This window comes from Cryptomeria japonica, chromosome 4 (assembly GCF_030272615.1).
Source record: "Cryptomeria japonica chromosome 4, Sugi_1.0, whole genome shotgun sequence".
Lineage (NCBI taxonomy): Eukaryota > Viridiplantae > Streptophyta > Pinopsida > Cupressales > Cupressaceae > Cryptomeria > Cryptomeria japonica.
Genome location: NC_081408.1, coordinates 310,700,680 through 310,770,433, shown reverse-complemented (window position 1 = coordinate 310,770,433; position 69,754 = coordinate 310,700,680). Strand labels below are relative to the sequence as shown.

Genomic DNA, 69,754 nt, shown 5'->3' with positions numbered 1-69,754 from the left:
ATGTAAATTTTTATAATTATAATTATCATGCGCAACTTGAACACTATAACATACCACAAGAATGTGTTAGCCCCGGGGCATCATGTATGTCCATACAAGCATTGCATGGAATTGAAATTGTCTTTGTTCTATTGGTCTAGAGACATCATACATGGTGAAACCATTCCATAACTCCAGCAACTCATTGATAAGAGCCTCAATATACACATTCATATCTTTAACTTGGTACTTACCTAGTTGAATGAACCAAAACATTACATAATTATTATGATCATTTTATTGTAATATTTATAATTAAATGTAGATGACTATTAAATGAAAAAATACCTAGAACAATCATTGCCAACATCATGTGCTCCCTCTTTATTGACATCCATGGAGGAATGTTATTGCTGATAATAAAAATAGGCCACACCGAGTAAACAGATCTCAACTCTCCAAATCGATTGACACCGTCTACTGCCAATGAAAGCCTGAGATTATGAGGTTCTTCTTTAAAGTGTGGCCACTTTTCCTCTATTTCCATAAATGTTGAACCATCCACAGGCATTTGAATAATGTCATCTCGACTTCTATTGTGTGCATGGCAATCCATAAATTCTGCCAAGCTAGTGCACCTGAATAATCGTTGCATACGTGAAATAATGGGAGTATAACAAAGAACCTTGTGAGGAACCTTTTTTGTTATTTGATCTATTCAATATCTACTGATATGACATTCAGGGCATTCTTTTATAAATTCATGTTGTTTATGATATATAATATGATCATTGGGACAAGCATCTATTGCTTGATACTCCATTCCAATATCTTTCATAATGACGGATAATTCTCAGTATGAGCTAGGTAGAATATTTGATGGTGGTAACAAAAACTCACCTATCAATCTAAAGAAAAAAATATAATTTATTAATATAAAGAATATTAATGGTACATGATTCACTATTTATTAATTATAATGACATATATGACATACCTTAACATATGTAAGATTGTTATGTTGGATAAACCATTCGTAACCTTCAAGTTCACCAACAACAATATAGCGGAGAGAAGACTTGTTTGGGAGCCTTTGTAAAGGGCCTCATATGCCTTCTCAAGTAGAGGTAAATCATGAATAACATCAAGGTCATCTTGATCATCATGATCACCCGTGCTAGTACTAAATGTGTTATGGATCAATGTACTTGTACCGTCATCTTTAATTGTATTTGTGGGTGCACGATCATCATCTTCCATGGGATCATTATCTTTAGCTTCGATATCCACACCTCCATGTTCCTCCACTTTGAAAACCATATTCTCCAGGTTGTATTGGTCCATATCATGTGCCCTGGGGTACTCGACCTATATAAAAATGATCAACATAAATGAACCATGATCATGATCTCATCATCAAGTGATTTCTTATGTATATAAATTGTTAAAATGATATAATGAACAACTTAACAATGGATGATAATCATGTCCCCCTTCAATGTGACCATGCTACCTACAATGTTTCTTAGTTGTTTTGATTAGAAGTCTTCTAGTCTTTAAGCCTTTACAAATTTTGTAGGGACAATAACATTTTCCATCACCTTTTCTTTTAAAGTTAGACCACAATCTAGAAATTGTCTCCTTATTTTGTTCTTCGCTGATATTATCTGGCATGATCTTTCTTTGCAAGCAAAAAAAAAGGCTATGGAAAAATTGCAAATTGAACCCAAACCATTTAACTCTTCTTTTTCATCTTAAAATATTTAACTTAATAGAGAACGTATTTAATGTAGCCAGTGGTCACAAATTATTTTGAAATAGATGTTCAATCATTAGATGTTCAACATAAATTCTTTTTCCTCTCCCACCAACTCTTCCTCCCTCTCTCTTTCTCTCCCTCCCAATAAAATATGTTGAAGGTAGATGCTAAATGGCATCAACAGAATTGCCCTCATCATGGCGTCCAAAAATTTTTGGAGTGAGATAACTATAGGTTCCATCAACTGTGCATTGGAATTATTCTGAGTGCAAGCAACTTGAGTGAATCAGGCAAATTCATTGAGGACAACTCATTCAACAGTCAAATTTGCATCTGTTGGATTAGGCATTGAATGTAGGGCTTTAGATTAGACTTCAGTTAGTGACTGTGATTAGTCACCAATCAAATAAGTATATTTGATATCTGCTCATGCAATCCGAACATTATATTGAAATCTTTGATCTAAACTTAATGTTGGGTTTTTCCTCCAATCTGGAGGTTTTCCCAAGGTAATCTGCGTATGTTGTCTTGTGCTTTTGCTTGTATTATTTATTTCTAAGTTTTATTATTACTTCTGATCACTAAAATTATCACCTTCTAAATAAGTGAGAGGGTTCCTTAAGGTGTTCATAGTGATCCTTGAGAATGGAAAGAACTCATAATTTTAGTAATTCACTATGTTACAAGTAAGACAAAATTATTTGGATAAGTGAGGACACGTTTGAATTTTATAAGGTGTCTAGAGTTTCTCCCTAGAGGGGATCTTACTAGTATATTGATGATAATAGATTATTTATTAGATTTTTTTCCTAATTTAGTTTTCCACAAGGTAAATCACTTGCATTATGTCCTTGTCATGTGGTGTTTCTTTTATATCTAGTATGTAATTGCTAACTAAATTTTCAATTTTAATAAAGGGCCTTTTCACCTTCCCAATTTATTTGATTCAAGTCCTCCTGAAGTAAATGCCATGATATTGGACAAAAGGGAAAAATAATCAGAACCCAGGTTCCTAGCAAAATGAGTAAACAATTTCATCCCACAACAGGCACAGTCCACATTTATAAACTGCAAATTTACCAAAAATCAAGGGGGAAAATGCTTAAAATTGTATGATCTCCTTGCACTTACGCAAAAGATGTGATGTTAAATCAATTTTTATTTATAATTCTTTGATGTATAATGAGAGTATTGTTAATCATGTTAATATTGTTTGGTATTCTAATTCATCCCCTGCTTAATGGGGCAAGTTGTTTAAGAATATTTGGAACTCTCTTGTTGCTCCTAAAAAGAAAGCTTTTAAATGGTTGCTTCTACTTGATAAGTTACCTATCAGATCTAAACATTCTAATGATGATCTGTGTAACATTTGCAAGGTTAAAGAGATAGTTAGACATATTTTATTTGACTGCTCTATAGCTAAGGAGGTTTGGAAGTTGTTTGGGTTTATTATTCCTTGGCATATTAGCATACTTGATGTTGTATCTGGTTTTATTAAAGGACTTAAAAAAGACACTAATCAGTTCTGGAATTTTCTTTCATGTGAAATTCTTTGGTACATTTGGAGGATGGAAAGGGCCCTTATTGAGTCTTTTCGTAGACTCACATTCCATACTCAGATTACAAAACTTCAGTCTATGAAAACTTCGGTCTATAACCTTCACAAACTAAGAAAGATGATGTCGCAAGTACGGAAGTCTTCTTAGAACTAGTTATAAAGAACTTGAAATGTTAGTTATGAAATGATGTTTCAGTATAATATACCAAATTGAAATACTTAGACATAGAAAAATTGCAAAACAAACCAAAACCATTAAACATTCAACACAGTAACATCATGAACAATAGTCATTGACAGATCACAAGAGCAACAACTATATTACAACAATGTCAAAGCACTCTGATAAGATCTGATAGCACATAATTTTTCAAATTAATTATGCTCTTAAAAATAGTATTCTCTTATATTTTTTCTTTTGATTTTCTACAATGAATAATTTCTATCATAACAATAGTTAGTTGGGTTTTATGTGATGGTTGACATGGATGAGCTTTCACTTTGACAAGTCCTAGCAAAATGTATATTTCAAAAGCATCTTAGGGAACATAATGAGAAAAAGAAGATCTCCTATGTATGTTAGAGGTTTTGTTCAGTTTATATTGAATCCATTAAGCAGATTATTAATATTTGTATTCCTAATAAGAAGTAAAAGTTGCAAATAATTGAAAATTGCATTATCAAATTAAGTTATCCCGATAAGAACACTTGAACAAAAAAGACCAACATTCGATGAGGGTATCATATGCCAATAAAGGAAATGAAACAAATCCATCGACAAAGGTTATAATGAAAAGAAGGTCATCGACATAACCAAAGGGATCGGGATGTGTTATTTTGAGTTACCCCGATGCCCAAAAAAGGCACCGGTAAAGCATGTACCGATGGAACATACTTCATCAGGAAAGATTTACCTATTGTTGTAATTCATTCCAAGCTATCTCTATATCTGATGGAAGAGTTGGTCAATTAAGTGGAATGAGGATGTCATCGGGAAGACCTATGATGATGGAACCAACTACAATGGGAAGAGTTGTGCCCAAGGAAAAAGTCATCAGGGAAATAATGCTCATCACTATGACATCTAATGATCTAACCCGACGCCCGATGGGAGTATCAGGTTGACTTACACTGATACAATAGAAGATAAGTTATCGGCTAAGGGTATCTTGATAAAGAGAGTAAAGTACCAAAATAAAAGAAGGGTTCTGTAGGTGGTGCCAAAAGGAAGTATACATCGGAGAGACACATGTCGTCGATCCATTGCCATATCTGAATTCAAAACCGAACTAGTGATTTCTTAATTAATGCTTGCAACAGGTACATCTATGGTTCACACGAGGAAATTTTATGAGAAACTCATCCATACAAATTTTTATGTAGATGCATTGGACATATAAACTAAAATTTCCTAATCTAAGTGTCACACAAGCGAAAGATAATTCACAGAGAGAATACATTGAGTTTTTGAAAACCAAAGCGAATAATTGTGATTATGGAGATGGACGCTTGAAGTTCAACTAGAAAGAAAAGGGTAGTAAAGGGCTCAAAATCTAAGGGAAAGAAGACTAAGACAAAGGATGTGCCTCCTGTTAGAAGACTGAATCAAGACATGATTCAACAAATACAAGCACTCTTTCTGAAGTCCAGAAGGTCGAAGCAACACCTACCTGGAAGGGACCAATTGGAAGATAGATACAAAGAGGTCTGGGATGTTTGGACTAAGATGAGGGGACACAAATTGTTCATGTTCCATTATCTGAGAAGAAACAAGGAAATTCCGCATTGTAATCCTTGGATGAAAAATTTGTGTAAGTTAACTATCCCAAATGTCTTTGTGAACAGAATGTTGCTGGAGGTTCTGGTTAAAAATTGCAATTTTGTGAAGATATACATTCAATTCCCAAATGGTGATGCATTCATTAGGTTTTCCGTGGGTACTATGAATGAAGTTTTTAATTTAGATCCCAACCCCGACAAACCCCTATTCTCTGGGGAGTTAAAGGAAGAATATATTATGATGGACACTACATACACTAGCTGGAAAATTGTTATTCATAAAAGGCAGCCAAGGAAATTGACTGAGGAAGATGGGCCACCATTTAGCATTGATCTATGTAGACACTACTTGCAGTATACATAAATGTCATGTAGGCAAGTAGGAGGAGTTGAGGTACCTAATTTGGCAAGTATCAGGCCGTTGGTTTTATCTTCTGACATACAAATGTATGAGCCCAAGCCTTTTGACTATGCTGCATATCTAGTAGAGAAGTTACATGAAGGATTTCTAAACCTTAAAGATAATATGACCCCTACCTTCAAATTTTATTCAGTTTTAATGCATTTGGTTTTGTTTTATGGGCGTGTGAAGGGTTTGTGGCCAAAAGATTTAAAATTGAATACAATGAACAGGGAAGGTGAAGAACAACCCATGCAATTATGGACATCTCTTTGGTATTCTTGATATATGAGATCTAATTATATTAAGTTTGAAGAACTTATAGTGAAACCACTGTACTAGATATATGGGGTTCCATGTGAAGGATCTATCTCTGATGGAGTTAAGAGATTTTTAAGGCCTAAGGATTGTGATGAAAGGCGAATTATTGACCATAACAAAGGAGACTGGTTTGTAAACAAATATTTAACATGTTTTAGAATATATGGATTTGAGGGAAGCCCTTATATGTTGCCTAAATTAGTTCCAGACATTATAGTCTACTTAGAGATTATAAGGCAATTGAGTGTGTCAAATGCTAAACATTTTGTAGATCTGTGCAAAAAGGCCTTCCTACCTGGAACACTAAGTTTTGGTGATTTTACAATAGTGTCTAGTAAAGATTATGATATAATTGATAAAAAATTGATGGAAGAATACAACTTATTTGAGCACTATGCCAGGAAGAATTATGATCCTGAAGGTTATATTCATTCTTGCAACAAAAAGCAAAACTTGGGAGATTATCTGCACTCAAGTCTGGACATTGAAGATATATTTAGGAATATAGAGGATGCAGAAACCCAAGAGGTAATTGATAGACAAAATAGAGAATTGGTAGAAAAGAGACAAAGATCGTAGGAAATGGAAACTGAGGAGGAGGAAGAAAAAATTGAATTAGATGAAAATGCAGCCATCTCTAGGTATCAAGTACTAGAAAGGGAAAGAAAGCCCAATGTGCAAGAGAAAATTGTGACAAAATTGGAGGAATATTCTACCTTTGTTGCAGATGATGTCTTCATACAATCAAAAGAATTTAAATCATTTTTGTACAATTTCAAAGGAAAGAAGTTGAGGAATTATATTCCCAACATTACACCAGAAAATGAAGCTGAATTGTTGAGGAAGATAAAAGAACAAATAGATGCTGAATTGGCCACAATGACTCTGAAAAAGTGGAAACAACTGCTTACAAAGGGTAGAGTGATCTTATTTCCTTGATGGGATCTTAGTGCTTCGTTTATTTTTTATAGTTTATTACATTTAGAGAATAAGGAGTTTAAATTAGATATACACAGTGTAAATGATGTGTTCATTAGGTCAATGTTCGATCAAGATGAAGAAGCCTTATTGTTATGGGCTTTATATCCTCCTAATAAAAGACCTAAGATTATTAATATTGATAAGGCCTTTGGCCATATGACGAAGCTTAAACTTGGGGAGATTGATCCCATCGTTTCTACAGATATTGGAGTAGATATCTCAAAGTTTAATATGGAACAAATGGTCAGGACAGTAAGAGAAATAAAACAATATAAAGGATTGTATGAAAAAATGCTGAGAACTAGTGGGCAACCAGTGCCAATGGTTCTTTCTCGTTATAACTCATAGTGGAAGAAAAAGTGTGAGGAATTACAACAAGAAAACAAGAAGATGCTTAAATAGATGCAAAGTGTGAGGACATATACTACCTCTATATTGTTAACCAAAAGATTTGAGACTTTGCAAGGCTTTCTAGAAGAGTTCTGGATAGTTTTTCAAAAGAACATGGATAATGCATTTCACACAACAGGATTCAAAACAAATTGGGGACTACACTGTATGATAGAATAGTAGCCAAAGCAAAAACCGAGGAGATTGAAAAGATAAAGAAGTTATTGGCAAGACACAATAAATTTGATGAAAAGTTATAGATTGAGAATGATGAGTGTAAGCACATAAATCTGTTAGTAAGATGAGGGGGGGAGGGGGTTAATCATAAAAACTCAATAATCATTGTGTACATTAGATTCAATCTCGGTAGCCTTTACTGATATGCAACTATGACTATAAATCATTCAAACTCATAAACAGATACACTTAAAACATCATAACACATTTAACACCAGATTTAACGTGTAAACCCAAATAGGGAAAAACCACTGTAGGATTTCAGACCGACTAAGAAATATACCCTTCTAGATTATGCTCGGTTAAAAGCCAATCCTATTACAGATTACATAAACACATTGCTAGATGTAACCCAACTAGGGGATTTCCCTCAGATTTGTTAGAATCTTGCACTTTGTTAGAAGTGACCTTGTCAAATGATTTCAAACACTCATTCAGAATATTGCCTTGCTAGAGGATTTACAAATAAGACTGTTAGGTCCACTCGGTTAAGAGATTTCCTATCACTTACAAAATAAATAACAATATAAAACATATCTGAAACTTCACATCAGAAATGCTAAAGTAGACTCTATGTGCTCAAATTAATCTCGTCATAAGACTTATCTTGCTCCTTGCTATGCTTCTCAATCTTTTAATCAGATATTCAATCTTCTGTTCTCGATGATTACTGCTATAGTATCACTGTTCTTCTATTTGCCCGCATCTATTGTTCATCAACAATTTCTTATTTATAATCAATTCCTAACCGCTTAATCTCCTTGATCACATTTCCCATGATCAATCTTAGCCATCAGATCTTCAAACTTGACTAGGTTCATTGTATCCTTTGATCTGAAATTTTTTTATCTCACCTTGGAACTTGTATTCCTTCCTTGGAACTTGTGCTAGGTTATGACCAATGAATATGTGCTGTAGATCTAACTGCTATATTTTCGTTGTCGTAGATCTTCAACAAACTTCTTGCATGACATACCAATCATCTATACATCTCGAGCTCATTGGAATCCTTCATTTAATAATGCTTTTATCCATCCAATGCATTATGTTATTACTCAGTTGTTACTCGGTAAATACTAAACCTTTACTCGGTAGATAGTCTGCCTTCTTTAACTGATATCGATAACCTTAGGGTTTACTGACTAGCTTCTTTGCTCGGTAACATAGAATAGTATCAAACCTATATTCATCTATTGAATGAAATCTTTTCTCCTTCATGTTTAGTCTTTGAATACTCATTATATAGGATATCCAAATAATCAAAACAACAAAATCTCATCATTGTTTTACTCGGTAATAGTTGCCCATTGAATAACTTATTACTCCCCTTCATTTTCATTCTTTCTGTGTCACTTACCGACATCTTTATACTTATCAAAACATACTCATTAAGATATGGCAACATCATACTGAATCAGAAAATCAATTGCTTGACATCAATGACAAAATAATATTATTAAGATAGTAATCGTCCTTTCTCAGTTATATCCATAATCTTCAACAACCTTCTCAATATCCTCATACCAAATAACTTACTGGAATTCCAACAATCTCCCTTTGTGAAATGCTAACAAAATCATGATGGTTTCCCATAATTGGTTGATCAGAAAGGATAAATGGATCTCAGAATGCCAGAGTCTTCTCAATGTCACCCTTGATATTGCCAGAACTGATGGAATTGAATTAGAAAAAGACAATAGAACAGATGGAGAATTTTGTCACACTGGAGATCATCATTAGGGACATAATTTATGAGGTAGATACATACAAGTTGGCAAAATACCTGGAGCACATTCATAAATGCAACAAGATGCTGGGAGATCAAACTTGATTTTTAAAAATGTCTCAAGGAAATGTTAGTTTGTAGATAGTTAGTCGTTAGTTAGTCTTAGTTAAGTTTAATTCCAAATGAAAGGGTATGCCCTTTCATTGTAGAACCGAATCTCATCTATATTTTTTACTTTGTCAAGACAATCTTTTATGCGGTGCTTATGCAGTTTTTTTTTTTAAGAAAGACAATATCAAGTTGGTGGATGACAATATTTATTGAAATCAACTGGTTTTATTATCTATTTTCAATATAAAGATCAAGTGTTCTTCATCTTTGATGGTATCTACTTTTTCAACTAATTCATTAGTTCCCTGTGATAAATCTATTCAATTAGATTGCTTCAATGTGTTATCTTATGCTATTGTGATTGAGATTAATTTTTAGTTTGAATATCAGTTTGAAGCATTGGTTGGCAAGCTTCAAATTGTCTTATTGGTCTTTTGGAGTAAAGTTAAATTCAATAAGACTAAATGCATATTATATTTTGATTACAACTCATATAGATGCCTTTGACATGATGATCTTGGTTTATTTTCTAGAAATGCCAAACTGGTGAAAAGACATTGTGCTATATGTAATCAGTTGATTATCTTATGTTTATTTCAATACAAAGATCAATTATTTTTCATCTTTGATGGTATTTATCTTTTTGATTGTTTGATTAGTTCCCTGTGATAAATCTATCCATTTAGATTGTTTCAATGTGATATCCTATGTTACTATAGTTTGGGTTAAGTTTCAATTTGATTATTAGTTTGAAGGATTGGATGTTAAGTTTCATTCTGCCTTATTGGTCTTTTAGAGCAAAGTTAAATTCAGTAAGACTAACTACAATATTATGTTAGGGGTGATGGAATTGGTCTATTATTGCTTGAAGATAATTTAATTAGGTGTTTTCAGAGTAATCTCAATTAAGAAATCATAATTATAATAAATTAACCTTTAATTTAAAGCATTTATTTACAAGCAAGCTATTCAATGTTTTCAGTAATTATTTAATTGAAGTGAAAATCTCAGGAATCATTTTCCCTCTAATGCACACAAACCTTGGAAAAGTTCAATTCCTATCAGGCATACTTGACAATAATGGGATTAATACTCATCAAAATTCTCTTCTCAATCTTCAAAACACCCTTACAAGACAACAACTTAATAGACACCAACCATACTTTGAGGAAGACAAACATGACAAAGGCTGCCCTTACCTTATAATGAATCTAATTGCTCTGGTCAGTCTCTTTATATCATTGTTATAGACTTATCCTTTAATTTATAGAAAGATGCAACAGTTCAAATGAAAGTTATGATAATTCTTCCAAAACTTGTGTCATATGAACTAGCCAAGAAAATGGCTGAGGATGTATACTGTGAAGATGCAAGATAGGATATAGATGATATGGATGAGGAAACACAAGAAATGGTATTTGAACGTGTCAAAAAATATCCCCATGTGTTAAAGGCCCTTGATATTAATGAATGTGCTATAAGTGTGGAACAACAGACATCCAATAAAAATGGGAATCTCTTGTTGACATAAAGATTGAATCGGCAATATGAATATAAAAAACAAAAATTAATTTTCTACAATTCATGGGGTAAACTCTATTTTAGTTGTTCTTTATATCTCTATGCTATGGAAATGCCCTTAAGTTTCTTTTAAAAATAGTTTTTGTCTCTTTTTCTACGATTTGCTATGTTTTTTTTAAATCTGATTTTTTTTCTGATTTTTTCCCAATTTTTCAAAAAAAATCTTATACTTTTGGTTTGCCGATTTTTTCCCCAAGTGATTTTTGCTACTATTATATAAAGAGACATCCCAGGATGAGGAATTTTATATTCTAACTAGAGAAAATGAAGAGACCCTTTAAGTGGGGAAAATTGTACAAGCAACTTCCCGCAGAGTCCTGAATAATTGTATAAAAGTTGCAAAAATCGTTAATTTTCTGCAATTCATGGGTTAAACTCTATTCTAGTTGCTCTTTATATCTCTATGCTATGGAAATACCCTTAAGTTTTTTAAAAAAATAGTTTTTGTCTCCTTTCTACAATTTTTTATGTTTTTTTTAAATCTAATTTTTTTCCAATTTTTGCCAATTTTTTTTACGGGAAAGAAGCTTCTAAGAACCATATTATGGATCCATTGGATAGTAATAGAATTCATCCAGAGTCATATGAACTGGCCAAGAAAATGGCTAAGGATGTATACTGTGAAGATGCAAGACAGGATATAGATGATATGGATGAGTAAACACAAGAAATGGCAGTTGAACATGTCAAAAAATATCCCCATGTGTTAAAGGCCCTTGATATTGATGAATGTGCTAGAAGTGTTGAACAACAGACATCCAATAAAAAGTGGGAAACTCTTGTTGACATACAGATTGAATCGACAATATGAATATAAACAACAAATATTAAATTTTTACAATTCATGGGTTAAAGTCTATTTTAGTTGCTCTTTATATCTCTATGCTATGGAAATACCCTTAAGCTTTTTAAAGAAATAGTTTTTGTCTCTTTTTCTACAATTTGTTGTTTTTTTTTTAAATCTGATTTTTTTTTTATTTTTTGCCAATTTTTTTTTCGGACAAGCAGCTTTTGAGAACCATGTTATGGATCCATTGGATGATACTAGAATTCATCCAGAGTCATATAAACTAGCCAAAAAAAATGGCTGAGGATGTATACTATGAAGATCCAAGAAAAGATATAGATGATATGGATGAGGAAACACAAGAAATGGCAGTTGAACATGTCAAAAAACACCCCCATGTGTTAAAGGCCCTTGATATTGATGAATATGCTAGAAGTGTGGAACAATGGACATCCAATAAAAAGCAGGAAACTCTTTTTGACATAAAGACTTAATCGCCAATATAAATATAAACAACAAAAAATAATTTTCTACAATTCATGGGTTAAACTCTATTTTAGTTGCTCTTTATATCTCTATGCTATGGAAATGCCCTTAAGTTTTTGTTTTAAATATCTTTTGTCTCTTTTTCTACAATTTGTTATGTTTTTTTTAATTTCTGATTATTTCCGGGCAAGAAGCTTCTAGGAACCATGTTATGGATCCATTGGATGATATTAGAATTCATCCAGAGTCATATGTACTAGCCAAGAGAATGGCTGAGGATGTATGCTGTGAAGATACAAGATAGGATATAGATGATATGGAGCCCTTGATATTGATGAATATGCTAGAAGTGTGGAACAATGAACATCCACGAAAAAGAAGGAAACTCTTGCTGACATAAAGATTGAATCGGCAATATGAATATAAACAACAAAAAATAATTTTCTAAAATTCATGGGTTAAACTCTATTTTAATTTCTCGTTATATCTCTATGCTATGGAAATCCCCTTAAGTATTTTTAAAAAATAGTTTTTTGTCTCTTTTTCTATAATTTGTTATGTTTTTTATTTAAATTTGTTTTTTTCTGATTTTTTGCCATTTTTTTTCTAGGCAAGAAGCTTTTGGGAACCATGTTATGGATCCATTGGATGATATTAGAATTTTTTAAGAGTCATATGAACTAGCCAAGAAAATGGCTGAGGATGTATACTATGAAGATGCAAGATATGATATACATGATATGGATGAGCAAACACAAAAAATGGTAGTTTAACATGTCAAAAAATATCCCCATGTCTTAAAGGCCCTTGATATTGATGAACATGCTAGAAGTGTAGAATAACGAACGTCCAATAAAAAGCAGGAAACTATAGCTAACATAAAGATTGAATCGACAATATGAATATAAACAAAAAAATATATTTTTCTACAATTCATGGGTTAAACTCTATTTTAGTTGCTCTTTATATCTCTATGCTATGGAAAAGCCCTTAAATTTTTTTAAAAAATAGTTTTTGTCTCTTTTTCTAGAATTTGTTATGTTTTTTTTAAATCTGATTTTTTGCCGATTTTTTCCTGATGTTTTCAAAAAAAATCAAATACTTTTGGTTTGCCATTTTTTTCCCCAATTGATTTTTGCTACTGTGATATAAAGAGCCATCCTAGGATGAGGAATTTTATCTGCTAACTGGAGAAAATGAAGAGACCCTTTCAGTGGTGAAAATTGTACAAGCAACTACCCATAAAGTCCTAAATAATCGTATAAAAGCTACAAAAATCATTAATTTTCTACAATTAATGGGTTAAACTATATTTAAGTTTCTCTTTATATCTCTATGCTATGGAAATGCCCTTAAGTTTTATAAAAAAATAGTTTTTGTCTCCTTTTCTACAATTTTTAAAGTTTTTTTAAATCTAATTTTTTCCCAATTTTTTTTCCGGGAAAGTAGCTTGTGAGAACCATGTTATGGATCCATTGGATGATACTGGAATTCATCCAGAGTCATATGAACTAGCCAAGAAAATGGTTGAGGATGTACACTGTGAAGATGCAAGACATGATATAGATGATATGGATGAGTAAACACAAGAAATGGGAGTTGAACATGTCAAAATAAATCCCCATGTGTTAAAGGCCCTTGATATTGATGAATATGCTAAAAGTGTTGAACAACAGACATCCAATAAAAAGTGGAAAACTCTTGCTGACATAAAGATTGAATCAGCAATATGAATATAAACAACAAAAAATAATTTTCTACAATTCATGGGTTAAAGTCTATTTTAGTTTCTCTTTATATCTCTATGCTATTAAAATGCCCTTAAGTTGTTTTAAAAAATAGTTTTTGTCTCTTTTTCTACAATTTGTATGTTTTTTTAAAATCTGCTTTTTTCCAATTTTTTCTAGATTTTTTGCCGTTTTTTTACAGACAACCAGCTTCTGAGAACCATGTTATGGATCCATTGGATGATACTAGAATTCATCCAGAGTCATATAAACTAGCCAAGAAAATGGCTAAGGATGTATACTGTGAAGATGCAAGACATGATATAGATGATATGGATGAGAAAACACAAGAAATGGTAGCTGAACATGTCAAAAAATATCCTCATGTGTTAAAGGCCCTTTACATTGATGAATATGCTAGAAGTGTGGAACAATGAACATCCAATAAAAAGTAGGGAACTCTTGCTGACATAAAGATTGAATCGACAATATGAATATAAACAGCAAAAATTATTTTTCTACAATTCATGGGTTAAACTCTATTTTAGTTGCTCTTTATATCTCTATACAATGGAAATGTCGTTAAGTTTTTTTTTAAAATAGGTTTTGCCTCGTTTTCTACAACTTTTTATGTTTTATTTAAATTTGATTATTTCTTGACTTTTTGCCAATTTTTTTCTGGGCAAGCAACTTCCGAGAACCATGTTATGGATCCATTGGATGATACTAGAATTCATATAAAGTCATATGAACTAGCTAAGAAAATGGTTGAGGATGTATATTGTGAAGATGAAAGATAGGATATAGATGATATATGGAGCCCTTGATATTGATGAATATGCTAGAAGTGTGGAACAACGGACATCCAATAAAAAGCAGGAAACTCTTGCTGACATAATGACTGAATTGACAATATGAATATAAACAACAAAAAATAATTTTCTACAGTTCATGGGTTAAACTCTATTTTATTTTCTCTTTATATATATGTCTATGCTATGGAAATGCCCTTAAGTTTCTAAAAAAAAATAGTTTTTGTCTCTTTTTCTACAATTTGTTATGTTTTTTTAAATTTGATTTTTTTTTCTGATTTTTTGTTGATTTTTTTCTAGGCAAGAAGCTTCAGGGAACCATGTTATGGATCCATTGGATGATATTAGAACTTATCCAAACTCATATGAACTAGCCAAGAAAATGGTTGAGGATGTATATTGTGAAGATGCAAGACATGAAATATAGTATATGGATGAGGAAACACAAGAAATGGCAGTTGAACATGTCAAAAAATATCCCCATGTGTTAAAGGCCCTTGATATTGATGAACATGCTAGAAGTGTGGAACAACGGACATCCAATAAAAAGCGGGACACTTTTGCTAACATAAAGATTGAATTGACAATATGAATATAAACAATAAAAATTAATTTTCTACAATTCATGGGTTAAACTCTATTCTAGTTGCTCTTTATATCTCTATGCTATGGAAAATCCCTTAAGTTTTTAAAAAAAATAGTTTTTGTCTCTTTTTCTAGAATTTGTGATGATTTTTTAAATCTGATTTTTTTCCGATTTTTTCCTGATTTTTAAAAAAAAATTCAAATTCTTTTGGTTCACCGATTTTATCCCCAAACGATTTTTGGTACTATGATATAAAGAGTCATCCCAAGATGAGGAATTTTATTTGCTACCTGGAGAAAATGAAGAGACCCTTTTAGTGGTGAAAATTGTACAACCAACTGCTCATAGATTCCTAAATAATCATATAAAAGATGCTTTCATACAAAGGGTTATTTTGAGGGCTGGAAGGGTTTACAGTCGCAGAGAATTGTCGAATAGGTAATGGTTATAGTAACCAACCAAGTTGGTGTTGACATAAACCTAGCAGCATCACATGAATAGATATTTTCTCCTCTGCAATTTGTAGTTGGCCTTGGACCTAGAAAAGTTGCTTCCATACAAAGGGCTATTTTGAGGGTTGTTCACGCCTCTAGAAGCTATGAAGCGACTTTTCTTTATAACTGGCAACCACAAAATGGAGAGGTTAAGGAGGTTGAGGATCCATATCCTGCCAAAGTGGATACCATTAAACAAAGTGAACAAGAGAACACAAGGAAAGAAAAGGAGCTTGTAAAAAAATCTTGATGACAAGAACAAAAGGACCAACCTCTTGTATAGTTGTTGCCGAGCATCTATCTGCAACAATTGTGCCCTAATAATTGCCCTTATTTTAAGTTTTACTCATTATTGATAAATGTAATCTTATTCTATGGATGTTTTAGGGGTATGTGGCCCGAGGAATTGAGCCTTAACGTCAGAAACAACCAAGGGGAGGAGAAACATGTTCAATTATGGACTTATTTTTGGGATTCTCGTTACACAAGATCAAATTATAACTAAATCAGGACCTAAAGATTTTGATGATAGAAAGATAGTGAATCATAACTAGGGTGATTGGTATGTCCAGCGACTTGTCTTTATAACTGGCAGTCGCAAAATGGATAGGTTAAGGAGGTTGAGGATCCATATTTTGCCAAAGTTGATACCATTAAACAAAGTGAATAGGAGAAAACAAGGAAAGAAAATGAAGTTGCAAATAAATCTTGATGACAAGAATGAAAGGACCAACCTCTTGTACAGTACACAACATGAAGCACATGAGGTAAGAGGTAGTAACAATAATGGTGACACTTGTTGTGTCAATGACACCACCATGTGCTGCTGCAATTTTCTTCAATTTGAATTTGGTGAGTAAAAGTAGAGGGAATTCCCTTGGGTTTAGGGTTTCTAGCTCCAATGGGTTGCTTTCCATGTGCGGCAAATTCACAAGGAAGAGGTTCCACATTCAATTCTCAATAGGGACTCATGAGAAAGAGAAAGAGAGGATCGTGAATGAGAAAAAGTCACTTGTCGTTACCATGTGTGAATTCTTCATTAGCATCTATCTACAACAATTGTACTTGCTTCCTCCCAATTTTTTCACCCTGATGAGCCCACATATAATGATGATGCGTAATAACTTTTTTTTTTAAATACCACGTGTTCGTCAAAATTTCAACGTGAAATATGAAATTTCCACTATTGGCAAAAGTCAACCCAATGGTAACATAACTATAAGCACGTCATTGGGATATAATACACCGGAGAAGTCCATCGGCATAATGCACACTAGCGGCAAAGCAAAGATCTTGTATTGCCGATAGCTTATAATGCTATTGGTAAGACTTTTCCCGATGGACAATGGCAAAAATAAAAAACATCGGCAAAGGTTAAGATGATATAGGGTTAAAGCTTATGCCGAGGAGATATAATGTATCGGGAGGAGCTACGCCAGGGGAAAATACATCGGGAAAATCATGCCCATTTCCTGAACACATTATTAGCTATCCCAATGACCAATGAGACTAGCGGGATAACTCACACCGATCAACAGGAAGAGAGGTCATCGATTTATGTTATCTCGATAAGTAAGAAGACATCCAGAGGCTGTGAAAATCATTGGACCAACATATGCCAATCAACAAGTAAAATTCGTGTTCATCGAAATGCTGAAGTTAAATTTCAAGACATCAGTTTTTAGTCCAAATTTCAACGTGAAATTTTACCACGTTGGAATTCTGACGAACACGGGGCAATTTAAAAAAAACAAAAACAAATCAATTCGATAACGCAAAAGAAATCCCATAGATCATCAGAAATGATCATAAGAATTTGAGGCCAAATGTATTAGTGCATCTCTCAAAAATCATAAAAGCAGAAAATCCCTAAAAAGCATTAAGAAAACAAAAAAAATCAAATATGGAAAAAATGCAATAAATTTAGATAGTGAAAACCTAGTAAACAGACTGTCTAAAAGTGAGTTCTTCCATCCATTAGATCACTTCACACATGTATCCACTCCATCCTATTTGCATCTATTGTTGTCATTTATCCTAGCTCATCCATTTCATCTTTCACATTTCATTGCTCTGAACCATTTAGCAGGAAATATGCAGCATATCAATGATTATCAATCTTTGACATACTTAGTGTAGTCACTATCTTGGATTTTATCAATCATATCGACATTATATCCCGCCATGGTTTGGATTTTGATCATCCTTTTGTACGTCCATAATAAAGTTTGTTTCTGCTGGCGACAAAATCCTAATTCCTTTTGCTAAGGTGATCTTTTAAATCTTTGAAAATCCAAAACATTCAAAAAACCTAGAAAAACAAAACATCTAGGGTTTTGAAACAAATAATGAGAAACAAAGCAACAAAGATCAAGGCACTTTGTAACAACTAAATTGTGAAACTCATAAAATAAAGAATCAACCAACAAGTAATAAAATATTATCAAGGATTATTGATCAAGATAATTATATCAATTAATGACCATGAGAACATGTGAATGACATACAAGATTCAATATTTATATCTTGATTTATTGCTAATCATGTACTCTATGCGACTCAAGGATGTCCATGACTAGAGAAGCTATGATGGGGCATGATTATTTCCTTTGTTTGTTGTCTATGGTTTATTATTAAGGTATGTACTTGTCTAAGGATATGATCGGGAAAAGATCAAGGAGGACGTTCCGAGTCATGCATGAAAGGGGATAATCCTTGTCTGTTCTACAAGAAATACTCAGGTCAACTTGATTCATCATATTAAGTTTCTTGTATAAACTTGCTATATCAAAATCCATGTAAGATGAACTTAGGTCAGTTTGAATCATTATGTCAAGTTGCTTGTATTTTATTACAACATTTAAAAGCTCAATGATGAGATCAAGTACTATTATAAGACAACATATAAAGAATGGAAGTATCATTTTAGTTAGACCATTTAGATTAATTATCATTTGTATTCATTGTCAATTGCAATATAAGCATTTCATTCCATTTAGAGATCAACAGTTATAAATAAATATTGAGTATACTTGGACAAACTAAAGCAATTTGCATTTAGGTTCATTCATTTCATTAGGTTTTCATTTTGATCAGAATCATTTGCATTACATTAGTTTGGATTTCATTAAGTGCATTTTTATTAATCATGTAGTATATCATCATTTTTATTTGCATTAGGTTCATTATCATTTTAGTTTTTTTTAATCCATTAAGGTCATTTAATTTCATATTTGCACTTAGATTCATTTATCATTATAATCATTTCATTATAATAATAAGCATTACATATAAGCATCCATCACATAAGTTTGATCAAGCGTAGCATTCATAATCATCATTTGCATTTAAAATCATCAAACTTGAAATCAAATACATTTCATGTAGATCATTTACATTTCAAATCATTATATGCATACACATTAAAAGTAAAAAAAATCAACATTCATTTGCATGCATAATCATTAGAAGCATTCTTATATATATCATTACATTTGCATAATTCAAGTAAAGCATTATAGAATTAATTTCATTTGCATCCATGATCATCAAAATTAGAAATCAAATGCATTTTCATTTCATCACCATATCATCAAGAGAACATCATGAAATATAAAGAAACCAAAAGATCATCATAACACCATCCATCAATGTATATATATAATCTATGCAATCAATGCATATAGATCATCATCATATAGAGTAATATGCATAATAAACCATGAATCATCAACATCATATAGTGTCCATGTCTGAATATCATCATAAAACAATAAAAATTCCAAGTATAAAATGATATCAAAGAAATAATAAAAAAATACAATGTCCCATGATACAAATCAATGTCTCATATCAGTATGTCAACTAGGAGGAAGAGCACCGCTCTTTTCAGATGTTGTAGGCCTCGCTGATCATCCCATTTCCCCTTGGATGAGTCAATACATCTAGATCCTATTGCAACATGATATCAACAAAATGTTAGTTCTTGATCCAATCAATTGCTTTGATCAATCAATCAGCTATCCTATCCACTCACTTGAGATTTCTATCAATCTCTTTGACTACATATTAGTGAGGCTCATTCATCATAGGTTATGCATCTAGTATATCAAATCTTGAGTTTACATCATTGGCGTTCATCAATCATGAAGTCAATCAAACTCTATCCTATTAGATCATCAAAGCTTTGATTTTATATCATTTAATCCAAAAAATTTTGTAGAGTACGATTTTGAAGCCTACATAGGATTTATACAGGTCATATGGTCATAATGATTTCCATTTGGCTACATGAATTTTCATGCAACTATTTTTTTTGGCCGAGAGTCAACTTTTTAGAATTGGACAATTTAACAATCAATCTTAGGGTTTTTGGCCATTTTGGGTGTGATGGTGAGGTTGGTCTCACTCCAAAGTGCCTAGAGTTTTTATTTACCCCCAAATTTTTCCTTGATTTGACATTTCCTTAGCAAAATTGAACCAAAAATTCAACTACTTAGATTTTGATGAAACAACAGTGGATCTATAGGTTCTGAGATTTTGATGAAACTCTCTTAATGTTGGACACCTTAAGAGTATCATGGACAAGAACTTAATAGATCTTCTTTGATACCATGTAGAATTTGACAATTTAACATCACAAGCCAATAATCATCTCCAAGCACACCACCTATCACATTATTGAGATCAAGTAAGAATGATATGCTCAACAACACAAGAATTTTGTATTGATTGCATAAAAATCTTATGTTACAACGAATGAATGAATTCTTATAAAAGGATAAATTAAACCCTAGATGCAAACCCTAAAGCTAGATTAAATTATCTAGTGCCAAGTATCACAATAATAATGAATGAGACAACTTAAGCTATTATTAGCATAATTTAATAAAAAGAAAAAGTACCTAAATTTAACTTAAGTGAATAAATAAAATAAAGGACCTAATAAATTAAATAATTAGATATAATGTGCTAATTGCTCCAACATAGAGAAAACATCAACAAATGTTCCTAGATTTTGAGTAGGTGAAAACCCTTGGACTAGGATTCTTAGAACTTGTGTTCAACATATTTTAGCTGACTTTTGGAGAGACAAATCTACAAAAAATCCCCTGATTCTGCATCTAGAACTTTTCTTTGCATAAACATCCTCAAACTATGGCACCCAACACACTATTTTAGTATTTATAGCTACAAGTTCCTTTCTATGTCTTCTTTTGAGATTTGAGCTACTATGTTAATTTTTGTTATGTAATTCACTGTCATTACTAAAGTTATCATTTTCCTAGCTTGAACACACACTTCACAATCTCAAATCCGTTACAACAAAAAGGAACATTAATCCAAAGTGTTTAGCTCTCCTACCCAGACTAAAATTACATCTTCTTTATGTTCACAATAATATGTCCTGGAAATTTGAGATTTTAGTTTGCATCCATAGTCCAGACTCGCATTTCCATACTAATTAGGATTATACAAGGTCAAGAGTTGTGTCTTAATCCTATGACATGAAATAATTAAAATGATAAATATTAAAGAACCTAGAACAAAAAAATATAAATGAGACAAAATAATATAATACATAGTGTCAAGTAGAACTTATAGAAATATTCTTATGACCTAATAAACTTAAAATGTGAATGGAACCTATTAATAAACTAGTTAGGTGAAACACCTTATTCCCAAGTAGAAACACGTCAGGATATTAAAAATATAACTGAAATAGTGTGATATCCCCACCTTAATTTGTATCGAATAAAAATATAAGTTCAGGAGAGCAGGCCTGAATTTCTGAGTAGCCATAGTTTAACAAACAATAATAAAGATTAGAAAATGCGAAGCCTTATATATAAAACGATTTCCATAATATTAGCTTTCTTATTCAAATAAAGGCATGAAGATGATAGAATAACATTACCAGCGATTCATGGAAAGATTGGTAGAAATCATACCTCCAATGGTAGAATTTTATTGTTTAACCTTCATTCACCTACAATTAATTTTTTTAGCATCATATCATATCGAATAAAGGCTTCCAAGAATCTATGGAGAAGCCATAATGATCATTCCAAGAATGATCCAATCTCTATCCTACCAAGCACAATGACCTCAAATCATCTTTTATACCTGTTCGCAATCTTACGTCGACAACTATGAACTCCCCTAATGCCGCAACAAGGTCATAATCAGATATTCCGAAAAGATCCAATATCATCATGAACGTAGGATTTAATCAATTTCATATAACTGAAATATTAGAAGGTAAAATATATCAGCATAATATTAATCATGATCACTGATGCACATCAGATTGGAGCTTATTAGCCATCACCGAATACGATACCATAATAATAACAATTGTGAAATAAGGTATCGAAAGCCAGCATTCAATCATCATTAGCCTTGAAAGGCGCAAGGTTATAAATACTATGATTAACCTTCTATTAAACATCTCAGACTGTTGCCGTTATGAAGAATCAATTATTAATCGATTAGTAAAGTATTAACATTAACTAAAGAGACTTAACCAATATACCACATCTCTAAGTTGATCCTAGAGGAAGATCAACCAAAGAAAAACATCAAGATAAACTAGCAAGGTATATATCTCAGACCAAGAGTGTGTGAGGGAAACTATGTCACCTCCAACAACTTGTCATTAGGATAAAGACACGCTCAGACCTGTGGAGCCAAGTGGAGTCAATGTCTGGTACTTGCAGCCCTGCATCAAAAGCCGGGTAAGTGCACCAAGATGGTGAACAAAAAGGGGGGTATAAGTGGCCACTTTTTTTCTGAAAATAGGTAAACCTGAACTTCAAAGAGCTATTTGAAGGTCATGCACTCAAAACTAGGCATTGAAAAAAGAATAAGAATTGTAGTACTCTGAATCTAGTTTCTAAACTACTAATTTTTTTTAAAACTGAATAATATTAAGAGGGTCAAACCTTTAACGTATGAAAAACTGTTCTTGATTTTTTCTGAAAAATATAACATAGCTGTTTTTGTGCGCTACACAAAATATATAGTTAGATTTAGTATTTTGCAAAAACCTTTGGTAGGATGATAGGTAAGAGTGAGATCTAGAAGTTGTGTATTTTGTTGTAATTTTTCATCGAGTATTTTATTTTTTATGATTTTTGGAAGTGACCGCATCCTGAAAATTTGGTACCTGTTCGTGCGTTGGGCATAACTTGCATCAAAATAATCAAAAATGCATTTTTTTTTAAAAAGTGTATAGAATCTAGAATAAAACAATAATATATAATTTATTTTTAATTTGGTCAAGTATATCAAAAGTTATGAAAAAAATGTTAGACATATGTCTGTGAGGACTGCCAAGGCACTGATAAAGAAAATTAAAGTTTACTATGCTAATGTTGTCCAAAAATTAAAAAATTTATATGGTCAGAAAACTAAGAAGATGTGTGAGATTATGGTGGTAATTTTAGAGATACCCACTTCATCATTTATAAATCTGATGACAATGAAGTCAAGAAATCATGGTGGAGGATGAAAAACATGTGAAGGAACAAAAAAGGGGGGGAAAATGGGCTTACAAGCCTTAGGGTCATTTTCCAACCCTCTTACCAAGCAAAAACCTGCACGGGTTTTGAAGAATCAAAAGTACTATTCACAGTTCTTCATAACCCGTACGAGTTATGAAGAACTAGAAATAATTTTTTTTGTTTCACAAAACCCATACGGGTTATGAAGAACTAAAACATTTTTTTTGGTTTCGCAAAACCCATACGGGTTATGAAGACATAATAATGTATGCTTGTAAACTTAGTATTTACTACACATGTTCTAGACATACCTAGATAATATGTGTTTATGTATGTATATATGCATATCTATAGTTATATATACATATATTTATATAGATATATGTATATATGTTTGTATACATGTATATACCTCTTCTTTTCTTCTCTCTCTCTCGTCTTAATTCCCCCATCATTGTCTTTGTCTATTCTGAGCCCTAATTATCTTTCTTGAGTTCTATCTCATCTCTCTACCCCTCACACTTTTCTATTTTTTGATTCTCACCCTTTTCTCCTTCTTGTTCTCTCTCTACCTCATGTCTCTCTCTCTCTCTCTCTCTCTCTCTCTCTCTCTCTCTCACACACACACACACACACACACATTATCCTATCCTATTCTCACCCTCTCCCCCTTCTCTCTCTTTCTCCCCCCCTCCCTCTCCCTCTCCCCCCTCTCCCTCCCCCTTTCATTATCTTAAATCTCTCTTTCTCTCCCTCTCTCTCTCCCTCTCCCTCTCTTTATCCTATTCTCCCCATCTCCGCCCTCCCTCTCCCTTCCTCTCTCCCTCTCCACCTCTCCTTTTCCAAATCTCCCTCTCTCTCCCTCTCCCCCTCTCCTTTCCCCAATTTCCCTCTCTCCCCCCCCCTCCTTCTCTCCCTCTCTCCCTCTCCTTTTCCCTCTCTCCCTCTCTCTCCCTCTCTCTCTCCCACTCACCTTTTCCCAATCTCCCTCTCTCTCCCCTCCCTCCTTCTCTCTCTCTCCCTCCCTCTCTCCCTTTCCCCATCTCCTTTTCCCAATCTCCCTCTCTCTCCCTCCCGCCCTCTCCTTTCCCCAATCTCCCTCTCTCCCTCCCCTCTCCTTCTCTCCCTCTCTCCCTCTCCTTTTCCCAATCTCCCTCTCTCTCCCTCTCTCTCTCTCTCCCTCCCCCTCTCCTTCTCTCCCTCTCCCCCTCTCCTTTCCCAAATCTCTCTTTTTCCCAATGTCCCTCTCTCTTCCTCTCCCTCCCCCTCTCCTTTTCCCAATCTCACTCTCTCCCTCTCCCTCTCTCTCTCCCCCTCTCCCTCTCTCCCTCTCTCGCTCTCCTTTTCCCAATCTCCCTCTCTCACCCTCTCCCCCTCTCCTTTCCCTAATCTCCCTCTCTCCCTCCCCCTCTCTACCTCTCCCCCTCTCCTTTTCCCAATCTCCCTCTCTCTCCCTCTCCCTCTCTACTTTCCCCAATCTCCCTCTCTCCCTTCCCCTCTCCTTCTCTCCCTCTCTCCCTCTCCTTTTCCCAACCTCCCTAGATACCTCATTTACACTATTAGCCATTGTTTCTAGTGTTTTGGCAAGGGTTGAGTGGTGCTCAAGCTTAGAGGTCCTCAACCTATTCACCAATACAGAAATTTGGGCACTATTTTGTGTAAGGCAATTGATGAGATCCTCTTGTGTGGCATCTACATGATCTAATGGAGGATGTGGAGGGTTTTGGGGTGGTGGTGGTTGTTGAGGAGCAGCATTTTCAGGATTTTGAGGGTTTTCTTGTTGCTCTTGTGGAATGTTAACAAGGTTTTCTTGTGTTGCTTGTGCAGGAGGAGGTCTTTGTTGTCTATTTCATTTTGGGGATTGCTTGAAGAATCTAACATCAAATTAATAAAAATAGAACTTAAATCAATTAAAAAAACCCTAATTTAATTAAAATGCAAAGAAAAATAATCAAACAAATCAAATCTTACCTATTCAACGGGGTGCCATTGTTGAAAATTGTTTTTGATCATGGGAAAATAAAAAATTGTTGCAAACCCGTGTGGGTTCGATGCTTTTTTTGGTTTCTCCTTGTTGTTGTTCCATGGGTTTTGTCATTGAAAATGGCCAAAACCCGTGGCCTAAACAAAAGAAATATGTTTCTCAAAACCCGTATGGGTTTTGAGAAACTTTAAATTTTTTTATTTAAAAAAAATGTTCCTCAAAACCCATACTTTTGGTTTTTTTAATTGTTTTTTCTCTAGGCTTGGTGTTACCAAGCCTAGCACATTTTTGAAATTTTAGAACCCATACGGGTTATAAATTTTTCTTTTTTTTTTTGGCATGTGGCCACTTTTCTATTCACCATCTTGGTGCACTTACCCAGCCAACATGACATATATAATGCATATATATATCACAATAAATAGACAAGTGATAGAGAATTGTGATGACATATCTTGCATACAATGAGTGATATGGCATCGTCTCTACTCATGATGACAGTCATGTAATACATTATCAAAACAATGCATAGAGTCATCATCATGAAGTAGGGTCAGTATCATCATAAATCTCATAATCCATATAAACAATAATTATATGTAAATCCATGTGTCATATAAATCTATCCATCTAGGAGATACCATATATCAACATCCATAAGAATCATATATCATATAATAAGTCTTGCATCATCAGTCATAAAAATGTCAAATCATAAAGAGTCATAACGAATACCATGAATCCACATAAAGTCCTAGTATCAATGATACCATGTAATATAGAAGAAGAGTCATAAATAAACATCCATGTAACCATCATATGTCTAACTAAGTCTATTGGGACGGAAATCAAAATGCAAGTCTAGGAGGGGAACTACATTGCACAAACAATGTTCATACAAAATGAACATGATCTTCTAAGGAATAAAATGGGAAAATAAACAATCATTTTCACTTAGTTTTCCTGCACAAAATATACAAACAACATACCAAACACTATTCTTTACAACATACCTTTCTTAAGTAGTCTTTTGCAACAAATTTGCCTTCTTCTCTCCCCTACACACTTCCTTTCTCTCAGTCCTCACTCTTTCTGCTGCATACATAACAAACACAAGACTTCTTACAACTATTCATTTTAGATTTCACCAAATCTCTTTAAGCTTCCTTAGGGTTTCAAACTAACTTACATTTCTACCTGTTTTCTGTGACTTTCTACACCATCTCTAGTTTCATGGCTACAATTTGTTGCTTCTATTCATATCCCATTCTCGGTTCACATGCTCTCCCCAACTAAAACAGTCCTTTGACTTGGTTTCTCATACTCACATTCCAATCATTCTCTCTCCTTCTCTCTATCTCCCAACAATTGGTTTTCTTCTTCACCATCACATTCTACTATTTATTCTCTCTTTGCCTCGACATTTACACCTTGTCATTCCCATTTCTTGAAATGATCATTGTCTTCTAGACGCATCGCCTTTGTTTCTTTCATAATGAAATAACATGCTTTGCCAAGATAACTAACAAAAAGGAACTTTTGAATAATCATTAAATATTTAATTTTAAATTTTGTATTTCTACCAAAATTACAACTTCACATTTTTTAGTACTTTCAAAAAATTTAATCTAATAAATTTTAATTATTATTATATATTAAATTATAAATAAATATACTAATATTATAATTTATTTAAAAATTATTTAAACAATATAATATACATCATCATTTAAAAATTATTTTCTATTTTTAACATTTTATTTTAACAAAAAACGTATCACTTTAAATTAATCTATGAAAGAGTTACAAGAATTGATTAGAGAAATTTAAAATTCTTGTTTTAGAATATAGATATCTTGAATATTATATTTTGCAACTTTTTATAATTTATAATATATCTCATTTTAGAGAAAACATTTTATAGATTATCCTTTTTTTGTTAATATCAATTTATATATTAAAGATCTTGAATATTATAAATGATTATAAACTAGTATACCTATATTTTATAAATAAAATTTATGTAGACAACATAAAAAGATATCAACTTTAAAAAATCTTTACCTTTAGCATAAATTAATTAATTTCATAGGTTAATATTTAAAATTTAATCTTGTTTTAGAATAAAATTATTTGCATGGAAATAAATAAAAGTTTATTTTAAATCTAGATTTAAAAACAAAATTTTTTAAATTAGAAGTTTTTAAAATCTAGATTTAAAAATCTTAATTCTTTATACATTTAATAAATAATAATAATAGGAAGTTTCTTTTTAATTTACATTTGTTTCTTTCAAATTTACATTTAAAAATATAAATTTTTTTGTATTTAATAAATAATAATAGAAAATTGCTTTTTAATTTAGATTTTAATCTTTAACTTATTTTAAAATTATCCATTGTCTAGTCATTAAAATTACAAGGATAAAAAAATTATGTGGATACCATTGTAGTGTTTTTGATTAATAAAGCAATGTTAACAAGGGCAATAACCCTTTACATACCATAACTATTAAAAATCATAGTGCAGAAACAACACTATAACAACATTAACAACAACTATCAACAAAAGGGACCAAGCCTTTAGAAATCAGAAACAATAGCCGAAAACATAAAAACAAACTACAGGGGTGCCTTGCGCACCCTAGTGGCATCCATGGCGCTGTTCCATTCATTGGACAGAAACTTGTAAAGGTCCCTAGCCTCCTACTTTTCCTCCTCCGTGTCTACAGTATGTTCCCTTAGCAGAGAGAGGGTGAGCATCGAGTTGTGTAACACCTGCGAATGGAAATTGTTAAGGCCCGCCATTTGGGCATCCCAAGAATCCATCTTGCTCTTGAGTTGGTTGACATCATCCTTGATATCCCGCAATTCAAGCATGGGGCTGAGCTTCTCAATCCTCTATGTGATGTCCAACACATCCGTGCTCAACTTTTCCATTTGTTGCAGAGTAGGGACACCCTAGGGGTTCACAGCAGCCATGTCATCCGTAGTCTCTTCAATCTCTTTGGGCATATCTCCAGCAGGGGAGTTATCAATGTCATTACCTAGGCCCATCAGGAGGAGAGATTGCATCACCTGTTAAACCATTTTTCAATCCAATCCAAGTTACCAAAGTCTAGGGCTTTGTTATTAGAAATTTCCTCGCCCATGACACCCTTAATTCCCATGTTCATAGGGGTCGTATCCTTAACTTCAATAGGGTCTTGGGTTTGCAATTCGGAATTAATCGTGTCAATGGCACCAATAGTGGTTGGAACCATAAGGTCCCTAGTCGTATCCACATCCACAACATCCCCATTAGGGGGCCCCATAGTGGTATTAGGGTCCTTTCCCTCCTTGTCCCCAATGGGGTCCTCCTTTGAGTCGAGATTTTCGATCACTGGGGTCTTCTTTTTGTGGCTTTTGGAAGCTAGTTTAGAGGATTTCCTTTTAACCTTAGAATCAAAGGAAGAATTGCCATCAAAGACAATACGTTTGTGTTTAACAGGGGTTTTGCCTTTGCCCTTGGATAGGGAGTGGGAAGCAGTGGGAGAGGCTGACAAAGTTAAACTGGGGGAGACCACCTATAAGGAAATAATCAAGGCATAAGAAGGAAGAGACATGGTGGCCATAGCAAATCCCTCATGAGGATACTTGAAAAATCTAGGGAATGCCATAGACAAGCCGGAAAGCTACTAAGGAGTAGGCATGGGGGGCTAAGAGAGCGAAAGGTTCTGGGGGGGTTAAGGGCCTCATGAAATTTATACAGCTTGTAGATGAGGCCATGGTGAAGGAGGTAGGGTGGCTTATCCCCATGCTTGGGATCCATGGTGTCTTTAATAGAGCTTTAAATAGAATGCAGTAAATAAAAGGGTAGTCAAAGCAAATCATTGTTTTGGAAGTGATTGAGAAGGAGCAAATGATAGTAGTAGAATACCTTATGCCTGCCTTCAAGAGTGAAGTACTTCATGATCATAAGGAAGATCATATTCCATGGGTGTTTGAGCTCCTCCGAACCAAACTCACCTTGTATCTTGACAGGTTCTTTGCAGTTACGGAAGAATAGTTTCAAACCTTCGCTATTTGCAACATGGCTAGTACGCTTCTAGCAATGGCCGTTAAGGGTCAGCTTCGTAGCTTGGTAAATAGTCTCATTAGAGACATCAAAGGCAATGCCGCCCACCGAGACACACCTACCAAACTAGGAGGAGGAAAAAACAGCCAAGAATTGCTCATCGTGGTCCTTCAGGCATTCAAAAAAATCAGCAGCCTCACCTTCAACTCAGAAACTCTAGACCGGGGGGTCATTTTTAAAATCATCCAGATTATCTGGTTTGTATCTAACTCTGTCGCCCCCCATATCCTTGACCAATAAAGCTTCTTTAGTCATGAAAAAATTAGCACATAGAAAGTTGTAGAGACCCTTTGAGAAGCAAGCCAAGAAGAGATAATGGGAAGTGTGCAAGCCACACGTTAATAAATGAGACATGAAGTTGGGCACATGGGAAAAAATGAAGTCACTTTTAGAAATGATTTGCTAGTTACGAGGCATGAAGAGCCAGTAAATATCGGCAGTAACCAACACGTTGCCAATCTAATTGTACCTCATCATGATGTTGTAAGCCTAAAGGAATTGCCAACATAGCAACACGTCCATCATCGCCAGCCTGACCAAAGAAGTCACCACCACATCAAAAGGAATCAAAGGGATATTCCCAAAATTTGAATTATGAAACCAACACCTCCAGTCTACCCCAAGGGAAGAGAGGAGAGTAAAGAAAGCACTTGGCAACCGCTCAATCATTAGTAAAGATTTTGGATTTCTCTTCCTGGAGAAGGAAGTTAACATGGTCCGGGAGGGAATTGTGACTCCTCCAACATCTCAATCCTGAGAGGTTTAGGCCAATGGCCACCAAGGCATCCACCACTATGTTGCCTTCCCTAAAGAAATGCATAATTTTGAATGATTCAAGCATAAAGATGAGCCTTAGGGTGTCCATGATGGTTCCCTCAATGGTTCAATTAATCTTAATCCACCCTTTGACAGCATCAATGATGAGCTTGGAGTTACCCTTAATGTCCATAATCTTGATTCTCATGGTGAGGGAGAGACTAATACCCCAGGCTAAGGCCACAGCGTCAGCTTGATTAGAGGAATGCCCATTTAGGTTACTCGCATAAGCAACAACAAGGGCCCCCAAATGGGATCTGATAACCCCTCCACTAGGAGCCAGACCCCCCTGGTAGCCACATCAAAATTGTGTTTGAAATGTGTAGCCAAAGGGGTCCAAACCATGCTTTGTCTTAGGAGTCTCTTAGAGCAGTCAACAAGAGAGAATGAGAGGGGAATGTTCCAACATCTAGCAATTTACTAGTCCTAGGTAGAGGGGGCTTGGTCATCACCCGGGTTTTAGAAACAGAGATATTCTCAAGAATCAACTTAAGGAATCGAGAAAACACAGTTTCCACAAAGGCCTCTTTATCTCTGAATATCCTATCATTCCTTTCCTTCTAGATACTCCAGCTCACATGAGGGGGGATTTTCTTCCATAGTTGTTGGATAAGGGGGTTGGAAGAGTGGCCCCAAGACTCCTAGGACAAATTTATAATATTATCATTCATAATCCAATAGATATTGAGCTTGTTGTAGACCATCCCCTAGAGCTCCCGAGTAAAGGCATAGTGGAGGAAGAGATGAGCAGGGCTTTCCTCATCGTTTTGGTAGAGGATGCATCTATTAGGGAATTGGAATCCCCACTTGACCAAATTGTCTTGGGTCAAAATTTTGTTGAGGAAATAATTCCACCAATTCAGAAATTAACCTTGGGGATGAGCTGGGGATTCCAGAGCTCCTTCCAAATAGAGGTGTAAATAGGTTCTCTAACAAAGTCGGTGTAGGAAGTTCTGAAAGAGAAGTCTCTAGAGGGGTCCCACTTCCAAATGAATCTATCCTCCCTAGGAAAAGGGGGAGGAACATACCAGCCAAATGCAACAATTCTCCAAGGCCCTCCAAGTGCAGTTGTTGAAATAATCATTGACCCTATCTCCAAAGAAGCTTTCAATAGCATCCTAAGGCCTTCTAAGGGAGGGAAAAAAAGCAAGGGGTCTCTCTCCTAACCAGAAATCCTTCCAGAAGAGAATATTCCTATTATTTCCAATAATCCACCTCAAGCCATGAGATAAAGGGTCCCTACAGCTCAAGATGTTATTCCAAATTTTGGAATCCCTAGGAAGGCCCTCCTCTTTTAGAACAAAGGAAAAGTCCCCATTACCTAGGTACCTGGCCCTGATGATCCTACTCCAGTTCATGTTCTTATTCAAAAGCTTCCAAGAAATTTTGGTAGGGCCTTATTGAACCTTGAGATCTTGTGGGTTCCCAAGCTGCCCATGGCCTTCGTAAGACAAATTTTGTCCCAGCCCACCAAAGTGAGCCTCTACTTTTCTTCCATTCCCATCTAGAGGAAAGCCTTTTGGATATTCTCCAGCTTAGCAGCCATAGCCACATAAATCTTTAAAAGGGAGAAAAAGTACTTAGGCAATCCCTAGGGGGAGGAGGAGAGCGGCTGCAATTTTCCAGCACTACTAAGGAATCTACCTTTCCAACCAACCAATTTCTTCTGCATTCTTTCAAGGATAGAGATCCAGAAGGAATTAGAGACATCTTTAACAATCAAGGGAGGCTTAGGTGATGAATAAATGATGAACAGTTAGTACCAAACCGGTATTGAGAGGGGGAAGGTGAATTAGTATAGGCAAAAACACTTTTCCTAAACCGGTTTGACTGCAAACGGTGCACTTGACTGGCAAGTGCTAACACCAGTCTAAACCAGATTACTATCGATAAAACACAGTGAGAATGTCAAAGACATAAACTGGTAACCCTTAGCTTTCCTTATGATCTAATACCTCATTTCTACTTCACCCTTATGCATAAACAGGTAATCTATCATCAAAAATATAATGACTGCTAGTTCAACATATTTTACCAATTTGACATAAAACACTAAACTATCACAAGAAAAGCATCACACATAATACACTGATTTTTCACGTGGAAACCCAACTGGGAAAAACCAAGGTGGGGATGAATACCCACAAGCTGTTCTTTGAACTCTTTTGAAGTTTGCTCTATTAGGAGCCTAGTCCGGTTAGAGACTTTTACAATAGGTTCTGCTAGGAACCAATCCTGCTAGGGATCACCTAGTTAAGGAATGGCTAAATACCTAGTTAAAGGTTAGAACCCTGTTAAAGGTTTGAAGAACTCATTGAATTGAGTCACCATGTTAAAGAATTTACACAAAAGCCTGTTAAAGCTACCCGATTAAGGGATTTTCCAACTACTAAAATGGTTAGAAGTCAGTAGGTAATACACTAATCTGATAACAACACTCAATGCCAAGGCAAATCCACTTAAGCTCCTTTTCTTCTATAATCAAACTCTGCAGGTATCAACACACTTCTCCGATCAAGCAAGAATCAAGTATCACTCACTAGGATACACACATACCATTTGCCAACAACTTCAAAATGAAAAACATCATCAACCTTATAGGAAACAGATAGGTTGGTAGCATAAACCCTAAACCCTAAACATTTAGGTTTTACAATCCAATCAGTTCAATCCTGGCTGTTAATCACATTGCATCGAATACAACAATCTTGAATAGATCTCAAGATGTTCTCCAATGTTTATTCTTTGCCACTTCAGGAAGCTGATAACTCATCACGCGCTCTCCACCATTTATAGAGACTTCGCATATTCTCGAGGTAGATAGGATCACTCTCCATGCACGATCCTCAAGGAAATCCTTCACATGCACAAGACTGATGTGGCAACGCTTATCTGGTCTTCATGCAATGTTAACTCATCACAAGATGTCATTGGTTGAATCGCACAATCTTGGAATGCATCAACCACAAACCCCGAAGTTGAGACTACCAACCGGTAGTCATGCCAAATGAAACCCCAATGCAAAACTTCCATTTACTAGTTCTCATTCCAACATACCTATTCACCTTGAACAAACATACGCTTCACTTTTTCACAAATATCGGTTTACATCATCATACCAGTTCTCTTGCTAGTTTGCTTACTACACCATACTGGTTCATACTTTAGCATATTGACATCAATGACAACATACAATATCACCATGTCATCATGCTCTACACATATGCCAACACTAGGTAGGTTCTCTTCTCATAGTTAAAGAAGTAAATGTTTCTCTTCTCATAGTTAATGTGTTGGCGAGTTAATGTGTTGGTGAGAGGCCAGAGCATAGGTGTTGAGAAAGGATTTCCAAGCCTTAGCTTCCCACATAGATGAGATACCAAAAAGAATAGTGTCATTGATGAACTGCAGTAGAACATTAGGAGGTGTCATACAGGAAAGTTTAATGCCTAATAGAGCTCCCCTCCAAACCAAAGAATTTAAGTTAGAAGCCAACTCTTCAGCAAGGATGATGAATAGGTAAGGGGAGAGAGGATCCCCTTGTTGTAACCCTCTGGAGGCCTTGAAGTTCTCCAGGGGGCTCCCGTTTAGAAGCACAGCGTAGATGACCATAGATATGCATTCCCCAATAAGTTTGATGAGTTTATCTCCAAACCCCATAGCTTTGAGAACTTTGAGAAGGAAGTTCTAGTAGACTCTATCATAGGCCTTGGAGATGTCAAGCTTGAGCACCATCCTTGGCTGATGACACTTATCCATGGAGTCAATAATCTCATGAGTAGAGATGATCAGATCATGAATCTGTTTACCTAGGATAAAACCCTTCTGGGAAGGTCTAATCCTTCATGCGCACAAGACTGATGTGGTAACACTTATCTAGTCTTCATACAATTCTAACTCATCACAAGATGTCATCGGTTGAATTGCACAATCTTGGAATGCATCAACTGAAAACCCTGAAGCTAAGACTACCAACTGATAGTCATGCCAAATGAAACCTCGATGCATAACTTCCATTTACCGGTTCTCATTCCAACATACCGGTTCTCTTTCCAGTTTGCTTACTACACCACACTGCTTCATACTTCAGCATATTGACATCAATGACAACATACATTATCATCATGTCATCATGCTCTTCACATATGCCAACAATCTCCCCCTTTGGCATTGATGGCAATATACAAAGATATATTTCTGCTTCTGCTTCACATCTTCTCCCCAATACTGTAGATATCTTCTCCGCTTCATATCTTCTCCCCCTTTGACAACAATACCAAAGTGGAGACATACACATCTATGTTCCACTATGCTACTCCCCCTAAGGAGAAGCATCCTTCAACACACCAATCCAAAAAAAGATATATCAATGTAAGACTTGACTGATGTGGAGCACACACCTTTAGTTCACCTCTTGAAGGGGCAGCACCCCTAATTCACCTCTCAAATAGGTAAAGGTAGCCTTTAGTAGAGGCTCGGTGAAATGTCTGCTAACTGCTCCTTACTGGAAACATGTTCCAGTACAACCTCTTTGTTCTAAACCGTTTCTCTCAAGAAATGATACTTGAGCTCAAAGTGCTTGGTTCTAGCATGTAAAACTGGATTCTTGGAGATATTAATTGCACTTGTGTTGTCACAAAACATACTTACTAGTTCAAATACAAGAACTTTGAAGCCATTTAATACATGCTTCATCCAAATTCTCTAGGTGCAGTTCATAAATGTTGTAACATACTCTGCTTCTTCTATAGACTAAGAGATACAACTTTGCTTCTTACTCATCCATGAGACTAGTCTACCACCAAGAAAGAATGCAGCACTGGTTGTGCTCTTCTAGTTGTTCACATTACCAGCCGAATCAGCATCTGTAAACACTTTCAAGTGGAAATCACTACTGTATGGATACCATAATCCATAATCAATAGTTCCCTTTAGATATCTAAGAATCCTCTTGACGGCTACCAAGTGGGATTCCCTTGGGCATTTCTGGAATCATGCAGTAATGCCCACTGCATGTGCAATGTCCGGTCTGCTATGTACTACATAGTGCAACTTACCAATCATTGATCGGTATTCCTTCTCATTTACCAACACCGAGTCATCCTCCTTTGATAGTTTACAACCAGTCACCATTTGTGTACCAACCAGTTTGTTGTCTTCCATGCCAAAGGTCTTCAAAACCTGTTTGACATACTTGGACTAAGTGATAAAGATTCCATCTTTCATTTGTTGAATCTATAGTCCAATGAAGAACTTATTCTCCCCTATAAGTGACATCTCAAATTCCTTTTTCATCTCATCTACAAAATCATGACTCATCTTGTCATCTCCTCCAAAAATTATGTCATCAACAAATACCTCACAGATTAGAATCTGATCTCCTATTGACTTCAGATAGATATTACTATCTTCACTTGTTCTCTCAAATCCAATCTTCACAAGATGGGAGTGCAAGTGTTCATACCATGCTCTAGGTGCCTGCTTTAGTCCATACAAGGCTTTATGTAGCCTACACACCATGTCACTATCTTCTGATAGGGAAAACCCATCTGGTTGCTCTATATACACCTCCTCTTCAAGTATTCCATTTAGGAATGCAGATTTTACATCCATTTGATATAATTTGAACCCCTTGAAGGTTGCATATGCAAGAAGCATACAAACTCCTTCCAATCTGGCTACTGGAGCAAAGGTTTCTCCATAGTCTTCTCCTTCTTTTTGATCATATCCTTTGCACACCAGTCTAGCTTTGTTTCTTACCATTGTGCCATCTTCATTCAGTTTATTTTGTAAGACCCATTTGGTGCCTATGACATTTTTATGCTCAGGTCTGGGTACTAAAGACCATGTATCATTCTTTTCTATCTGGTCATGTTCCTCTTCCATTGCCTTGATCCAGTCTTCATCTTTATGTGCCTCTTTGAATGTTTTAGGCTCAAATTCAGAGATCATGCAAGAGTTTTCTTTGACCTTTCTTCTTGTAAGAATTCTTGCATCCTTATCTCCTATGATCTGCTTTGGATCATGATTCAACTTTACATACCTAGGAATGATCTTAGTTGGTTCCTCTTGCTTTTCTTCTTCATTCTCATCTTCATCAGCATCAGCATCTACCGGTGTAGGAGCATTGTTACTAGTGCTAGGCTGTTTGCAACTGGTTGCCAAAAGGTTACTAGCGGTTCATCTCCTACTTGCTCACTATCGGTTTCCTTAGGTTTCTCAGAGGTTTCATCAACTCTAACATTTATACTTTCAACAATTCTTTGAGTCCTATTGTTGAAACATTTGAGAGCTTTGCTCTTTGTGGAATACCCTAGGAATATTCCCTCATCACATTTTGCATCAAACTTGCTTTGATGTTCACTCCTTTTGATATAGCATTTTCTACCAAACACTCTAAAGTAGCTTACCATAGGTGTCTTACTAGTCCAATACTCATAAGGTGTTTTATCCTTACCCTTTTTGATGGGTACCCGGTTCATTGTGTAGACTATAGTGCTCACCGCTTCTCTCCAAAAGGTGTGAGCAACTTTTCCTTGGATCAGCATTTTTCTGGCTGCTTCAACTACAGTCTGGTTATTTCTCTCTGCTAGGTCATTCTACCGCAGAGTCTGTGGGGTAGATAGTTTCCTCTTGATGTTGTTCTGTTCAGAGTACTTATTGAATTCACTAGAAGCGAATTCTCTTCCTTGATCAGTTCTTAGGCACTTAATCCTCTTACTGCTTTCTTTTTCAACAAGTGCTCTGAAGGCTTTGAACTTTCCAAAGGCTTTAGACTTGTGCTTCAAGAATGTGACCCACATCATTCTTGAGAAATCATCAGTAAGAATCATAAAATACCTATCTCCCTACACACTCCTAGTTTTCATAGGACCACACAAATCAGTATGCACAAGATCAAGTAAATTGTCTGTAATGAAAAATTTACCTTTGAAGGTTGAGGAAGACATTTTCCCCAGTTGACACTCTCTACACAAAGGATTTTCTGGTTTGCTCAGCATAGGCAATCCTCTAATTGACTTGATCTTACTGGCCTTCACAACATTATCAAAGTTTACATGGTAGAGTCTCCTATGCCATGTCTAACTATTATCAAACTTAGCCATTAGACATGTACTGATATTTACATTTAGCTGAAATAGGTTACCTTTGGTCTATATATTGGTGGCCATCAGTTCACCACTTTTACCTTTTATTTTACACACTCCACCTCTGAATTCTAGAGTGAGTCCATTATCATTCAGCTGGGCAACACTCAAAAGGTTGTGTCTGAGACCTTCTACCCAATACACACTTTCAGCACTGCTTTTTCCATTTAGAGAGATGGACCCTCTTCCTTTTACCATACATGGTGCATCATTACCAAAATGAACCACACCACCATCATACTCTTCTAGAGATCTAAACTTACTCCGGTCACTAGTCATATGGTGAGAACAGCCATTGCCAATAATCCACTCATTGGAATTATCAAAGTGGGAGACAAGAGACTTCTTGTCTAACACATCTTCCTTAACTGCTACAAACACAATGTCTTCACTATCTTCATCTTCTGATTCCTCATCAGTGACACCTTCATCAATTGCTACAAAATAGTTTCTCCTGTTTCCTCCTTTGAACTTCTTGAACTTCTTGAACTTCTCCGGTTTGTCCTTGTTATCACCATTAGGATAGTCTATAGCAATGTGTCCTATGCTATTGCAAGAAAATTATTTCAAAGGGAGCTTACCTCTATATTTACCGGTTCCCTTAGGAAGTCTCTTGGCAAGAACAACTTCAAATTCCATCAGGATCTCCTCATCATCCATTTCTCTGCTTTGTCTTGGTTCACCACTGGTACTAGCTTCTTTACCCTTTCTAGATGGTGTAGGAGATGCTCTAAAGGCTAATTCAGTCTTCTGAATACTGCCATCATAATTATTTAGCTCATAAGTTGTCAACTTAGCAATGATGGAGTCTAGGGATACCTTTGTCTTGTCTATAAACCTCAACTTCTGAATAGCAGCAACCCTTATTGCATAGACTGGTAGTAAGGATCTCAAAACTTTTATACCAATAGTGGAATCATCTATTATACTACCTGCACTCTTGATGTCTCCAACAATAGTTTTGATTCTTATTCCATATTGTTGAATGGTCTCTCGTTCAACCATCCGCATGTCTTCAAACTTTCCCCTAAGGATCTCTTCCTCAGCTTGTTTCACATGCTCATCACCGCCATAGATATTCTCAAGAGCATCCCATACTTCTTTGGGATTGTCTTTATCCTGAACATCAATAAACTCAATTTTAGATAGACTGCTGATTAGGGCTTCCATGACTTGTCCATTCTCCTGAATCTCTCTCTTTTGATCATCGGTGAGAGTATCGGTAGGGATAACATAAGCATTCTCAACATAGCTCTAGTGTTGAGCACCCATGCTTTTGATGTATATCTTCATTTTGTCCTTCCATATTTTAAAGGTGTCTCTATTGAACTTTGGACTTTCCCTCTTCATCATTAGAGTAGGATCTTTTCCTCAAGTGGTTAAGCTTACAACACAGAGGACCTAGAAGATGCTTTGATACCAATTGATGAATAAATGATGAACAGTTAGTACCAAACTGGTACTGAGAGGGGGGGTGGTGAATTAGTACAAGCAAAAACACTTTTCCTGAACTGGTTTGACTGCAAACAGTGCACTTGACTGGCAAGCGCTAACACCGGTCTAAACCAGATTACTACCGGTAAAACATAGTGAGAATGTGAAAGACATAAACCGGTAACCCTTAGCTTTCCATACAATCTAATACCTCATTTCCACTTCACCCTTATGCATAAGCAAGTAATTTATCATAAAAAATATAATGACTTCGAGTTCAACATATTTTACCAGTTTTACATAAGACACTAAACCATCACAGGAAAGGCATCACACATAACACACCGATTTTTCACGTGGAAACCCAACTGGGAAAAACCATAGTGGGGATGAATACCCACAAGCTTTTCTTTGAACTCTTTTGAAGTTCTCTCTATTAGGAGCCTAGTCTGGTTAGAGACTTTTACAATAGGTTTTGCTTGGAACCGATCCTGCTAGGGATCACCCAGTTAAGGAATGGCTAAATACTAGTTAAAGGTTAGAACCCTGTTAAAGGATACCTCACAAGAGGATTTGAAGAACTCATTGAATTGAGTCACCATGTTAACGGATTTACACAAAAGCATGTTAAAGCTACCCTGTTAAGGGATTTTCCAATGGCTGAAATGGTTAAAGGTCAATAGGTAATACACTGATATGATAACAACACTAAATGCCAAGGCATATCCACTTATGCTCCTTTTCTTCTGCAATCACACTCTGCAGGTATCAACACACTTCTTCGGTCTAGCAAGAATCAAGTATCACTCACTGGGATACACACATACCATTTGCCAACAACTTCAAAATGAAAAACATCATCGACCTTATAGGAAACAGATAGGTCGGTAGCATAAACCCTAAACCCTAAACATTTAGGTTTTACAATCCAGTCGGTTCAATCCTGACCATTAATCACACTGCATCAAATACAACAATCTTGAGTAGATCTCAAGGTGTTCTCTAATGTTAATTCTTTGCCGCTTCAGGAAGATGATAACTCATCATGCGCTCTCCATTGTTTATAGAGACTTCGCACATTCCCGAGGTAGATAAGATCACTCTCCATGCAAGATCCTCAAGGAAATCCTTCATGCACACAAGACTGACGTGGCAACACTTATCTAGTCTTCATACAATGTTAACTCATCACAAGATGTCATTGGTTGAATCACACAATCTTGGAATGCATCAACAGGAATCCCCGAAGCTGAGACTACCAATCGATAGTCATACCAAATGAAACCTTGATGCAAAACTTCCATTTACCAGATCTCATTCCAACATACCTGTTCACCTTGAACAAACATACCGCTTCAATTTTTCACAAATACCAGTTTACATCATCATAGCGGTTCTCTTGCCAGTTTTCTTACTACACCATACCAGTTCATAATTCAGCATATTGACATCAATGACAACATACAGTATCATCATGTCATCATGCTCTGCACATATGCCAACACTAGGTAGGTGCCAGGGAGGGAGGCCCTTTGACAACCAAGGATTTTGTAGACTTTATCTTGGAGTTGGACATGAGTGTGAAAGAAGTAAATGTTTCTCTTCTCATAGTTAATGTGTTGGCCAGAGGCTAGAGCATAGGAGTTGAGAAAGGATGTCCAAGCCTTAGCTTCCCACATAGAGGAGATACCAAAAAGAATAGTGTCATCGACAAACTGTAGCAAAACATTAGGAGGCGTTGCACAGGAAGGTTTAATGCCCAGTAGAGCTCCCCTCTGAACCATAGAATTCAAGTTAGAAGCCAACACTTCAGCAAGGATGATGAAAAGGTAAGGGGAGAGAGGATCCCCTTGTCGTAACCCTCTGGAGGCCCTGAACTTCTCCAGGGGGCTCCTGTTGAGAAGCATAGTGTAGGCGACCATAGATATGCATTCCCCAATAAGCTTGATGAGTTTATCTCCAAACCCCATAGCTTTGATAACTTTGGAAAGGAAGTTCTAGTTGACTCTATCATAGGCCTTGGAGATGTCAAGCTTGAGCACCATCCTTGGCTGATGACACTTATCCATGGAGTGAATAATCTCATGAATAGAGATGATCGCATCAAGAATCTGTTTACACGGGACAAAACCTTTCTGGGAAGGGCTAATCAAAGGATCCAAGAAAGGTTTGAGCCTATTAACAAGAACTTTGTTGAAAAATTTATAAATAGTGTTGCAGAGATTGATAGGGTGGATGTCCTTTAGGATAGATGCCTCCTGAGTTTAAGGGACAAGGGAAATGAAGGTTTGATTGAGCTTGTTGAGAATCCTTTTAGATTTGAAAAAATCCCTGGTGGCCAGAACAACATCAGGGCCCACCACATCCCATAAATCTTGAAAAAAAGCTACGGGGAAACCATTAGGACCCTGGGCTTTGAAGGAACCCATAGAAAAAATAGCAGACCTGACTTCCTCTTGAGAAACAGGGGCCAAAATGAGGTTATTATCTTCGACCGAGAGGGGTGGTGGGAGGTAGTTAAGAAGATCCTCCCCAACAAGGGCCGCCAGGTCACCATCTTCCCTAAACAAAGTGGCAAAATAGTTGGCAGTTAGTCTACTCAAATTGTCCTCATCCTTGACCTCTTGATTGTTATCATCCATGAGGGAGGAGATGTGGTTTCTATGCCTGTGGATAATAGCAGATCTATTAGAAAAAGTCGTATTCTCGTCACCCTCCTTGAGCCATTGAACCCTAGATTTCTGTTTCCAGTAAAGTTCTTCTTTGTGGGAGTTTTCCTTCCATTTTCTATGAGAGCAGGCTCCTCCATATGGATAGCTTCAAGGGAGTCACCTTGATCAATGCGGTCTTGGATAACAGTTAGTTTACTATTGATCTCCTTTTTTGCTTGAAGATATCCCCGAAGGAGTATTTATTCCAACCCTAGATGTTTCTTTTGACCAAGTCGAGCCTCTAGACAATCTAGAACATAGGTGTGCCACATATGTAGGTGCTCCACCATCTTTTAATGCAATCCTTGAACTCCGAATGAGAGTTCTACATAATTTCATACCGAAAAGGATGATTTTTCCTTGTGGCATTTGTGGTATTCCAAAGGAGGAGGGGGTTGTGGTCAGAGACAGTTTTGGGGAGGGCAGTGAGCTTCAAGGAGGGACCAATTCCCCAATTTCCCAAGAAGAGAAATCTTTCAAGTTTGACCTGAATAAGATCCTTTCCCTTCCTAAGATTGGACCAAGTGAATTTTTGCCCCGTTAGTTCCACATCGATCGGCCAATTCCTACCAATGAATTCGGCAAGATCAGTCATGATGTCAGATTACTCTGGACAGCCTCCCAACTTCCCAGAGGGGATCAAAGGAGAGTTGAAATCACTTGCAATCAACCAGTGGACATTGGCCTTATTTTATATTAGAGCAGATATGTCATTCCAGAGATTTAGTCTACCCGATCTGACCATTGTAGTGTTACTCTCCATTATAATTTTTAGTTTTTAGCATATTTTGAAGATTACATTGAATAATGTTACATTTCAATTTCCAAATGTATTTATTCAACTCTGATTCTCTACATTGGTATGAGTCAATCTTAATTTAAAATGAATATTAAATTTCTTTCCATATAATCATTGCAATTATTAAAGTTATCTTTGAATTTATATAAATTTAATAGTCATACTCAAAGAGATTAAATAGATAAACTTTGCAACTACTGTGCTTCCATCTCCATACCCATCTGCTAGATTTTCTCAATAGCGATTTAGAAATGCAAAATGCAATGTTTCCACCTATTCTGTAGGTGAAATGCTGTTAATTTATATGTCTAGTTTTTCATATGATAGGTCATATGAGTATTCATTAGCTATTTTTGAATTTTATTGTGTATGAGATTTATCAATGTTTGGAATTAAATTTTATGATCAATGATGTTAAAAAACTCATACACAATAGCTAATGAATATTTCTATAGATCATAGAAATCTAATAGCATCAATGATCATACGAATATCTAGTTTACAAATGGGTTGGTCTGCCTATCCCTCTTTTGTGCAATTTGTTTCATATCAGCATTTTATTCATATCAATTATTGTGGGTATTAAAATGTTCATTTTTTAAATATATATACATGAATATATATATATATATATATTTGTGTGTCAATATATGTACATATATATACATATATATACATATACATGTATACATATATTTGTATATATACAAATACATGTGTGCACACTTCCTTCTCCATCTCTTTATTAGATATTTTCTTATATATTTTTCCTTCATTATCATCACATTTGATAGCTTTATTTTTAACATTGATGATAAATGTAGTATGCTTTATTATTATAATTCAAAAGACAAACACATTCATTATTTGTAATATTACAAGAATCGTAATCATCTATTTTCATTCAATTAGAATCGACATTATGTTAAATATATATTCTCATGAACATGAATATCCTCTAACTATATCACATTTTTGTCAATAAAATTTTGAGTTTTATGCTTTATGCTTCAGTGTGATATGTCTACATATTGATCTACAAGTGCAAATATATAGAATCTCTCCTGTATGATTTTGGGTCATCTTTTATTCTTCAATAAGTTTGAAGTTTATAAAAGAAAATATCGGACAAATAACCAATGAGGATTGCTATAATCCCACTGGATTTGATCTGATCTTCGCTGCAATGTTAGAAGATGCAAGAGACTTGTGCTTAGACCTCCCTTATGATTCGCCTCCTATAGAACTAATGCTCACTAAGCGAGAACAAATCCTTAAAAGGTAATTTTTGCAGTCGGTTATTTATTCAAAGGTAATTTTTACAATTAGGTTATTTATTCAATACTTTTGAATCCCAGTACTTATTTTTATTTATTCTTATAGTTTGATTCTTGCTTTCATTTTTGCAGTATATGAATAGATCATCTCAATGAGTACAAACCATCTATGGTTTTCATCATTGAGGGTATTCGGAACATTGTTGACTGGGATAAAGTGTTAAGACATGAGAGCACGGATGGCTCACTCTTCCATTCTCCCTCTGCAACTGCTTGTGCTCTGAAGCATACTAGAAAATCTAGTTGCCTTATGTATTTGAATTCAATGCTAGAAAATTTGGAGAGTGGAGGTTGGTCCTTAAAAGTTTATGTATATGCTTTGATGATATTTTATCATGTTCATACACATTGAACATGCATTATTTTGTTGGTGCAGTGCCTAGTGTTTATCCCATAAAGTTGATTACTGGTCTTTCAATGGTGGATATGTTGGAGAGGTTAGGTATAGCGAGACATTTCAAATGTGAGACAAAACAAGTTCTAGATAATGTCTATAGGTAAGTGATAAATCCTTTGCTTATGATTGGATAATGTAGTTTCTATCCTTGGTTTCCATTTTTTCTGAAATCAATATTTTGAATGGGCAGATGCTGGAAAGAGAATGAAATAATTCAGGGAATATCATCAACATCAGACATAATTAACAGTTCTATCAGTTTCAGGATTCTAAGATCCAATGGATATGATGTGTCTCCAGGTTTTTTGAACAAACCAAACAATGTTTTAAGTTAACTTGATTGTCTCTCATATTTTTCTCTGTTAAGCATGAGTACCAGTTATGATGGATATGCAATTTTGGGTATGGTAGTTTCTAACTCAAAAGAATAATTTACTACTAGAGTCTAGATTTGGGGACATTTCATGTGATGCATAATTCAATAAATTTTTGTTTCTTACTAATGAAACCAACAATTCTGTAGATCTCTTTCTCAATTATTTAAAAAATGGCGACTTCCTACAATCTCTAGAAAATAGTGGCCAATCTTTGATAGCAATGCTGAATTTGTACAAAGCATCTCAGTTGATGTTCCAAGGTGAACGAGTTTTCGAAGAAGCAAAATCCCTCTCCCAAAACTATCTTGAGAATATCAAAATGGATGAACAAAATACAGTCCTCAGTGAAGAGGTAATCAAATTAATCCTTAGGGTACAAATGACTATTCTTTGAAATTATGTCTTTCATTAAGCTTTGTAGGTAATCCATTCCTCGCAGGTTAAGTATGCGCTCGCTGTCTCTTGGTAGGTTAGTTTGGAGAGAATAGAACATTTAAGATACATCAAAAACTATGGTTTTGATGATATTCGGATAGGAAAGACCTCTTACCGGTAACCTTTCATAGATCTACATGGTCCATTTCATTTATTTTGGTTTAAAGTATATATATCACCTACTTCAATAGTGTTAAAAATTGACCCTTGGAATTCGATTGCAGAATCCCTTGTTTAGGTAATGATTGTTTTCTAAGTTTAGCCAAGAATGACTACAATATTTGCCTAGCAGTGCAAAAGGAGGACTTGCAGCAGTTAGAAAAGTAAGTACAAAGCTTATGGAAACAATTGGAATAACACGAGTGCCACCACTGAGTTAGATTTACACTGAGAGGTTGATAAGGGTTTCTGTTTTTGTCTACCATAACAGATGGAGTGTAGACTCTAAACTTGGTAGCCTACACTTTGCTCGAAACACTGTTGTAGACTCCTATTTTTCTGCTGCCTCAACACTTTTTAGCCCTGAAATGTCTACTGCACGCATCGTATGGACTAAGATTGCAGCTCTTACTGTGTTAATGGATGATTTTTATCACGTGGCCAGTTCAGACTCCATTGAAGAGCTTCAGTACTTTGTTGATGCTGTTAAGAGGTAATTGTATCATAAGTTATATAGCTATCATATACATTCCACCCTAAAAACCCTAATTCTGTATATGTAGAGAGGAATTGCCTATATTACTTGTTCTTGATATAGTTTCTGGATTAGATTGTGTGAGTTTGTTTGCATCAACGTTTCAGATCACATTCGGTGATCCATCATCAGGATGATAGAAACCCAACTTTTTACTTTACTATTTCATGAGCTTTCATTCATCCTGATGATGGATCACAGAGTGTGATTTGAACCGTTGATGCAAACAAATTCACATAAACTAATCTAGAAGCCATATCAAGAACTATTATGAATTGTGAAAAACTAATATCTTTATATTACTTGTTTCAAATGTCTCGCAGGTGGGATCCAACAGTGATTTGTAATCATTCGGACAATGTGAAAATTTTGTTCTCTGCAATTTATAACACTGTCAATGATATTGCTCAGGATGCCTGGGCCTTTCAAGGTAGGGATCTGAGCACCCATTTAAGGGAAATGGTGTGTATATTGTTGAGAAACATGTGTCTCAACCTTTCAATCTTTTTCTGGAAAATTCCAGAATTTGTTTGAGGTAGTTTTCCACATGTTTATGCATTGGAAAATGGTTAGTGAGTTGTTAAAAATGAGTCTTGTCTATAGTAGAATATAGGTGGGCCATTTTTAGAGCCTTAATGACTCATTCTGTGACTTTTAAGAGGGTCTAAGCTAGGGGACAAAATTATGGACGGGATTACTATTTTAACCTGGTTGTTTTTCCATTTTGGAAATGTAAATGTCAAAAATGGGCACCATGTGGCATGGTGGTTAAGCCCATGGTTTTGTAAAACCACAAGTGGTTTCTAGGTTGTAAAATCACTATAAAAGGAGGGCTTGGGGAGGAGTTTGATAATTGAGTTTTTTGCAAGACTGGATGCTAGAAGGAGTCTCTCTGAGTTCGAGTTGTGGTGATGTGCTCTTGTAAGAACTTGCATTGCAAGTGTATTGTAATCAGCTTGATTTGATAATACATTGTGCGAGTTTTGGAGGGTGGGGTTTTTCTCCCAGAAGGGTTTCCCCTCGGTAATCACTGTGTTATGTGTTCACTACTATTTTGTTTATGCTTTATTGTGCATTTCTTGATATCTTAGTAATATTTAAGTTGAAAGTTGCATAACCGTCCTCTCAAGATTAGTGTAGGAAGCGTTTCCGCACACCTTTGCTTCCTTACATATATTTTTCATGAATATGAATTACTTGACGGTATGGGAACAAAATTTCTTTCAACAAGCTTTATAAAACAAAATCGTTAGAATAACCCATTAATGCTTTTTTGTGCTTAATCTTATAGTGGTACAAGCTAGCAATCTCAATGATGGAGGAGGCTGAATGGGTCAAACACGGATATATACCAACATTGGAGGAATACATCAAAACTGGAAAAATTACTATCGGACTGGAACCAATTGTTTTTACAGCACTCTATTTTGTAGAGCCTGAGATTTCAGAGCTAACCATCAACCATCATGAGTACAACAGTCTAATGGATCTCGTCAGTATTTGCGGGCGTCTTTTGAATGACATTCTGACCTACGAGGTAATAGGTTGGATTTAAACAATATATTTAAAATTTTGATATCAAAGTATATGATTTTTCAATTAAAAAACAATTTATTATTGTAATTTAAGACGAACTATCTAAACAGATTAAAACTTATAATATACTTTTAGTTGAAACATCTCAACCAAATCATGTCTTTGCAATACTTCAATTTTTATGAAATGATGAGATGAGAAAGTAAATTATTCATATGTTTTTCAGAGGGAGACCAAGCAAGGAAAGATAAACTGCGTGTCACTGTTCATGAAAGAATATCCAGGGACATCTGTTGAGAATGCTACTGAGTGGATGAGACAAACAGTAAATGAAAGCACACAAAAACTACTGAGGAACTTATTGCAGCCTAGCGTTCTACCTCGCGAGAGCAAGCAGTTATATTGGAATCTAGCCAAAATTGTCCACCTATACTACCTCAACAGTGATGAAATCACGTCTCCCACTGCAATGCTTAAACATGTAAGGGCAATTATTAATGATCCTGTATCATAAATTCTAAAAGAGAGTGTTTGAGATAGTACCACCTGGTGCTATTAATAAAGAGAATCCTTGTCAATGGATTAAGGAAATATCTAAAATATTTCTTTTTATTCAATAAAAATAAGAGTACAGTTATTATAGTAGTTAAAAAGAAAAAAATATTGGTAGAATATTTTGAATTTGTTTCTGTGTAAAAATAATTAGAATATGTATCATTTTTAATTCAAAGTAATTATGTATTGTCTTGCCTCATCAATTTTTGGTTAAAAATAGTTTGGTGTCGTTTAAGTTTCTATTTGTTGAATTTGAATTAGCTCTTTATTCATTTAATTAAGCTATCCATTCAAATATAAAATAATGTATGATCCAAAACATTAGGTTATAATTAATTGTATACTTTTAATTGTAGAGTGAGAAGTAATGAATTTTTTAATTTTATTTTTTTGAGGTTTCAATTTCAATTGTATTTCTTTAATTTTGGATTATGGTAAATGCTTCTAATTAAAGTTATGAATTAGAGTGGGCAAACCCTAAAAGTGAAAATAGCAATCAATGATAATAAAAATTAGTAAGGAACAATGGGAGACAAAACACAATAATAAACCACAACACCCCACCCAAGAGAAGAACAAACCTTATGGCAAAATTCCACAAAAGAATAGAACCACTTCTTAAAGTGGTTTGAATCCAAAATGCATTAGAAAGCTTTCTTTTGATCCAACAACATAATACTTATCCAAATCAAATTCTTGTTGAGAATTACAATCTTAATTTTTTGAATAATTAGTTTCATTATCAAAAATATCCAGTAGGGATTTTAATGTTATTTCTAAAATCCTACATATAAAACCAAGAGTTATAATATCTATTAGACATATATTAGGTCTAAGTCAAAGTCATATTTGCAACCTAATTAACACATAATTCAATTTTGTTTAAATTCTATAAATAACTTTCCCTTACAAACTATTTTCCTCTAGTAGTGACATAGATTTATTGTGATGCTTCATTGATAAGTCCTCTCATAAACCATATCTATCTGTACTTATTTCTAATGGTTTAAGCTACAAATATATCATATCAATTAGTAGTCATTATAATAATAATAGTGTTTCTGTGGTTAGTTAAAGCTCATGCCTTTTTTTCAACTATTGCCATTTTTTGTGGGTGTGATATGTTTGGAAGCCCCTTTTGATTGGTAAGATATAACTCTTCCCTTGTGTTGAAGGCTTTCATTAATTATTTTTCATCTTTAGAGGATCATAACTTGGTCCTAGATCAACTTTGGGCTTGGGGAGAGATCTTTAACCCTCTTATTGAACCACTCTTTGTGTGCCTGATGTGGGTGAGGCTATCAAATATTCCCTTTCTATTTTGAGGCCACCAAGAATTCTAGGAGTTATTTTTTAAGGTTAGTGATCTACTACTTTGTGTATGGGATTTCTACCTCCACTCACATTTTGGTGGATCTCGACATCTCCTTGCCTCTTCATAAAGAGGCAGTTCTAATCTCCTCGCCTCTTCATGAAGAGGTGGTTCTAATGGTTGGAAATAGGCCTTGGATGCTTTTGTTAGATTATGAGGTCTCCCCTTCATATGGCATTGATGCTTCACTACTGGTCATTTGGTTACATATTGCTCTCTTTCATCTTAGACAAGTACTACTGCCTATGAAAGATTATTTCCTAGGCTGCATTAAAATATTTGTGTTGTATAATTGTCATGTGATTTAGTTTACCTACTCTCACCTAACCTTGCATCTCATTAGATGCCATCTTGAGCTCTCATATCCTCTGGCCTTTTCTTTATAAGCAAGGCTAATATACATTGTTAAGCGTCTCAAATACATTCATCATTTGATGAAACTATCATATTCTCTTACTGTGAAGATGAATTTTCTATTTGTGGTTTGGGTAGAGTCAATAATCCAACATGGTATCGAGCCTGCTTGTAGCATCTCCTTCCATTCTTGAGAATTTTCATTAATAGGTTTTGAGGTTAAATTTAAGGAAGTTTTGGTTTGCAATTGACGCATTTCCTTACATCGAATTAATTACAAATCTTGGTTTCTTCCTTTTGATTTTACGATTTTAGTTACCATTATTTTTTTTCTGTTTTTCTTATTCGTAGCTATGAATTTCTTATTGACATGATCAATAGCTTGTGGTTCGGTTGTTGGAGCCATGAATTTTTTTGGTTGTTAGGCAATTTATTCCTTATCGAGCTGATACAATATTTGCTTGGATGCTCACATTTGGTATTTTCGAGGTTGGGTGATATCATATAATTGTGGCTTGAGGAGTCTTTGAATGGCACTTTTGACTTCTTTATTGAGCATGGCAGAGGGATGGTGGATCAGCCTAGACTCTTCAGTGAATATGTTCTCTGTTCTGGCACATTTGAAATCGAGTGCAAAATTGGTAATCAAATCTTTAAATAAGGTTTGTGGAAGGACAATATATATAAAATATAACATTTAAGTATAAGAAAGAGAAAAGAGAACTTATACTTTAAGTTATATTCCATATATATTGTCAGGATGTTTGAGAGGGGTTTCGGACCTCTAGGAGTTATAATGCAAAATCTAGTTTTTGGAAGATCCTCCAAATTTCAAACGTAGTCAAATTTCAGGGCATTTCAGGATCAGGAGTGAAAAATTTGTACTAAGATTTGAAATTATGCTTGTGGAAGCCCACCTAAGGTTTTGTATTTTCACTAGCTTCTTTTTCATTGCATGTTTCTAACAGGTTCTTACAGATTTAGAGGAGTTGCATTAGGATTTATTGATTTCTTTTCTAGCTTTTTCAAAGTTGGTTAAAAAGAACTCATATTTCCTTTTGGGTAAAAAGAACATCATTTTTCAATTTGGTGTTCTAAAAAGTATCTCACTTATTTTTGGGCTCTAAAAATAATTACATTTGCAAGGTAAAAAGAACAACAAATCAAACATTTACTTTCTTGCAAAGTTGGGATTCAGACCTCAAATTTTGGGTTCTAAACAGAACAACAATCTTTCATTTTCTTGCAAAGGTAAAAAGAACAATCAATCTAATTTTTTGCAAGTTAGAAAAAACAATCAACTTGTTCATTCTTACAAAGCAAGTTACTTTTTGCAACGATTTTCATTTTGTTGACCAAGATTTCCAATTCCTAGTTTAGAAAATTATTTGCTATGGGGGGCTAAAATAAACACCATGCTTATTGGAGCAACATCTCCAAATAGAGGTGTAGCGTCGTAAATTGCATGCACTCGCTAGGGTGGTACAATTTCACACCTAGTTTAGCACCCGCCTTAGTGCATTTTGCATTCTGCATTGCATTTCTCCTTAAACACTTAATTAATCAAATTAATTAGGTCTAAGGTCCCATTTCATCATTCTCTACATCACAAAGATGGGCCCTTTCACTAAAGCACGCCCTTCGCATTTTATTCCTTCAATACATCACTTAATCAAAAACCCTAATTAAGTCCTATTTCAAACTTGGGGGCTTGGTTTCGGGGTCAAAACATCTCAAAATCACCTGTAACTTCAGGATTCTCTCTAAAATCATCATATCCGACGGCCCTGAAAATTTGGTGAAAAGTTGTAGGGACCGTGGCACCCGGTGCACATGGTCCCGGACATTTTTCCCAAAATTTTAGGAGCGCGATCCAGTCATAAAATAAAGCTTAACCCCAAGAAATTGGCGGGATATTCAATCTCTAGGTCGGCCAAAATACGAATTTATGATCTAGGGTTTCATACATAAAAGCTCTCTTTCCTCATTTGAAGGGATGGGATTTTTGTTTCCAGGAACTTCATATGCAGCGAAAGAGTAGATCTTTGAGGACTTCAACAACATTCAACATCATTCTATCAAGCATCTATCAAACTCATTCATCCACTTAGGGCTTGGAAGACATTGAAGAACAATAGGAGATTACCGACTGAAGATTGGCTTGTACTCCTCCCTTGAGGGTTGGGTATGATTTCATATTGTTTTCATGTCTTTGCATAAGCTTTGATACATCATTTATTCATGCTTTAGATCACATTGCATCTTGATTTAGAGCATTTGCATTATCATTTACAAGCAATTAGGGTTTACTTTCTAGGTTGCTCTAGTTTGCTTTCTTGCATTTTTGGACCTTGCACACACACTAGGTCTGCACACACAATACATTTTACAAAACAACTTGGCTATTCGTGGAGGTGGAAATCACCGAAGCGGGGGTTTGACTAAGGCAAAACCCTATATAGCCGCCCCTCCCCCTTTTCAGATATTATTGCAGGTTTCGGGATTCAGACGACGCCGCGGGATACAGATATGGAGAGAGAAAGTTGGAACAACACTCTGTGTGAAATTGCAGAGTAGGAGACCGAGACAGGGGCGTTGGGCGCCCTGGTCCTGCCAGGACAGGGGCGCTGGGCGCCCTGGTCCCTGGGACAGAGGCGCTGGGGGCCCTGGCCCTCCGGACAGATAGTTTGCAGACAGTTTCAAGACAGTGTTTCAGAGTGCAGAGCAGTGGTTTTCGGTGCAGTTTTCAGGACAGTGGCGCCCGCGCCACCGTCCCGAACATTTTCAGTCCGATTTTGACTCCGGGTACATATCTGCATTCTTATTTTATCCTTACACTTACAGCTGTTCATTGTTTAATCTCAATTCTGCAATCTTGTTATTGGTTCATACTTGCATTTTGGGATTAGGGTTTGAACTTGCATTACTTAATCTTACAATTTCAACAAGGGAATAGAAATCCTAATAGATATCCCATGGCTCTCTCTTTCACCAAAAGAAGTAGCCAATTGTGCGATATCTCTAGGCTCTTTCGTATTCTGTAATGTGTGTCAAGAGGTAGGATTAGGGCATGTTAACCTAGTCTCGCTTTTCCCCCACACATTTTGGTGAACCCGACGTGAATCTATCATTGCTTCCTCTTGCATTGCATTTATTAGATCTAGATCTAGATTTAGTGTGTTTTCATTTCATTTTCATTAAAAGAGAAAAAGAAAAAAAAAAAGAGTGTGTTTCTTTGCATTGTGTGTTTAAATTTTATGCAATCTTTTCAAAATGTCAGATTTTTATTTGCAAAATGTTCATGCTTTTGATGATTATTATGAGTATAGCCAAGATGAATTAGATGAAGATTTAGATGAGTTTTTAAACCCTAAGGATGCTAAACCTTCATTTTACCAAAAACTCATAAACCTTGTTACTATGCCATTTAGGTGTGATTGGAAAGATAAGTCGAATGATTCCTCTCAAGGATACATTCCTATCCACTCTTCCCCTGAATCTAGTAACATGGTTGTTTTCAATAATCCCCTCTATGAGGAGATGTCTCCTTTTGAATCAAAAGACAAACCTTTTAACCGATATGATCATGCTTTGTTGGATGATGCTCTTGATGACTTTGTGGCTTTGTCGAAACCTATAAACAAAAATAAGACCTCTAAATTGGTTAACATGATAAATTTGAATGAACATAACAAGCCTCTTTTTGAAGTCCAAGGTGCTTATCCTTCTCCTACCTTTCAAATTCCTAAATCACCTCTCCTTACTATTCAAGGAAGGTATGATCACGATTCCTTTCGTACCCCGAATAAACCAATCATCACTATACAAGGAAGAAAACCTATAAGTCCTTACAATTATGCTAAACAAATAACTAGAGAGAGTTATCATGCGGTTGCCCATACTTATCATACCAGAAATAATAGGCAACCTAATCCTCCTCCTGTTATTCCAGTTTCCCTTCCTAAACCTCAACCAATTCTTCCTCAAGCTCCCTGTATTTCGCAAGTTATGGGTAAGGAATATGATCTCATAGAACAACTTAAAGCTACCCCTGCTAAGATATCCCTTTGGGATTTGATTCAAACTTCTTCCACTTATCATGGAATGTTACAAGATGCCTTGAAAGATTTGAATGTTCGTCCACCGAATACATCTAGTAATATAGCATCTTTTGTTAACTCTGTGATGAATCCTAAAGCTCAAATTGTGTTTTCTCAAGATGAGTTGCCTACTAGTGAAATTCAACAACAATATGATCCCTTGATGATTGTGGTTATCATGAAAGACACTGCTATAAGACGAACACTAGTAGATAATGGCTCTAGCCTTAATGTATGTAGCATTAATTTATTGCATAAGATGAATGTGGATACGTCTCTTATGGAGCCTGACTCTCGTCCCATTTGTGGCTTTGACAATGTGGCTAAGACTTCATTAGGTATCATCACCTTACCTCTCACAGTGGGACCTGTTACTTTGCCTACTCCTATTCATGTTATGCCGGGAAATTTAACATATAACTTGTTATTAGGGAGGCCTTGGATTCACAGCATGCGAGCTGTCCCCTCTACGTTACATAGACAAGTTAAATTCATTTATAACAATAAGACATACACTTTGATGGGTGATACTAATTTTCAAGCTTGTCTACAAACATCTAATTCCAAAGGAGATTCTTCTAAGCCATCCTCGTCTAGTGATGACTCTTTAAACAAGAAACCTATCGATGAGTCTTCGCTTTTCGATGGTCAAAATCCTTTGGATGAGTCTAGAACTCCTAAAGAAGATCCCTCTCGACTTGAGATTACACATAAAAAGGATTTTGATCCTGAGAAGGTCCTCGCAGAAGATGATTGGGGATCTCTTGATTTTAACCCTACCTTTGTAGGTGAATATAAGGTTCCTTCTAGAGAGCTTAAAGTGGAAAAGAAGGAAGAAGCTGAAAATCACAAAGTTGAAAATCAATCAACCTTACCTGAATCTATGAGTAATAATTTTGTGGCCACTTCTCAAACTTCTTCTCCTCACATCAATAATTATGAAGAGTTTGATTCTTTGTCTTATGAAAAACCACCTTCCCTTCCTAAAATGGCTGATCATTATGGTCGTGGTTTTCGCATTTTCGCTAAGCATGGGTATCATGGAAAAGGTTGTGGTGCTAATGAACAAGGGATAAGAGTTCCTCTAGAGACTAATTTTCAACATCATGCCTTTGGACTTGGCTATAATCCCTGCAGACGTACTAAAGCTTCTAAAAGACCATGCATTAGTGTTAATGCTATCTCTACATCTTTATCAATACAACACCCTGAGTATATTGATGAGGATTCTTCGGGTGATTGTGCTTTGGATATCTTCCCTACTGACGATGCTTTAGCTGAGTTCTTGGGAGCCTATGATACTCTTCCTCATTATCATCACAATAGGGGACTCCCTTATTGTTTGAACACCCAAGCCTATTTTGGAAAAGAGATTGATAATGATGAGATTGTGAAAGAATTCCCTCAGTTAAAGGATACTCCTCAACAAAGTAATCTTCTCATAAGTGACACCACTGATGTTAAGATGGATCCTTGCAATAAAGAGAAAGTCATTAAAATTGGGAAATGTTTGGATGAAGAGGAACAAAAACAATATGAAGAACTATTGCATGAATTCCCTGAGATCTTTGCTTGGGCATATTCTGACATGCCTGGTATAGATCCTAAGATCGTTACTCATAATATTGTCTTAGTTCCTAACGCTAAGCCCGTGAAACAAAAGATTCAAAAAATGAATCCTAAGGTGGCTCTGCTTGTTAAGGCTGAGATTGAAAAATTATTGGAGGCTCGATTTATCCGCCCTATTGACTATTCCCCATGGATTTCAAATATTGTCGCTGTGGCTAAACTAGATAACAAAATAAGAATGTGTACTGACTTTCGAGATCTAAATAAGGCTTCTTTAAAAGATGATTTCCCTCTTCCAAACATTGACATGATAGTTGATTCTACGGCAGGACATGCCTTGTTATCCTTCATGGATGGTTTTTCAGGTTACAATCAAATTTTTATTAACCCTCAAGATCAATTCAAAACTGCTTTCACCACTCCTTGGGGTACGTTTTGTTGGATAATGATGCCTTTTGGACTTAAAAATGCCGGTGCAACTTATCAACGAGCAATGACCCTTATCTTTCATGATTATATGCATAAGATTTTAGAGGATTATGTTGATGATATCTTAGCTAAATCCTTTCTTCGCATGGATCATGTTAAAATCCTTTGTCAAATTTTTGAAAGAATTCGTAAATATCACATGCGCTTGAATCCCCGAAAATGTGTTTTTGGTGTGGATAGTGGAAAACTATTAGGATTCATAGTTTCGCATCGTGGGATTGAGGTGGACACTAAGAAAATAGATGCTATTGTTAACATGCCACCTCCTCGAAATGTGTCTCAACTTAAAAGCTTACAAGGAAAGATTCAAGCTATTCGTAGGTTCGTGTCTCAACTTGCGGATCGTACCTTTCCTTTTACTCAACTTCTTAAAAAGGATATCACTTTTCAATGGAATAAAGACTGTCAGCAAGCATTTGAAGATTTAAAAGTGTATTTGGCTAGTCCTCCTATTCTTCAACCTGCCGAACCTTCTAAACCCTTCCTTCTGTATACAGCTGCTTCTTCTCATGCTCTCGCAGCATTGTTAGCACAACATGATAAAGATGGTAAGGAATGTCCGGTTTATTACATAAGTCGTACCTTACTCGACTATGAGACCCGATATTCTGCGATAGAAAGACAATGCTTGGCCTTGGTATTTGCGACTCAGAAATTGAGACATTATCTTTTAAATTCAGAAGTCCATGTCATGGTTAAGTTTGATCCTTTGAAGCATCTTTTCTCTAAAACTGATTTATCAAGACGTCTAGCTAAGTGGGTTATGATGTTAACCGAATTTGACCTTAAATTTGTTTCCCAAAGAGCAATTAAAGGACAAGCATTGACTGATCACTTAGTTGAGGCCCCTTCACCTTTCTCCTTCCCTAACCCTGAGTCTTTTCCGGATGACTTCATTCTTTCTATAGAGAAAGATGAAACCTGGGAGTTATACTTTGATGGCTCTAAGTGTCGTACGGGATCGGTGGCAGGTGTTGTTATGATTTCTCCTACAAAGAAGTCCATTCCTTTATCATATCGTCTAAATTTCCTGTGTACCAATAACATTGCTGAGTATGAGGCTCTTATAGCGGGAATAAAAGCAGCCTTGGCTCTGAACATAAAACACATACATATCTATGGAGATTCACAATTGATTATAAGACAAGTAACAGGAATATATCAAGCAAAACAAGAAAAATTATCACAATATAAAGATCTTGCTATCTCTTTATTACAAAATTTCGATTCTTATACCATGGAACCCGTTCCTCGAAAAGATAATCGACATACAGATGCAATGGCATGTGTGGCTTCTCTAGTATCTTTAGAGGACCCTATGGTCGATCTTAATTTCATTATTCACAATCTTATTTCTCCGGCTATTGAAGATGATTCTAGCTTGATAACATGTTGTGACTTTGTAGACTCAGATGAATGGTTCTCGCATATCGTAAGATATTTGACCGATGGTACCTTTCCTGATTCCGCTAATAGGAACACTAGGGCTAGAATCTGCAAGCTGTCTGCTAGATATATCATCCTTTCTAATGTCCTTTATCGAAGGGGTTATGATGGTCTTCTCCTTCGTTGTCTTAACAAGTCGGAAATCCCCATTGCTCTTGAAGAGGCACATTCAGGTGCCTGTGGGGGGCATTTTGGGCGCAAATCCCTGGTTCATAGGTTGCTTCGTATGGGATACTATTGGAAAACTATGCAGAAGGATTCCTTTTCATTTGTTAAAAAATGTCATCAATGTCAACAACACAATAATCTAATTCATGCTCTTGCCCAAGAACTTCGTTCTCAAGTAGCTTCTTGGCCTTTCTCTGCATGGGGTTTGGATCTTATTGGAAAAATTTCTCCTCCTTCATCTCAAGGACACACCTTCATTATAACTGCAACAGATTACTTTACGAAGTGGGTAGAAGCTATTCCTCTTCGCTCTACTATTGCTGAAGTGATTTGTCAATTTCTTCTAGAAAACATCATTTCTTGATTTGGGATACCTTCCACTATTATCTCAGATAATGGGACATCGTTTAAAAACAAGGATGTGAAGAAATTCCTCGAGAAGTATCATATCAAACATCGATTTTCTACACCATATTATCCTCAATCAAATGGCCAACCCGAATCATCCAATAAGATAATTGAACAAATTCTTTGTAAAACCATAAATAAGCATGGTAAGGATTGGAGTAACCAGCTAATCTATGCTCTTTGGGCTTACCGAACGAGTGTACGAATTGCTACGGGAACTACTCCTTATAATCTTGTTTATGGTGCTGATGCTATTATGCCCTTAGAGTTAGAAATTCCATCACTTAGGGTTTCTCTCAAAGGTATAGTAGATGATGACTCTTATAGGGAACAACGACTTCAACAGCTTGAGATGCTTGATGAACAGTGCATAAACGCTCTTGAGCATATTCAAGCGTATCACAAAACTCTACAACGAGGCTATAATGACAAGGTTATTCAACGTTCCTTCTCAGTAGGTGACTTAGTCCTTTATGAGAATTAGTGCAATGTGAATGCCTTGCCTGCTGAAAAGGGAAAATTTAGTCCTAATTGGCTTGGACCATATATCGTTATTGAAGATTATGGATCAGGTGCTTACAAAATAGCGGATGTAGAAGGTACGCCTCTTAAAGAACCTATTAATGCTATGCACTTGCGTAGATATTATGCTTAATTCTTCATTCTTCATCTATCTTCCTTTTCAATTCTTCAACATTGGATAATATGTTAGTATCTCTCAATTAAAGCAAAATAGAATTAAATGTTATGTTGTTTAATCTATATTGCTTCGTTCCTGACAAGCGTGTCTCCTTACTTTATAGTTTGTCTTGAATTCATTAATGTAAATTGTAAAAGGTTTACATTTCTCATTATGCTAGCATATTATACAATGTCTTTATGTATTAAGTAGGATCGTATCATGTTGTGTTTAAGTTCAAAATTAAATCATATTAGTTATATGATTCTTAGACTTAATGCATATTTCTTCCTTATCATCAATGTAGTACTTGATTAAACATTTTAATTAAGTCACACATGTATCAATTTAATCATGGAGCATTGAGAAATCAATCACATGGAAATTAAATTCTGAACATACATGTACATTTACCAAATGAATTAGATTTAATCAAAACAAAATATACATTGTTTTAGGCATTAAAGATAACACATTTGAGACAAAGAGAAGCATGTATATATACATATATATATGTGGATCGTATACAAAAACAGGTCACTGTATATCCAAAATGTGACCTCTCTTTTACATCATAAAATAATCTCCTATCCCTAGGGCTAGTGGCTGGAGAGTGTCGACTGGATGCTCCCTCCTGGTCTGGCCGTGAAGGTGGACCAATGGGTGTGTAGCGTGATACAGATCATGAGTGACTCCAAGAGGAACTCCTACGATCCCTATCCATAAGGATCGCATGATAGGTGGTAGCCTTGGTCTGAGCCGCTGCTAGATCTCGCCACGCCTGCTGGAGGTCCTCTGAATGGACTCTCTCTCTCTGTCGTGCCTGCTGGAGGTCCTTTGATAGGACTCTCTCTCTCTCCCTCCATATATCTACCTGTACTCGGAATGGGAAAAACAAATCCTCATGCCGACCCACGTTCCCCTGAGGCCTATAGGCAATCTATGAGGAACTGGGGATCTGTGCTATCATGGAAATGTCTGTCATTGCCTGCTAAATCAAGGAACGCCATTCCTGCACATTAGTTGTGGCAGTAGAATAGATTTTTTGTTAGTACCATTCTATATCATCAAAACATTAATCAATCAATATAAACCTACTATACCTGGATCTCCCTCGCGCTAGTAGGGATCATGATATGGTACCATCTATGCTTGGACACTGCTAGGCTCCCCTCGCTCGCATACTCTATCCATGATGGGTGTAGGCTAGACGGTACTGGTGACAGGTCTCCGTATCACCTCTTGTTCCCCCTGTTGGGGAATAAGAGGTGGATCCAGAGCTATGGTATCGTCTCCTGAATGGTGGGGAGCGGCATCCGACTCCTCCTCATCATCTCTATCCTCCTCATCCTTGTCCTCATCACCTGCATCCTCCTCCTCCTCCTCGTCACTGGGCTGATCGCCTGTAGGTGGATCAGGATCTCCCGCCTCCTCATGACCCTCTCCCTCCTCTGGCTCCTCTGACCTGGATCTCTCGTCCTCATCTCGGTCTCCATGTCTCCATGGGCTTGGATAGCCTGTCGGATGATCTGATGGAAAGATAGGACCTGGATATGATCTCATGAACCATGAAACATATCTACGCTGTGCTCCAGGCTCTGCAGAATAGTCGGTGACTACATCCTTATCAGATCCCTCTAAGTCTGTCATCTCAATATCATCTACCATCGGTCTCGCTACTGCTCCAGGTCTAGGAAGGACCCGTGAGTGTCGAGTATAGATGGGCACATCGGCTGGAACACACTGCTCTAGTCCGAACTGCCTCCATACTCGGTCAAAGTAGAAAGGGACTATGATGTGTGCATATCGTCCTCACAGTAGGTGGTTCCTCTGTAGACATGCTAACTATCTCTCCATACCATCCCATCTGTGCATCAATAGGTAAGGTCTCCACACTATCATCTCGGCTGTCAGTCTGTCAACAATCACTCTCCAATATAATAAATCGCCAAATCTCCACTCTCTGGTAAGTGGATAAGCGAACACCCTAGGTCACTTGCTCGCTGTACTCAGTGGAAAGCCGATGGGCTTGGTGCATGTGAAATGCTCTAAAATCCACACCTGTAGAAGTGTGCATGTCATCAAACTACAACCCTGTCCAAATACATACTCCTCAAGGTCGTGATAGAGATGTGCAAGCATACTCCGACCCCATGCATAAACTCTCCTGTGTCTCTCCATCGCTCTGATACACCATGTGAGGCCCCCATGCATGTGTGTCCCTCGCCCATTAGGGTAGATGGCTAGTGCTATGATGGCTATCATAAGGCGTCTCAGAAGTGGTACCTCCCCTGTAGGATGTAAGAGCCAGTTGACCATGATGCGACCTCTCATCTCGCTCGGCATGACTCTCCCTATGTAATACACCTGCTCTCTCTAATGATCCTCCGCTGACCGATCGGTCGTGTATGTAACTGTCACTCCTCTGACAAGAAGATGAAGTATACGGTACACATCCTCGAGTGTGACCGTCAGCTCTCCTACTGGAAGGTGAAAAGTACATGTGTCAAGATCCCATCGCTCCATCAAGGCCATCAGCACGCAGGATGAAATCGAATGGCCGACATCAGAATCACGTACCACAATCCTACAATAGATAGAGTGTCTCTCTCTGACTGAGTCAGCCATGGAATCTGATCTCGCAAAGTGCAAAGAATATGTCCCGCTGTGTGCTCTCTCATGTACAAGAGACCTTGCAAACGAAAACATGACGATAATCAGTACTCGATCATCGAAATCGCAAATGCAAACTGTTGTATATTGTATGCTAGCCTTGTAACCTCTCGCCAGGCCCTGATTGGGGACCATGGCACCCTGATGGGGACCATGGCGCCCTGTCAGGGACCATGGTGCCCTGTCAGGGACCATGGCTCCCTGAGGGGACCATGGCGCCCCTGTCAGGGACCATGGCGCCCTGGGGGGACCAGGGCGCCCCTCAGGGACCATGGCGCCCTAGGTGGGCCCCGGTGAGCCTTCGAGGCCCGCATACGATCACGGAAAATTCAAACATGCAAAAAATCAAAAGTCAAATGTTCAGTCAACTGACCTCGTCCAGTGGCTCATCGTCGATCACGGCCTGGCGTAGGATCTCGATCCTCGTAGGATGCTCCGGTCATCGTGAAGGCATGATGATGGCTATTTGGGCTCCGCTGCACTGAATAGTATTCTGAAATCAACAAAGTGACGAATACAAGTGTCACTTTCGAAGTATATACTCTTGTTTGTTTATTCTTACTTTTTGAAACCCTAATTTCCCTCTATCATTCATTTTATCATAACTTGAGTTTGGGAGATGTGATTTTCGAGCCGTTTGTTGCGTTGGAATCGTATTTTCCTTCTCCTACTCTCAGGATGTTCCAAAAAGTACTCTGATGAAGCCTATTTAGCGAACACCCCTCATCAACACTCTCTTACACAATTTGTCGCAAGTAAACATGCTACCCTATTTCACCTCCCTAATAAGCAAGTCGAAACAGGGGGGGCATATAGCTACTCATAGATTTCATCACTTTCCCTAGTAAGCATTAGGTGATTTTGTGATCTAACGTTTGTTTTGTAGGGTGCGGTTCCTAACTGTGTACTGCAGATACCGCTGGGGGCTTCGTCCGACAACTTATGGATATATCCTTTTTTCAAATGATGTTTACTTTTCTATACTTTAGCTTGCATATGCACGTAGTACTCATATGACCGCTAAAGTGGGGGCTAAATGTAGCGTCATAAATTGTACGCACTCGCTAGGGTGGTACAATTTCACACCTAGTTTAGCACCCGCCTTAGTGCATTTTGCATTCTGCATTGCATTTCTCCTTAAGCACTTAATTAATCAAATTAATTAGGTCTAAGGTCCCATTTCATCATTCTCTACATCACAAAGCTAGGCCCTTTCACTAAAGCACGCCCTTCGCATTTTATTCCTTCAATACATCACTTAATCAAAAACCCTAATTAAGTCCTATTTCGAACTTGGGGGCTTGGTTTTGGGGTCAAAACATCTTGAAATCACCTGTAACTTCGGGATTCTCTCTAAAATCATCATATCCGATGGCCCTGAAAATTTGGTGAAAAGTTGTCGGGACCGTGGTGCCCGGTGCACATGGTCCCGGACATTTTTCCCGAAATTTTAGGAGCACGATCCAATCATAAAATAAAGCTTAACCCCAAGAAATTGGCGGGATATTCAATCTCTAGGTCGGCCAAAATATGAATTTACGATCTAGGGTTTCATACATAAAAGCTCTCTTTCCTCATTTGAAGGGATGGGATTTTTGTTTCCAGGAACTTCATATGCAGCAAAAGAGCAGATCTTTGAGGACTTCAACAACATTCAACATCATTCTATCAAGCATCTATCAAACTCATTCATCCACTTAGGGCTTGGAAGACATTGAAGAACAATAGGAGATTACCGACTGAAGATTGGCTTGTACTCCTCCCTTGAGGGTTGGGTATGATTTCGTATTGTTTTCATGTCTTTGCATAAGCTTTGATACATCATTTATTCATGCTTTAGATCACATTGCATCTTGATTTAGAGCATTTGCATTATCATTTACAAGCAATTAGGGTTTACTTTCTAGGTTGCTCTAGTTTGCTTTCTTGCATTTTTGGACCTTGCACACACACTAGGTCTGCACACACAATACATTTTACAAAACAAATTGGCTATTCGTGGAGGTGGAAATCACCGAAGCGGGGGTTTGACTAAGGTAAAACCCTATATAGCCGCCCCTCCCCCTTTTCAGATATTATTGCAGGTTTCGGGATACGGACGACGCCACGGGATACAGATCCGGAGAGAGAAAGTTGGAACAGCACACTGTGTGAAATTGCAGAGTAGGAGACCGGGACAGGGGCGCTGGGCACCCTGGTCCTGCTAGGACAGGGGCGCTGGGCGCCCTGGTCCCTAGGACAGAGGCGCTAGGTGCCCTGGTCCTCCGGACAGACAGTTTGCAGACAGTTTCCAGACAGTGTTTCAGAGTGCAGAACAGTGGTTTCCGGTGTAGTTTCTAGGATAGTGGCGCCCGCGCCCCGATCCCGAACATTTTCAGTCCGATTTTGACTCCGGGTACATATCTGCATTCTTATTTTATCCTTACATTTACAGCTGTTCATTGTTTAATCTCAATTCTGCAATCTTGTTATTGGTTCATACTTGCATTTTGGGATTAGGGTTTGAACTTGCATTACTTAATCTTACAATTTCAACAAGGGAATAGAAATCCTAATAGATATCCCATGGCTCTCTCTTTCACCAAAAGAAGTAGCCAATTGTGCGATATCTCTAGGCTCTTTCGTATTCCATAATGTGTGTCAAGAGGTAGGATTAGGGCATGTTAACCTAGTCTCACTTTTTCCCCACACAAGAGGATAGATCACATTACTATGGAAGGTTAAAACGAACACTTATACTCCTGTCTTGAAAGTGGTGGGTATATGCTCTCCCCTTAATTGGGTGACCAAAAAGCCAAACCCACTCTTTTATGCTTTATTTACTTTCAAGCAATTAAATCCTTTAGGGGGCTAGTGAGAAGGGTACGACCCAAATGAGTAGCGACTTTATCGCCATGTTTACCAACCCACTATAATCAAATGTGGACGCTGACAAAAATCCCCTCCAATGGAAGTGTGTATTTGATAGCCTTCCCCTAGTATCCTTGTGATGTGAAAATCCTTTGTTCTAAAGGTTGGAAAGCCTCTTAATTAAGTTTATCATTTTTCATTCCGAATGGAATCCTTACTAGGAACCATAGAAGTAGAAGCTTTGAGCCGAGTCAGTTGCCATACATTGGCAATATCATAGTGCAAGGGTGGGGAAGAATCCACCCTCAAGGTTACTCACCATATATCTCCCAAGATAAATACTCAATTGAGGAGCAATTCTATTTGGGTTAATTTTTGAAAAAAGGCAAAAAAAATGGCCACCCTCTAGGGGGTGACAAGGTTGTTTGAGCTGATGGAGTATCGAGACTAGTGGGCTATGATATTGTCAATGACCCTTGAATAAAGAGTCTACTTGGTGTGTTTTATTTGTATCCAAACCAGTGAAAACATCAGTGATTTGAACACATCCTCAAAATAGCATACACTAAATATTTAGCATTAGGATGACCATTGTCTTCATGTGTGCTATGTATTCTTGTCACAAATGATTAAACATGTTGCTAAGTATCAATCAACAAATAATAAATAAATAAATAAATAATCAGTTCAAACAAGGAGAAATCATAAGTGCAGAAGTTTCCAAATTGTACAAAGCATCTTTTGAGGTGGTTATCAACTTTTCAAATTATCTTTAGGAAAGATTTTCATCCAACAAAATTAGGGGAGTATCAAACCAAGTGATCAAGAGTTTATCATCCAGCTATCTCAACGACAATAATACCTAGTTAGGTATTCAAGTTAGTCAAATCAAGTGTTCATATCGAGAGACTTTATCCATATAATTTCATGTACTTTATTATAGGGGCCTATCGAACAAACCGTCTATTAGACATAGTGAGCTTGGGTATTCGAAATGAAGTATCCATCAAGTCAACAACATCAACCTATCCAAACTAAAACTTTGACCACTCATGTGACCATCCCTTGTCGCTTGAAAAACAGAAAGCTTATTCAAAGGAAATTAGTCCTAGCCTAAATCAAGATCAAGATATCATGGATCTCCAATCTAATCCCATTTTTTATCAAGATCCTACCTATCAAGAATCTTAGGATGATCCCCTAATATTTTGGTATTCCACCCACGATGATCCCCTTTTATCTCAAGAGCAGAGTCCCATTCAACATCCACCTCCTAAGCAAGAGCATGATATCCCTTCCATCTCCTTCACTAATCTAATTCAAAATCAAGAGAAAAACACAAACTTAAATGATCCTACTCCAAGTCAAGATCAATATCAAGGAATCCTTTCATCCTCCAAATCCATTTTAGATCCTTTCATTCCAAAGTCAAACGCTTCATCCTCCATATCCATTTTAGGTCCTTTCATTTCAAAGTCAAACTCTTCATCCTCCAAATCCATTTTAGGTCCTTTCATTCCAAAGTCAAACTCTCCATCCCTTCCATCCATCTTGGGTCCTTACTTCCCTTCATCCACCATTCCATTGCCTCAAATGATCCATAAAAGAGATCAACAAAGGCACACATCTTTGAACTTCTTTCAAACATCTATCTAAACATATTTTCAAAACTTTTATTCCATCATTTCCTTTATCTATTTTGGGTTCTTATGTCCTAAAATTCAATTTTCCTCCATCTCTTCATCACTTCTCGAGTTGTGTACCATCACTCATTTTGAATACATTTCCATCTATCCTCGCATAAATCTTCAAACATTCTATCTATTATCCAACACCTCTTTTCCATCATTCCATCCCTTTCATTCAATCTTTTGCATAAATTCATCATCTGTGAAATAGGAATTTGTGTCATTTTGTCACATGCTTGCCCATGATCAAATCTCATGCTCAATCCATTTCCTAGATATCTATTCATGATACACTTAAAAATCCGAGGTTGTTCCTATTTAATATTATCTTTTGGTTGAGATACACACTCAATCCAAAAAAGAACCACTTATCATATCTTGGTACTGATATTTTTTTATTACTGTATCTCATACACCTAATCAATTTCTCTAAATCATTGTGATCTCTTAGTCGAAGACATGGCTAGTGAAAAATCTAAAATCTTGCTTCAGTACCACTGTAATTATCAGACCCATGTAAGTTTCATTACTTACAAGCCAATGCAATCAAAATAAGAAAAAAAAAAGACAATATCAAAAGATCGAAAGAATGATTAGGAAAGAAATATCCAAATTAAAAAAAAAAAATGAAATATCAAAATGCTTGGCTATGGGAATATGCGAGTAACTCCATTGGGGATATGGACGTCTCGTTGATAATGGAGCTATATTTGTGATATTACAATGATAACCTCGTTGGAGCTATGGCCACTTGTTGGCAGCAAGTCTCTATCCAGGATGCTTTGGAAGTCAGGGTAACTCATGTAGCTAGCCACATTAGATTTTGAGGATTGCAATGACCATATGAGCCATAATGAACCCAATTGCACACACATGGGTAATCAAAGACTAAGTACCTTGATCTAGTTTGGGATTCTTCTTCCCTTTTGGTTGAATATTTTGGAGGTTTTAAGTGTGGGTTGGGTCTCTATCTTGAAAAGTCTAGGAACACTTATTCAGGTGGTGCTAAATACCGTGACAAGCTTACATATCATCTCTTTACAAATGGAGAACTCTATACTTGGGGTCAAAGTTTCATCCACTCTATTCTTCATACCACATCTCCCATTATCCTTCCTCTAGTATCCATTACCCTATCTAAATTCATCTAGTGCTATCTACAGTCTTTCTTCATGCTAATCTATACCATCTATCCTAACTATTCATTTCTTCCATCGTCTATCACTATTTATGATCTAGTTTCTCCTATCCATATCCTATCCCCAACCCATATCCCCTTTTCTACCCTTGATCTTGATCAAAACTAAGGACAAAAACATGATTTTAAGAAGCTCTTGACGTGTCTCCTCATAAGCTACTTTCATCTTTCTCCTATCCATTTCCACCTCAATGGTTCAATCATCTATTCATCCATTCCTTGTCGTTCTATACATTAGGGCAATCAAATACATCTTTCTTCTAATTCAAAAATATCTAAAAATAAAAAATGTCACAAAAAATTAAAAAAATCAAAAGAAGAAAATTAAAAATCAAAGCATGAGTGGATGGCCCACCCATCAAATCAACAACAGGAAAACTACCAAAGTCTGCAAGCAAACTAATCACATGTCTTGTTAATCAATTCATCACTCAAAATATATCAACATCAATATGTCTTATACTAGGATAGGTACACTCGAAACTAGATAGATCGGTCTTATACGGGGTACTCACTCTTTGAAACCAGACATTCTTATCAATCATTGAATAAATCAAAACAATGACATAGATCAATATGGCTATTGGATTTTGTTTTGGTTAGTCTTATCTTTATCAATTTATGGTAGGAAATGTTTCATCACTAGTACATTTGGGACTCAATTTTGACAGTTACTCATCAGAATTCTGACTATTTTTTGTCGAACTACTGACAAAGGCAGCCTTTAAAAACTTGTTGTCAGATACTCCGACGGTGCTCGCCAATGTTGGAATTCCGAAGGAAACCATCTGGTCTCTATTGGTGTATGTATTACCGATAGCCTCATTGGCTATCAACAAGACCAAATGTTCCCTTCGCCACTAGTGTAAGTACTGTCGATGGATTTCATCGACATGTACTACCCCAATGACACCTGAGACATCAGATCTCAATGGCTATCAGCAAGACATACACCGATAGAAACCTGATGTCTTGGGTGCCATCAGGGTAGTACATGCCAATGAAATCCATCAATAGGACTTATAGTAGTAGCGAAGGGAACATTTGGTCTTGCCAATAGCCAATGAGGCTATTAGTAAGACATAGAGTGATAGAGGTTTTAGGTCTCCATCGATGTATGTCTTACCAAAGGCTACCGGCAAGACCAAATGTTCCCTTCGTTGCTAGTGTCAATCCTGCCGATGGATTTTATCGGCATGTGTTACCTCGATTGCTCATCTGCCGAGAGAATGTCGTCAGGCATACAACATCCTTGTCGAATATTTTCATTGATTTCCATCAAAATTCCGATGTCGTCTAACACCAACTAGGAACTATGTACCAACGAGGATGCTATATGCCTGACGATATAGTCATTGGTGCAAATATAGAGGGCATCGAAATTCTGACAATTATTTAATTTTTTTTTAAATAATACAAAAAATCATATAATGACTACTGAAAGTTGTCAATTTCACCTCAACCTGTTAAATGTTTTACAACATAAGACAGGTTTTAGGTCAAAACCACACACAAAATGTAGCCTATGGCTAATAATGCAACAATATTTTGATCAATTCAAGAAAATCATTAGAACTTGTTAGGGCACTATCCTTCTTAACTATGCTCAATACAGGGATTTGTCTCTAGGTTTCTATCATGGCTTGTGCTCTATCAAATCTTGTCTATTTGAGCTACCTTGAATGCATGCCTACCACTGTTTGAAACTTTGATAGTCTATATCCTATATGTTGCTAATGTTGAAAGGCTCCTTTATCACTATGAATATTGGTTCAGGTGTATGGCTTCTGCAATAAGCATAGAATAGTATTTATATTGATTTGATACAAAAATTCTTACTCACAATTGTGTTTGCAATAGTGAATGTCCTTATTGTCACATACAATGAATATGATGGCATCCTTGTCATCTTTTTAAAATGATCTCTTATCTAAGTGCTTTCTTATATTGTTTTGATTATCTCACCACTGAAAAACCTTCATCACTGTGATTTTATAACTATCTACACTCATGGAGAGTTATTTGACCACTCAAGTTGTATCATCTATTGATCTAGGGCTTTTGGTTTGACTGACAACTCTTGGTCTCTAACTTTGTATGACTTCTATTGCCAGTAGTCATTCTCTTCAAGTTTATATCTACATTACTATTTCTATATCTTTCTTGTAATTGAAAGCTTTGATATCTCAACTAGAGTGAGGTTTAACTGTGAATAAGGATAGTTCATGACCCCTTTTGTGATAAGTTTCTTTTAGATCAAAAGTTGACCTAGATGATCATCTATGAAAACTTTTGGCTATCATAATCACTATGCATAACAATGTTTTGTTAGGGAGATCAATTATTATATTAACAAAGTAATGAATTTACAAGGCTACTTTGATGCATTTTATTCCTACCTCTAGGAGGTAGCAACTTTTTGATGTGCACTCATCTAATTATATGCTAATTCAGGCTTCTAATATATTGAGGTTGTCTATCATGCACATAGATGACTCAATCATCTTAATTATGTCTCTTGGAGGTTGAGACCTACAAATGGGTCATTGTGCATTTCACTGTATCCTCTTTAGCATTAGAAAGATTTGTTCCTCCCCCTATTAACAAATGTTGAAAGGTTCCTATGTGCTCAATGGGTCTCTTAACATGTAAAAACTTCCAACATTCATGAAGAAAAATGGAAAAATATCATTAGTGAAATGATTACTCATTGAGATCATCTTAAGATGACTTAAAACACAACCATCATATCCCACAAAAATAAATACTGGCCAAATATGCCTCATAAGCCTCTAATTACTTAAAAGTTAATACTATCATCTAGATGTCAAAGGAAACTTGGTCATGCACATTGACCGCTACAATTTGGAGTGCAAAAGAGGGAACATTGGCCATAATCCCTGTTGCAACAATAACAAGATGTGATGTAACAGTTATTAAATTTGGATGAACTCAAAGAGACATTTACAAATATGACCTACCCTTTATAATACCTAATTGAAAAAATGGATGCAATGCAAGTCCTTGTATTAATAATGTCTGGTAGATAGTAAAAAACTAGAACAATAAATTCCATATAAAAGTGGTAAGACTTAAAATGATAAGGAAAATTAAAATATGCTAAAGAAAATGTAAACTAATAAAAAAAATTACAAGGATGAGGCATATTCACAACTTTTACAGTCGTGCCATGCATATCAAC

The 69,754-nt window shown here is 36.1% G+C and overlaps 1 pseudogene; it reads left to right on the top strand.

The window, feature by feature from the left end:
* The first annotated feature begins 29,274 nt into the window (after positions 1-29,274).
* On the top strand, positions 29,275-47,630 carry LOC131043464 (terpene synthase 6, chloroplastic-like; annotated as a pseudogene).
* Positions 47,631-69,754: the final 22,124 nt, after the last annotated feature.